The following is a 72,089-nucleotide window of genomic DNA, read 5'->3' on the forward strand; positions in this document are numbered from 1 at the left end:
TAAACATAAATATGGAATATTCAATGAAGTAAAAACTGTTCGTATATTAAAAACTTTTAGTTTAATTTCTTCTAGTAATTTGATATACGTAAAATATTATCATAACAATTAAAATATACAACACTACTGTCTCTGAAGGTGATTTGATCGGTGGTACGAAAATGTTTCAATACATCAAGAATCAAGATTTCAGTTCACCATCAACCATTCCTGCACATTAAAAATACATTATAAACAAAATCAGTTTTAGAGCATTACCTTACCCCACGGTATTTTGATTTTTTTCATATAAAAACCATAAATCTTCACATTAAAAGCACAAATCAAATTAAATGCACTGTTATTCTGTTATTATTAAAGAAACCGAATAATAACGTTAAAAAGCAGCAATAGAACTGACATAACACAAAATAAACCCAATATTTAATTCAAATAAAACCTAGAATAGAGCGGAAAAAACGTTTAGAGTGGGGAGTTGAGAATTAAAGTGATATATGCAACCAATCCTACAAGCTAAAGGAAATGGCGTGAATTTCAATAATAAAAAAATCATGCTAAATGTCAAATCAACAAAATCAAAATACATGCACATTTATATCGTTTATCCTGATAAAACCTACCATTAACTTGACCCCTTATTACTTGACTCATTATATCCTGACCCCGACCCTTCTACAAAACCCTGGATCATTTATCCATAATTTTTGATTCATTATAATGAAGTATTTGGTAGATAAATCATATGAGAAATAAGGGAATTTTTTAAATTTGCTCATACATTCTGCAACCATACATATCACAAATTAATAGTTATAAAAAAGTTTATTTATTTTATAAAATATTTTTTCATGATAAACGATTTAATAGCTGGCTTAGTTGCCGCAGTAGTAAAGGCGACAGGATGGTCCCCCTGTTGCGATAGTCGCGAGTTCGAATTCTGCTGGGGCATGTAAGTAAATTTGTGATGTTTGTGAATGCCCTTAGGTAAGAGTACAAAATCCGACAAGGAAAATGGTCCCAGTCACGCCAGTAACCAGGCTGGGTAAGACGGGATGTCTTCTGGGATAATTTCTAAGTTGGCCACTCGCCAGTCAGTAGGCTTAATAATAAACTAACTTTAAAAAAGACAAGAAAAAAAATTACTGTATAGTATTATAATAATTACATGCAATAACATGCAATTTATAATTTAATTTTAAACGAAGTAGTATTACTTTTATATTTGAATGTTCTGTGGATCTGTAAAAAAGAATGGAATTTTTCTATGAAATGGAATAATACCCCACAAATATTTTATTGTATTTTAATATGTTAATTGATATTTTTAAATATGTCCGCGGCCAGAAAACATATCGATAGAAAATAATTTTAAAAAATCAATATATGGGAGGAAAAAAAATACCGAAATCTTTAGTGCAATAACTACGGTATTAAAAAAAATAAACCAATATAAACCAAATCAATAGATTAGCCAAAATTATCTATATTTTTACTAATAATATCGATAGTTTTTATCAAGAATATCGAAATTTTTTTTACCCCCTACAGCTCTATATTATTATGTTAAGGTTAGTTCTAGTGTGTTTCCCCGGTTATATATGTTTTCTCTTTATATTATTTGAGTATGATTTGCTTTAATTGTATACTACTATTATTTTCCTTGTTAAGCTTAAGTTATGGATTGTTATTAAATGATATAAAAATATTTTTGGCGACAGGGACTCTATTGTTGGTAAATAGCAATGTTTATAGTTAATTCACTGGTATAAAAGGATCTATATCTGGGACGCTTTTAACTTTGAAGAATAATAGATACCTCATCGTGGTATCTTTATTCGGAAACGTGGAAAAATAATCCCTCTGTGCCAGAAACAAACCGAGTTTTAGGTTTGACTAGTGAACCAGCAGAAGACAAATCCTCATTAAGTTCTAGTCACGAATTGCTGAATGTAATGATATTACATTTTCATATGAATTAATTAACGAAGAGGTATATTAATGTGAAATTATTAGATGCAATTATATATCAAAAATTTCATTGACCTCACAATACAGGTTTTACCATCGCTTTCTATTTAGGAAATGAAAATTAAGCAGTGGATGGTAAAAGCTTGAAGAATGCTCAAAGGAAAGCTGCACAGAGGGCTCTGAAAAATACAGAATATCAACATCATTCTTTGAAGATCAAAAAGAGTGAAAAGAACCTGAAGAAACACCTGTAGCTTTACTAAACAATTTAGCATTAAAGGTAGGGATGTCTGTACAATACTCTATAATTAATGATATTTTGGTATTCAATATTTATTCAATTCATATTCATATTCATATTCATAAGGTGCCTTTTAGGAACAAATAGAAGGCAAGACTGCATCACCAGACATTTCAGAGAAAAAATCTTATTTGCATAAACTGAATGACACGGTTCATTTTAATGATACTCTTCATGTTAGAAGAAATGATTCTGACACGATGGGACCTTTCAAAGTCCATTTTAACGTCAACGACGTCAAATTTTATGGAGAGGCGCAAACGATAAAAAATGCTCGTAATGAAGCTGCATTGCAAGCTCTAAATTATATTAACAAAACAAGGAGGAGTTCTCATTTGAAGCAATGGGTAGACAATTTATTATAGAAAATGATGATTAGATAACTTACCTTTATTTCAGGTAATTGCAAAGAACAAAATCAAATGATAAAATTACCCATTTTTATTGTGTATGAAGCTGCTCAAAAACGTAATTTGGAGGTTAACTTGGAGATAGTCTGGGCCAGCCCATAAGAAATCATTTACAACAAAATGCACGGTTGATGATTTAGAAGTCGCTGGATCAGGAAGATCGAAAAAGGATCGCTTCTGAAAATGTTACCTGGTTTAGTGAATATTCCTGAGATTGAAGGGTAAACACACAAACAGCAAGAAAACTCTAAAACTCCTCTCCAGCAACCAACAAAGTCCAAAAATAAAAATAGGAAAACAAAATTGTAGACTATTTTCGATATGATTGATAGAATGTTTGACAATGTGGTAGATTTTGACAACGGTCTTATTGGTAAAGTACAAGGCATGTCAGAGGTAATTTAAATTAGTTTTTATGATATCAAGTGTATTTTTATAGTCTATTTTCAGGATGATGCCAATTCCAACAAATCTTAAAATTAGGTCACCTTTTAAACTTAGAAGTACAATATACTGAGTTCCTTGAGAATGAACAACACTACGCAGTCTTATGATTGGGAACAATATAAGCTTTTGTAAGAAATTATTGATACAGAGTTTTTTAAAGCCTTTTTCCTTACATTATTATTTAGATGTGCTTGAGTGAAGGCGTAAATATCAAAAATTCTCGTGACCTAGTAGCTAAATATGGATTGAATGTGCTCTTTTAACTAGGATTACTAGATAAATTTTTCGAAAATTCCACAGATGTCAGGTAATTTTATTTGGTTTAAATTCGCTCGGCAACCCAAAAAACAAATTTCTACAATCTTGTCAAATGTCTGTTTCTAAACAATCGGTCTTGCCGTATCATTTTTATTTTCCCACAATCTTATTACAGATGAAAATACACTTATTTAATATTGTAGTAATATTTTGGACATAGAATTATTCCAAGATTGATATATAGGAGACAATCAACATAGAAGATGAGAAAAAGGATTCTGAACTGTGACTTTATGTGTTATTTAGTATTATATTTATGTTATAAGACCGATTTTCATAAAATTACATTTATAGATATAAGTTACTTTGTTGGCAAAGGTTAATAAATAAAAATTGCACTGAGCTCAGTTTATTTTGATATATTTTGTTTGAACCTCTGAGTTGGACTTTGATTTTTTGAGTAAGGTATTTCTGTTACCTTTAATTATACAATTCCCTGTTAAAATAAAAGAAAATGAGTTTGCATTTAGGGAATTCGTTGAAAATATCTAAAATTTCATTTTAATTCGGAATATTTAATTAATTTGTCGAAAACAAATTTTATAAGATATTTTAAATTTTATAGCTTAAAATGATTATATGTAATGATACAATTATTGTCTGGAGCTTTATTTTATTTATAGTATATTGTGAAGTAACCTTTGAACTCTTAAATATAACTAATCATATTTTCTAGTCCAGCAGTTGGGTTAAATAGGAATATATTCGGATCAATTTTCTAAGATAACACACTATATTTCATTCATCCAAGAGAAGAAGATCCAAGATGGAAAGGTAATTTTAATATAAAATACACTATGATTCAGCTGTTTTTTCATTAAAACATAATTTATTCTATATTATTGCTATAATAATAAATAAAAAAGGTTCTATTTTTAACAACTACCATTTAAGTAAGAAAAGAAGACATCGTTATCCCGTAGGTTAATATTGGTAATTTGAGTGACATATTAAGAAAATTGTACAATATATATTATTATGAATTAAACATTATATAACCAATTATTTTATTGATATCATTTTTATTATTTTACCTGTCTGTCTATAAGTCTGATTATAAATATGCATAGAATTTGTCCGTATTAAAACAAAAAAATTGTTTCAAAGAGACTTGGCTTTGGCTTTATTCCTGTTACAGTCTGTTAATTCTTCTTCAATAGTCTGAAAAAATATATGCCCAGCTTAAAACACTATTTTTTCTACCACTTTAAGTATCTACACTATTTAAATTTATAATATATATTCTTCACAATTTCTGTCTGACATGTCATGCTAAAATTATTACTTACCTTGAAAGGATTAATTTTTCTTAAATTACACATTCTAGATGTAAACTGATATTCTGATAGTCGGCGATGGTCCAACTGGAATAAGCGCGACTATACGAGCCAAACAACTGTTGGACGCGGAAGGGAAGAAAATCAGGGTCGGTGGAATCGAAGTCATAGCACACTTGATCGGTGGTCTATACGGAACATAGATTTTTAGGTAATCATCGTCGAGAAGGCCCTATAAATGGGACTGGAAAGAGAAGGGCGCGCCTCTGAACACTCCCCTAACGGAGGATAAGTTCGGTCTATTACCTAGCACCGGTAGGATTCCGGTACCAGCCCTGCCAGGTTGGATTCTTTATCTTAAATCGATTTATATATTGAATAAATGATATTTCGTCAGGAACTCCGATGTTTAATCACGGGAACTATATCGTCCCGCTGGGACACGTTATTCGGTGGTTGGGAGAGCAAGCTGAGGCCGTGGGCCCGGGTTATGCACCTTCCGAAGTCCTGTACAACGATGACGGGAGCGTTAAAGATATCGCGACGAATGATTCAAACATAAACCGGGTGCGCGGAGCACACCATCGGCTGGCCCTTGGATAAGAACACCTACGGAGGATCCTTTCTGTATCATTTAACGACGAGGTATCCCTGATCGCCGTCGGGTTTGGATTACATCAATCTGTACCTGAGCCCGTACAAGGAATTCCAAAAGTACTGAATATCCAAAGATCGGTAATGCGGTAATGTTCGTTTCTTCGCAGGTTCAAACACCATCCGTTCATAAAGCATCACTTCGAAGACGGCAATAGGATCTCACCAGGGCACCGGCAGTTTTCACAGTATCCCCAATCTCACTTTTCCTGGAGGATGCTTAGTAGTCTTTGCCACGGGTTTTATTACCTTGCCGAAAGTTAGTTAAAAGGATTGTACCTAATGAAAAATTAGAGCATTACACAAAAATAAGTTTTTTTTATTAATGAATTGTTTAAAAGTTCATAAAATAATCACCCAAATGTCATCAAAACACAACTGGAATCTTTTAAAGTCAACTAAAAGCGTACATATAGTGTATAACACAAATTATGTTAGGCAACACTTTAAACTCGCAAAATCCTGTCAAACGAAACTTAGGCGTCTTCGACGGACTCGAAGATTGTTATTGTCCCGCTGGTGTGTATAAGTTTGTGTCACTCGATTCTGGAGAGGGCCATCCACCGTAAGACGTGCAACATCAAGGACCCCAGCCAGAATAACTGGGTGGTCCCAGAAGGAGGTCGCGGCCCAGCTTACAACGCAATGTAAGGACCAATGAGATTTAACATTTTCCTATATCTTTTTATTTATATTGTATTAGTTAAGAAGATACAATTTTTGTATACAAATAAACTTTATATTGTAGTTCTACCAGTATCGGTGACTAGCTTGATTCATCCCTTGTTTCTTCCTTTAGCTCTTCTCTTTCTTTGAACTGATTCTCGGCCGCTCTGTAATGTTCTGGCCAGTCTTTTGGTTGCTTATTTCCATACATCTGTAAATCAATAATAACCTGACAATGTGCTTATAAGTCAACTGAAATAGTTACCTCACACACGAACTGTAAAACCTTCATCTTTGAGATTTCAATTTCAGCTCGAATCCCCCATTGGAAAGTTTGTATTTTCGTTTTCTCATCAAACTCACAGTGAAGGTAATAATTCTTTATCAAGGTTTCTCTTATATATTCTTTGACTTTACCGAAAAATGGATGCTCAACTTCTACATCAATATCCAAGGACTTCAGGAAACTATAAAGGGATTCTGAAATAATAAATCAACAATATAAAAACAATAAAGGAATGGTATCGTAGAGCTCACTGTCTGATACTGGCGCGTTTGTCATAAATATATGGGATAAAATTAATAGAGTCAGTATCTTGTGAGCAGCATTTGGTACATTTGAACCAGTTTCATAACTAGAAACACATTCTTCCTCTTCATCGGAATAATTTACAGAAGGCAACATACTAATTAAAAAATAAATTTTTTTTTTCATTTTTACATCATCATATTCAGTAAGTGTGTAACCATATACCTAAAAATGTATGCAAAACAATATCAACAACATCCATATAACAATAATAATACCAACATTTTCCAGAACCTTAATTGCTTGTTGTATAACACTATCCACGCATTGGCCCTTTTTGTGAATTACATTTTGATTTAATTCGGATCTGGTATAAAATGAATTTTCGTCAGCTTTAAGAATAATGTACCTGACTACATCATTGATTATATTTTCTGTATTTTGATCCGGTACGTCTGGATCAGTCTGTGATTTGGTTTTTTGAGACCCGCTAACTGATCTTCGCTTCTTCGACATTTTTACGACTTGAAGAACTTTAAAATCGTGTATCCGCTATCTCCATACAGCACTATCAACACAAAAATTTAAATAACTAGCCGCTAGGGATGCAGAAAAAATATCGATATTTTTTTGTCGATATATCGATATTTTTTAGATGATATAATTTCAGAAGATTAAGTACAATTAAAAAAAACTTTCAAATCGGAACTTATTTTTAAACGTTTAGTGAATTCTGGTACTTAATTTTAATGGTTTATCAAAAATACCGTTATTCCTTAAGAGTTTTAGAAAAAAATATTTTTTAGGCTAATATTTGACTATGTTTATTTTCAATTAAAAATATACATACATTTTTTTGTAAAATATCGATATATCTTATACTTATTGCAAAAAATATGGATATTTTTTCCTTCGACATATCGATATTTTTTGTGGCCAACATGCCTACTAACCACTACAAAATATGCAAAATCTAATGCACGGCTTAGCTTTTTATTTTAATTCTTAATGTCAGACGAGTATGTTCGATCCCTTTCCTATATAAATTGTAAGAGAGGAAAGGACGGATATAATTGCTTGGAGCAATTAATTTAATATTTGCTTATATTTTACAACCTTAGTATACGCGAGACGGAGATGTACGTATTCCTTCACGTACTAACTTTAAAAAAGAAAAAGAAAAACATTACTGAATACTATTAATATATCTATAATACTTAATTACATTTTAAAGGAAGTGGAGTTACTTTTATATTTGAATGTTCTGAGATGAATTGCTATTTTTAAACAATATACTAAATAAATATAAACAATACAATACAACTTAAACTAAACATGTATTACTATGTGATATATAACATGTATTACAATAACCATGAATTAAAAATGATCGCACAATAACTACTAGAGCTTTTTAAAATAAAATTAATGCTTTATTTATTATCGGACAGAAATATTTTCTAACAAAAACCGAGGGTGTTAGATACACACCAAAAAGTCAATCAAAAGAAATATTACCTATTACTTATTTGTCATTCACAATTTTAATTTTTTACCCTATTACATTAACAATCTTGAAAAATATCGTTCCAAAGTGTTGCTATATTAATATACAATATATTTTTATTTAGAAGCAAACTACCAAAAAAATCATAAAACTAAATATATTATATATAAATCTAGGAAACCATAAATTCGGTATACATTTTTGTCAAGGTCGCGCCTAGGACGACAGAGTAAGAACGTTAAAAAGCAGTCGAATGAAACTAGTAGAACCGAAAATAGTAACTAAAAGTACACGACTCAAAAACAGTCGATAGTAAAAAGTAATACAATCAGTCGAACCGAAACTAGCGACTGATTAGCCATAGTTCCCAACGCTAATTATGTTCTAATAAAAAAGTGCATTTCCTTACTGCCCCAACTAAAATTGAATTAGTGTTGGTAACTATCGAATAAAAACAGTCGATTCGACCACTATTTTTTAAGTTAATCATGTTTCTCCCATAATAAAGTTAAGTGAGTAATTTAAAAATGATGTTACTAACATTTGTCTTAAAAATATCTTCAATATATGCCCGAAAATATATTTGATTTATAATAATCATTGAAGTAATTTACGTCTGCATATTAAAGTATACGCAAAATATATCATGAGCTAACACTTACTAACCATTTTCAAATTCCATTTAATAAAACCTAAGTATTGAAACATTTAAAATTTATACATTATAACAAAGGCGTCATAAGTGAGATTATTTTTAAAATTGTAGAATAACAATCAGCGCACCTAAAAGCAAATATACATATATATTCTTATTCTTCCCTTTTATATAATAAACATAAATATGGAATATTCAATGAAGTAAAAACTGTTCGTATATTAAAAACTTTTAGTTTAATTTCTTCTAGTAATTTGATATACGTAAAATATTATCATAACAATTAAAATATACAACACTACTGTCTCTGAAGGTGATTTGATCGGTGGTACGAAAATGTTTCAATACATCAAGAATCAAGATTTCAGTTCACCATCAACCATTCCTGCACATTAAAAATACATTATAAACAAAATCAGTTTTAGAGCATTACCTTACCCCACGGTATTTTGATTTTTTTCATATAAAAACCATAAATCTTCACATTAAAAGCACAAATCAAATTAAATGCACTGTTATTCTGTTATTATTAAAGAAACCGAATAATAACGTTAAAAAGCAGCAATAGAACTGACATAACACAAAATAAACCCAATATTTAATTCAAATAAAACCTAGAATAGAGCGGAAAAAACGTTTAGAGTGGGGAGTTGAGAATTAAAGTGATATATGCAACCAATCCTACAAGCTAAAGGAAATGGCGTGAATTTCAATAATAAAAAAATCATGCTAAATGTCAAATCAACAAAATCAAAATACATGCACATTTATATCGTTTATCCTGATAAAACCTACCATTAACTTGACCCCTTATTACTTGACTCATTATATCCTGACCCCGACCCTTCTACAAAACCCTGGATCATTTATCCATAATTTTTGATTCATTATAATGAAGTATTTGGTAGATAAATCATATGAGAAATAAGGGAATTTTTTAAATTTGCTCATACATTCTGCAACCATACATATCACAAATTAATAGTTATAAAAAAGTTTATTTATTTTATAAAATATTTTTTCATGATAAACGATTTAATAGCTGGCTTAGTTGCCGCAGTAGTAAAGGCGACAGGATGGTCCCCCTGTTGCGATAGTCGCGAGTTCGAATTCTGCTGGGGCATGTAAGTAAATTTGTGATGTTTGTGAATGCCCTTAGGTAAGAGTACAAAATCCGACAAGGAAAATGATCCCAGTCACGCCAGTAACCAGGCTGGGTAAGACGGGATGTCTTCTGGGATAATTTCTAAGTTGGCCACTCGCCAGTCAGTAGGCTTAATAATAAACTAACTTTAAAAAAGACAAGAAAAAAAAAATTACTGTACAGTATTATAATAATTACATGCAATAACATGCAATTTATAATTTAATTTTAAACGAAGTAGTATTACTTTTATATTTGAATGTTCTGTGGATCTGTAAAAAAGAATGGAATTTTTCTATGAAATGGAATAATACCCCACAAATATTTTATTGTATTTTAATATGTTAATTGATATTTTTCAATATGTCCGCGGCCAGAAAACATATCGATAGAAAATAATTTTAAAAAATCAATATATGGGAGGAAAAAAAATACCGAAATCTTTAGTGCAATAACTACGGTATTAAAAAAAATAAACCAATATAAACCAAATCAATAGATTAGCCAAAATTATCTATATTTTTACTAATAATATCGATAGTTTTTATCAAGAATATCGAAATTTTTTTTACCTCCTACAGCTCTATATTATTATGTTAAGGTTAGTTTTAGTGTGTTTCCCCGGTTATATATGTTTTCTCTTTATATTATTTGAGTATGATTTGCTTTAATTGTATACTACTATTATTTTCCTTGTTAAGCTTAAGTTATGGATTGTTATTAAATGATATAAAAATATTTTTGGCGACAGGGACTCTATTGTTGGTAAATAGCAATGTTTATAGTTAATTCACTGGTATAAAAGGATCTATATCTGGGACGCTTTTAACTTTGAAGAATAATAGATACCTCATCGTGGTATCTTTATTCGGAAACGTGGAAAAATAATCCCTCTGTGCCAGAAACAAACCGAGTTTTAGGTTTGACTAGTGAACCAGCAGAAGACAAATCCTCATTAAGTTCTAGTCACGAATTGCTGAATGTAATGATATTACATTTTCATATGAATTAATTAACGAAGAGGTATATTAATGTGAAATTATTAGATGCAATTATATATCAAAAATTTCATTGACCTCTGCACAATACAGTTTTTACCATCGCTTTCTATTTAGGAAATGAAAATTAAGCAATGGATGGTAAAAGCTTGAAGAATGCTCAAAGGAAAGCTACACAGAGGGCTCTGAAAAATACAGAATATCAACATCATTCTTTGAAGATCAAAAAGAGTGAAAAGAACCTGAAGAAACACCTGTAGCTTTACTAAACAATTTAGCATTAAAGGTAGGGATGTCTGTACAATACTCTATAATTAATGATATTTTGGTATTCAATATTGTTTAGTTAAATATAGACATATAAATAAGGTGCCTTTTAGGAACAAATAGAAGGCAAGACTGCATCACCAGACATTTCAGAGAAAAAATCTTATTTGCATAATCTGAATGACACGGTTCATTTTAATGATACTCTTCATGTTAGAAGAAATGATTCTGACACGAAGGGACCTTTCAAAGTCCATTTTAACGTCAACGACGTCAAATTTTATGGAGAGGCGCAAACGATAAAAAATGCTCGTAATGAAGCTGCATTGCAAGCTCTAAATTATATTAACAAAACAAGGAGGAGTTCTCATTTGAAGCAATGAGTAGACAATTTATTATAGAAAATGATGATTAGATAACTTACCTTTATTTCAGGTAATTGCAAAGAACAAAATCAAATGATAAAATTACCCATTTTTATTGTGTATGAAGCTGCTCAAAAACGTAATTTGGAGGTTAACTTGGAGATAGTCTGGGCCAGCCCATAAGAAATCATTTACAACAAAATGCACGGTTGATGATTTAGAAGTCGCTGGATCAGGAAGATCGAAAAAGGATCGCTTCTGAAAATGTTACCTGGTTTAGTGAATATTCCTGAGATTGAAGGGTAAACACACAAACAGCAAGAAAACTCTAAAACTCCTCTCCAGCAACCAACAAAGTCCAAAAATAAAAATAGGAAAACAAAATTGTAGACTATTTTCGATATGATTGATAGAATGTTTGACAATGTGGTAGATTTTGACAACGGTCTTATTGGTAAAGTACAAGGCATGTCAGAGGTAATTTAAATTAGTTTTTATGATATCAAGTGTATTTTTATAGTCTATTTTCAGGATGATGCCAATTCCAACAAATCTTAAAATTAGGTCACCTTTTAAACTTAGAAGTACAATATACTGAGTTCCTTGAGAATGAACAACACTACGCAGTCTTATGATTGGGAACAATATAAGCTTTTGTAAGAAATTATTGATACAGAGTTTTTTAAAGCCTTTTTCCTTACATTATTATTTAGATGTGCTTGGGTGAAGGCGTAAATATCAAAAATTCTCGTGACCTAGTAGCTAAATATGGATTGAATGTGCTCTATTAACTAGGATTACTAGATAAATTTTTCGAAAATTCCACAGATGTCAGGTAATTTTATTTGGTTTAAATTCGCTCGGCAACCCAAAAAACAAATTTCTACAATCTTGTCAAATGTCTGTTTCTAAACAATCGGTCTTGCCGTATCATTTTTATTTTCCCACAATCTTATTACAGATGAAAATACACTTATTTAATATTGTAGTAATATTTTGGACATAGAATTATTCCAAGATTGATATATAGGAGACAATCAACATAGAAGATGAGAAAAAGGATTCTGAACTGTGACTTTATGTGTTATTTAGTATTATATTTATGTTATAAGACCGATTTTCATAAAATTACATTTATAGATATAAGTTACTTTGTTGGCAAAGGTTAATAAATAAAAATTGCACTGAGCTCAGTTTATTTTGATATATTTTGTTTGAACCTCTGAGTTGGACTTTGATTTTTTGAGTAAGGTATTTCTGTTACCTTTAATTATACAATTCCCTGTTAAAATAAAAGAAAATGAGTTTGCATTTAGGGAATTCGTTGAAAATATCTAAAATTTCATTTTAATTCGGAATATTTAATTAATTTGTCGAAAATAAATTTTATAAGATATTTTAAATTTTATAGCTTAAAATGATTATATGTAATGATACAATTATTGTCTGGAGCTTTATTTTATTTATAGTATATTGTGAAGTAACCTTTGAACTCTTAAATATAACTAATCATATTTTCTAGTCCAGCAGTTGGGTTAAATAGGAATATATTCGGATCAATTTTCTAAGATAACACACTATATTTCATTCATCCAAGAGAAGAAGATCCAAGATGGAAAGGTAATTTTAATATAAAATGCACTATGATTCAGCTGTTTTTTCATTAAAACATAATTTATTCTATATTATTGCTATAATAATAAATAAAAAAGTTTCTATTTTTAACAACTACCATTTAAGTAAGAAAAGAAGACATCGTTATCCCGTAGATTAATATTGATAATTTGAGTGACATATTAAGAAAATTGTACAATATATATTATTATGAATGAAACATTATATAACCAATTATTTTATTGATATCATTTTTATTATTTTACCTGTCTGTCTATAAGTCTGATTATAAATATGCATAGAATTTGTCCGTATTAAAACAAAAAAATTGTTTCAAAGAGACTTGGCTTTGGCTTTATTCCTGTTACAGTCTGTTAATTCTTCTTCAATAGTCTGAAAAAATATATGCCCAGCTTAAAACACTATTTTTTTCTACCACTTTAAGTATCTACACTATTTAAATTTATAATATATATTCTTCACAATTTCTGTCTGACATGTCATGCTAAAATTATTACTTACCTTGAAAGGATTAATTTTTCTTAAATTACACATTCTAGATGTAAACTGATATTCTGATAGTCGGCGATGGTCCAACTGGAATAAGCGCGACTATACGAGCCAAACAACTGTTGGACGCGGAAGGGAAGAAAATCAGGGTCGGTGGAATCGAAGTCATAGCACACTTGATCGGTGGTCTATACGGAACATAGATTTTTAGGTAATCATCGTCGAGAAGGCCCTATAAATGGGACTGGAAAGAGAAGGGCGCGCCTCTGAACACTCCCCTAACGGAGGATAAGTTCGGTCTATTACCTAGCACCGGTAGGATTCCGGTACCAGCCCTGCCAGGTTGGATTCTTTATCTTAAATCGATTTATATATTGAATAAATGATATTTCGTCAGGAACTCCGATGTTTAATCACGGGAACTATATCGTCCCGCTGGGACACGTTATTCAGTGGTTGGGAGAGCAAGCTGAGGCCGTGGGCCCGGGTTATGCACCTTCCGAAGTCCTGTACAACGATGACGGGAGCGTTAAAGATATCGCGACGAATGATTCAAACATAAACCGGGTGCGCGGAGCACACCATCGGCTGGCCCTTGGATAAGAACACCTACGGAGGATCCTTTCTGTATCATTTAACGACGAGGTATCCCTGATCGCCGTCGGGTTTGGATTACATCAATCTGTACCTGAGCCCGTACAAGGAATTCCAAAAGTACTGAATATCCAAAGATCGGTAATGCGGTAATGTTCGTTTCTTCGCAGGTTCAAACACCATCCGTTCATAAAGCATCACTTCGAAGACGGCAATAGGATCTCACCAGGGCACCGGCAGTTTTCACAGTATCCCCAATCTCACTTTTCCTGGAGGATGCTTAGTAGTCTTTGCCACGGGTTTTATTACCTTGCCGAAAGTTAGTTAAAAGGATTGTACCTAATGAAAAATTAGAGCATTACACAAAAATAAGTTTTTTTTATTAATGAATTGTTTAAAAGTTCATAAAATAATCACCCAATGTCATCAAAACACAACTGGAATCTTTTAAAGTCAACTAAAAGCGTACATATAGTGTATAACACAAATTATGTTATGCAACACTTTAAACTCGCAAAATCCTGTCAAACGAAACTTAGGCGTCTTCGACGGACTCGAAGATTGTTATTGTCCCGCTGGTGTGTATGAGTTTGTGTCACTCGATTCTGGAGAGGGCCATCCACCGTAAGACGTGCAACATCAAGGACCCCAGCCAGAATAACTGGGTGGTCCCAGAAGGAGGTCGCGGCCCAGCTTACAACGCAATGTAAGGACCAATGAGATTTAACATTTTCCTATATCTTTTTATTTATATTGTATTAGTTAAGAAGATACAATTTTTGTATACAAATAAACTTTATATTGTAGTTCTACCAGTATCGGTGACTAGCTTGATTCATCCCTTGTTTCTTCCTTTAGCTCTTCTCTTTCTTTGAACTGATTCTCGGCCGCTCTGTAATGTTCTGGCCAGTCTTTTGGTTGCTTATTTCCATACATCTGTAAATCAATAATAACCTGACAATGTGCTTATAAGTCAACTGAAATTGTTACCTCACACACGAACTGTAAAACCTTCATCTTTGAGATTTCAATTTCAGCTCGAATCCCCCATTGGAAAGTTTGTATTTTCGTTTTCTCATCAAACTCACAGTGAAGGTAATAATTCTTTATCAAGGTTTCTCTTATATATTCTTTGACTTTACCGAAAAATGGATGCTCAACTTCTACATCAATATCCAAGGACTTCAGGAAACTATAAAGGGATTCTGAAATAATAAATCAACAATATAAAAACAATAAAGGAATGGTATCGTAGAGCTCACTGTCTGATACTGGCGCGTTTGTCATAAATATATGGGATAAAATTAATAGAGTCAGTATCTTGTGAGCAGCATTTGGTACATTTGAACCAGTTTCATAACTAGAAACACATTCTTCCTCTTCATCGGAATAATTTACAGAAGGCAACATACTAATTAAAAAATAAATTTTTTTTTTCATTTTTACATCATCATATTCAGTAAGTGTGTAACCATATATCTAAAAATGTATGCAAAACAATATCAACAACATCCATATAACAATAATAATACCAACATTTTCCAGAACCTTAATTGCTTGTTGTATAACACTATCCACGCATTGGCCCTTTTTGTGAATTACATTTTGATTTAATTCGGATCTGGTATAAAATGAATTTTCGTCAGCTTTAAGAATAATGTACCTGACTACATCATTGATTATATTTTCTGTATTTTGATCCGGTACGTCTGGATCAGTCTGTGATTTGGTTTTTTGAGACCCGCTAACTGATCTTCGCTTCTTCGACATTTTTACGACTTGAAGAACTTTAAAATCGTGTATCAGCTATCTCCATACAGCACTATCAACACAAAAATTTAAATAACTAGCCGCTAGGGATGCAGAAAAAATATCGATATTTTTTTGTCGATATATCGAAATTTTTTAGATGATATAATTTCAGAAGATTAAGTACAATTAAAAAAAACTTTCAAATCGGAACTTACTTTTAAACTTTAGTGAATTCTGGTACTTAATTTTAATTGTTTATCAAAAATACCGTTATTCCTTAAGAGTTTTAGAAAAAAATATTTTTTAGGCTAATATTTGACTATGTTTATTTTCAATTAAAAATATACATACATTTTTTTGTAAAATATCGATATATCTTATACTTATTGCAAAAAATATGGATATTTTTTCCTTCGACATATCGATATTTTTTGTGGCCAACATGCCTACTAACCACTACAAAATATGCAAAATCTAATGCACGGCTTGGCTTTTTATTTTAATTCTTAATGTCAGACGAGTATGTTCGATCCCTTTCCTATATAAATTGTAAGAGAGGAAAGGACGGATATAATTGCTTGGAGCAATTAATTTAATATTTGCTTATATTTTACAACCTTAGTATACGCGAGACGGAGATGTACGTATTCCTTCACGTACTAACTTTAAAAAAGAAAAAGAAAAACATTACTGAATACTATTAATATATCTATAATACTTACATTTTAAAGGAAGTGGAGTTACTTTTATATTTGAATGTTCTGAGATGAATTGCTATTTTTAAACAATATACTAAATAAATATAAACAATACAATACAACTTAAACTAAACATGTATTACTATGTGATATATAACATGTATTACAATAACCATGAATTAAAAATGATCGCACAATAACTACTAGAGCTTTTTAAAATAAAATTAATGCTTTATTTATTATCGGACAGAAATATTTTCTAACAAAAACCGAGGGTGTTAGATACACACCAAAAAGTCAATCAAAAGAAATATTACCTATTACTTATTTGTCATTCACAATTTTAATTTTTTACCCTATTACATTAACAATCTTGAAAAATATCGTTCCAAAGTGTTGCTATATTAATATACAATATATTTTTATTTAGAAGCAAACTACCAAAAAAATCATAAAACTAAATATATTATATATAAATCTAGGAAAGCATAAATTCGGTATACATTTTTGTCAAGGTCGCGCCTAGGACGACAGAGTCAGAACGTTAAAAAGCAGTCGAATGAAACTAGTAGAACCGAACATAGTAACTAAAAGTACACGACTCAAAAACAGTCGATAGTAAAAAGTAATACAATCAGTCGAACCGAAACTAGCGACTGATTAGCCATAGTTCCCAACGCTAATTATGTTCTAATAAAAAAGTGCATTTCCTTACTGCCCCAACTAAAATTGAATTAGTGTTGGTAACTATCGAATAAAAACAGTCGATTCGACCACTATTTTTTAAGTTAATCATGTTTCTCCCATAATAAAGTTAAGTGAGTAATTTAAAAATGATGTTACTAACATTTGTCTTAAAAATATCTTCAATATATGCCCGAAAATATATTTGATTTATAATAATCATTGAAGTAATTTACGTCTGCATATTAAAGTATACGCAAAATATATCATGAGCTAACACTTACTAACCATTTTCAAATTCCATTTAATAAAACCTAAGTATTGAAACATTTAAAATTTATACATTATAACAAAGGCGTCATAAGTGAGATTATTTTTAAAATTGTAGAATAACAATCAGCGCACCTAAAAGCAAATATACATATATATTCTTATTCTTCCCTTTTATATAATAAACATAAATATGGAATATTCAATGAAGTAAAAACTGTTCGTATATTAAAAACTTTTAGTTTAATTTCTTCTAGTAATTTGATATACGTAAAATATTATCATAACAATTAAAATATACAACACTACTGTCTCTGAAGGTGATTTGATCGGTGGTACGAAAATGTTTCAATACATCAAGAATCAAGATTTCAGTTCACCATCAACCATTCCTGCACATTAAAAATACATTATAAACAAAATCAGTTTTAGAGCATTACCTTACCCCACGGTATTTTGATTTTTTTCATATAAAAACCATAAATCTTCACATTAAAAGCACAAATCAAATTAAATGCACTGTTATCCTGTTATTATTAAAGAAACCGAATAATAACGTTAAAAAGCAGCAATAGAACTGACATAACACAAAATAAATCCAATATTTAATTCAAATAAAACCTAGAATAGAGCGGAAAAAACGTTTAGAGTGGGGAGTTGAGAATTAAAGTGATATATGCAACCAATCCTACAAGCTAAAGGAAATGGCGTGAATTTCAATAATAAAAAAATCATGCTAAATGTCAAATCAACAAAATCAAAATACATGCACATTTATATCGTTTATCCTGATAAAACCTACCATTAACTTGACCCCTTATTACTTGACTCATTATATCCTGACCCCGACCCTTCTACAAAACCCTGGATCATTTATCCATAATTTTTGATTCATTATAATGAAGTATTTGGTAGATAAATCATATGAGAAATAAGGGAATTTTTTAAATTTGCTCATACATTCTGCAACCATACATATCACAAATTAATAGTTATAAAAAAGTTTATTTATTTTATAAAATATTTTTTCATGATAAACGATTTAATAGCTGGCTTAGTTGCCGCAGTAGTAAAGGCGACAGGATGGTCCCCCTGTTGCGATAGTCGCGAGTTCGAATTCTGCTGGGGCATGTAAGTAAATTTGTGATGTTTGTGAATGCCCTTAGGTAAGAGTACAAAATCCGACAAGGAAAATGATCCCAGTCACGCCAGTAACCAGGCTGGGTAAGACGGGATGTCTTCTGGGATAATTTCTAAGTTGGCCACTCGCCAGTCAGTAGGCTTAATAATAAACTAACTTTAAAAAAGACAAGAAAAAAAAAATTACTGTATAGTATTATAATAATTACATGCAATAACATGCAATTTATAATTTAATTTTAAACGAAGTAGTATTACTTTTATATTTGAATGTTCTGTGGATCTGTAAAAAAGAATGGAATTTTTCTATGAAATGGAATAATACCCCACAAATATTTTATTGTATTTTAATATGTTAATTGATATTTTTAAATATGTCCGCGGCCAGAAAACATATCGATAGAAAATAATTTTAAAAAATCAATATATGGGAGGAAAAAAAATACCGAAATCTTTAGTGCAATAACTACGGTATTAAAAAAAATAAACCAATATAAACCAAATCAATAGATTAGCCAAAATTATCTATATTTTTACTAATAATATCGATAGTTTTTATCAAGAATATCGAAATTTTTTTTACCCCCTACAGCTCTATATTATTATGTTAAGGTTAGTTCTAGTGTGTTTCCCCGGTTATATATGTTTTCTCTTTATATTATTTGAGTATGATTTGCTTTAATTGTATACTACTATTATTTTCCTTGTTAAGCTTAAGTTATGGATTGTTATTAAATGATATAAAAATATTTTTGGCGACAGGGACTCTATTGTTGGTAAATAGCATTGTTTATAGTTAATTCACTGGTATAAAAGGATCTATATCTGGGACGCTTTTAACTTTGAAGAATAATAGATACCTCATCGTGGTATCTTTATTCGGAAACGTGGAAAAATAATCCCTCTGTGCCAGAAACAAACCGAGTTTTAGGTTTGACTAGTGAACCAGCAGAAGACAAATCCGCATTAAGTTCTATTCACGAATTGCTGAATGTAATGATATTACATTTTCATATGAATTAATTAACGAAGAGGTATATTAATGTGAAATTATTAGATGCAATTATATATCAAAAATTTCATTGACCTCACAATACAGTTTTTACCATTGCTTTCTATTTAGGAAATGAAAATTAAGCAGTGGATGGTAAAAGCTTGAAGAATGCTCAAAGGAAAGCTGCACAGAGGGCTCTGAAAAATACAGAATATCAACATCATTCTTTGAAGATCAAAAAGAGTGAAAAGAACCTGAAGAAACACCTGTAGCTTTACTAAACAATTTAGCATTAAAGGTAGGGATGTCTGTACAATACTCTATAATTAATGATATTTTGGTATTCAATATTTATTCAATTCATATTCATATTCATATTCATAAGGTGCCTTTTAGGAACAAATAGAAGGCAAGACTGCATCACCAGACATTTCAGAGAAAAAATCTTATTTGCATAAACTGAATGACACGGTTCATTTTAATGATACTCTTCATGTTAGAAGAAATGATTCTGACACGAAGGGACCTTTCAAAGTCCATTTTAACGTCAACGACGTCAAATTTTATGGAGAGGCGCAAACGATAAAAAATGCTCGTAATGAAGCTGCATTGCAAGCTCTAAATTATATTAACAAAACAAGGAGGAGTTCTCATTTGAAGCAATGGGTAGACAATTTATTATAGAAAATGATGATTAGATAACTTACCTTTATTTCAGATAATTGCAAAGAACAAAATCAAATGATAAAATTACCCATTTTTATTGTGTATGAAGCTGCTCAAAAACGTAATTTGGAGGTTAACTTGGAGATAGTCTGGGCCAGCCCATAAGAAATCATTTACAACAAAATGCACGGTTGATGATTTAGAAGTCGCTGGATCAGGAAGATCGAAAAAGGATCGCTTCTGAAAATGTTACCTGGTTTAGTGAATATTCCTGAGATTGAAGGGTAAACACACAAACAGCAAGAAAACTCTAAAACTCCTCTCCAGCAACCAACAAAGTCCAAAAATAAAAATAGGAAAACAAAATTGTAGACTATTTTCGATATGATTGATAGAATGTTTGACAATGTGGTAGATTTTGACAACGGTCTTATTGGTAAAGTACAAGGCATGTCAGAGGTAATTTAAATTAGTTTTTATGATATCAAGTGTATTTTTATAGTCTATTTTCAGGATGATGCCAATTCCAACAAATCTTAAAATTAGGTCACCTTTTAAACTTAGAAGTACAATATACTGAGTTCCTTGAGAATGAACAACACTACGCAGTCTTATGATTGGGAACAATATAAGCTTTTGTAAGAAATTATTGATACAGAGTTTTTTAAAGCCTTTTTCCTTACATTATTATTTAGATGTGCTTGGGTGAAGGCGTAAATATCAAAAATTCTCGTGACCTAGTAGCTAAATATGGATTGAATGTGCTCTATTAACTAGGATTACTAGATAAATTTTTCGAAAATTCCACAGATGTCAGGTAATTTTATTTGGTTTAAATTCGCTCGGCAACCCAAAAAACAAATTTCTACAATCTTGTCAAATGTCTGTTTCTAAACAATCGGTCTTGCCGTATCATTTTTATTTTCCCACAATCTTATTACAGATGAAAATACACTTATTTAATATTGTAGTAATATTTTGGACATAGAATTATTCCAAGATTGATATATAGGAGACAATCAACATAGAAGATGAGAAAAAGGATTCTGAACTGTGACTTTATGTGTTATTTAGTATTATATTTATGTTATAAGACCGATTTTCATAAAATTACATTTATAGATATAAGTTACTTTGTTGGCAAAGGTTAATAAACAAAAATTGCACTGAGCTCAGTTTATTTTGATATATTTTGTTTGAACCTCTGAGTTGGACTTTGATTTTTTGAGTAAGGTATTTCTGTTACCTTTAATTATACAATTCCCTGTTAAAATAAAAGAAAATGAGTTTGCATTTAGGGAATTCGTTGAAAATATCTAAAATTTCATTTTAATTCGGAATATTTAATTAATTTGTCGAAAATAAATTTTATAAGATATTTTAAATTTTATAGCTTAAAATGATTATATGTAATGATACAATTATTGTCTGGAGCTTTATTTTATTTATAGTATATTGTGAAGTAACCTTTGAACTAAATATAACTAATCATATTTTCTAGTCCAGCAGTTGGGTTAAATAGGAATATATTCGGATCAATTTTCTAAGATAACACACTATATTTCATTCATCCAAGAGAAGAAGATCCAAGATGGAAAGGTAATTTTAATATAAAATGCACTATGATTCAGCTGTTTTTTCATTAAAACATAATTTATTCTATATTATTGCTATAATAATAAATAAAAAAGGTTCTATTTTTAACAACTACCATTTAAGTAAGAAAAGAAGACATCGTTATCCCGTAGATTAATATTGGTAATTTGAGTGACATATTAAGAAAATTGTACAATATATATTATTATGAATTAAACATTATATAACCAATTATTTTATTGATATCATTTTTATTATTTTACCTGTCTGTCTATAAGTCTGATTATAAATATGCATAGAATTTGTCCGTATTAAAACAAAAAAATTGTTTCAAAGAGACTTGGCTTTGGCTTTATTCCTGTTACAGTCTGTTAATTCTTCTTCAATAGTCTGAAAAAATATATGCCCAGCTTAAAACACTATTTTTTTCTACCACTTTAAGTATCTACACTATTTAAATTTATAATATATATTCTTCACAATTTCTGTCTGACATGTCATGCTAAAATTATTACTTACCTTGAAAGGATTAATTTTTCTTAAATTACACATTCTAGATGTAAACTGATATTCTGATAGTCGGCGATGGTGCAACTGGAATAAGCGCGACTATACGAGCCAAACAACTGTTGGACGCGGAAGGGAAGAAAATCAGGGTCGGTGGAATCGAAGTCATAGCACACTTGATCGGTGGTCTATACGGAACATAGATTTTTAGGTAATCATCGTCGAGAAGGCCCCATAAATGGGACTGGAAAGAGAAGGGCGCGCCTCTGAACACTCCCCTAACGGAGGATAAGTTCGGTCTATTAACTAGCACCGGTAGGATTCCGGTACCAGCCCTGCCAGGTTGGATTCTTTGTCTTAAATCGATTTATATATTGAATAAATGATATTTCGTCAGGAACTCCGATGTTTAATCACGGGAACTATATCGTCCCGCTGGGACACGTTATTCAGTGGTTGGGAGAGCAAGCTGAGGCAGTGGGCCCGGGTTATGCACCTTCCGAAGTCCTGTACAACGATGACGGGAGCGTTAAAGATATCGCGACGAATGATTCAAACATAAACCGGATGCGCGGAGCACACCATCGGCTGGCCCTTGGATAAGAACACCTACGGAGGATCCTTTCTGTATCATTTAACGACGAGGTATCCCTGATCGCCGTCGGGTTTGGATTACATCAATCTGTACCTGAGCCCGTACAAGGAATTCCAAAAGAACTGAATATCCAAAGATCGGTAATGCGGTAATGTTCGTTTCTTCGCAGGTTCAAACACCATCCGTTCATAAAGCATCACTTCGAAGACGGCAATAGGATCTCACCAGGGCACCGGCAGTTTACACAGTATCCCCAATCTCACTTTTCCTGGAGGATGCTTAGTAGTAGTCTTTGCCACGGGTTTTATTACCTTGCCGAAAGTTAGTTAAAAGGATTGTACCTAATGAAAAATTAGAGCATTACACAAAAATAAGTTTTTTTTATTAATGAATTGTTTAAAAGTTCATAAAATAATCACCCAAATGTCATCAAAACACAACTGGAATCTTTTAAAGTCAACTAAAAGCGTACATATAGTGTATAACACAAATTATGTTATGCAACACTTTAAACTCGCAAAATCCTGTCAAACGAAACTTAGGCATCTTCGACGGACTCGAAGATTGTTATTGTCCCGCTGGTGTGTATGAGTTTGTGCCACTCGATTCTGGAGAGGGCCATCCACCGTAAGACGTGCAACATCAAGGACCCCAGCCAGAATAACTGGGTGGTAACAGAAGGAGGTCGCGGCCCAGCTTACAACGCAATGTAAGGACCAATGAGATTTAACATTTTCCTATATCTTTTTATTTATATTGTATTAGTTAAGAAGATACAATTTTTGTATACAAATAAACTTTATATTGTAGTTCTACCAGTATCGGTGACTAGCTTGATTCATCCCTTGTTTCTTCCTTTAGCTCTTCTCTTTCTTTGAACTGATTCTCGGCCGCTCTGTAATGTTCTGGCCAGTCTTTTGGTTGCTTATTTCCATACATCTGTAAATCAATAATAACCTGACAATGTGCTTATAAGTCAACTGAAATAGTTACCTCACACACGAACTGTAAAACCTTCATCTTTGAGATTTCAATTTCAGCTCGAATCCCCCATTGGAAAGTTTGTATTTTCGTTTTCTCATCAAACTCACAGTGAAGGTAATAATTCTTTATCAAGGTTTCTCTTATATATTCTTTGACTTTACCGAAAAATGGATGCTCAACTTCTACATCAATATCCAAGGACTTCAGGAAACTATAAAGGGATTCTGAAATAATAAATCAACAATATAAAAACAATAAAGGAATGGTATCGTAGAGCTCACTGTCTGATACTGGCGCGTTTGTCATAAATATATGGGATAAAATTAATAGAGTCAGTATCTTGTGAGCAGCATTTGGTACATTTGAACCAGTTTCATAACTAGAAACACATTCTTCCTCTTCATCGGAATAATTTACAGGAGGCAACATACTAATTAAAAAATAAATTTTTTTTTTCATTTTTACATCATCATATTCAGTAAGTGTGTAACCATATACCTAAAAATGTATGCAAAACAATATCAACAACATCCATATAACAATAATAATACCAACATTTTCCAGAACCTTAATTGCTTGTTGTATAACACTATCCACGCATTGGCCCTTTTTGTGAATTACATTTTGATTTAATTCGGATCTGGTATAAAATGAATTTTCGTCAGCTTTAAGAATAATGTACCTGACTACATCATTGATTATATTTTCTGTATTTTGATCCGGTACGTCTGGATCAGTCTGTGATTTGGTTTTTTGAGACCCGCTAACTGATCTTCGCTTCTTCGACATTTTTACGACTTGAAGAACTTTAAAATCGTGTATCAGCTATCTCCATACAGCACTATCAACACAAAAATTTAAATAACTAGCCGCTAGGGATGCAGAAAAAATATCGATATTTTTTTGTCGATATATCGATATTTTTTAGATGATATAATTTCAGAAGATTAAGTACAATTAAAAAAAACTTTCAAATCGGAACTTACTTTTAAACGTTTAGTGAATTCTGGTACTTAATTTTAATGGTTTATCAAAAATACCGTTATTCCTTAAGAGTTTTAGAAAAAAATATTTTTTAGGCTAATATTTGACTACGTTTATTTTCAATTAAAAATATACATACATTTTTTTGTAAAATATCGATATATCTTATACTTATTGCAAAAAATATATATATTTTTTCCTTCGACATATCGATATTTTTTGTGGCCAACATGCCTACTAACCACTACAAAATATGCAAAATCTAATGCACGGCTTGGCTTTTTATTTTAATTCTTAATGTCAGACGAGTATGTTCGATCCCTTTCCTATATAAATTGTAAGAGAGGAAAGGACGGATATAATTGCTTGGAGCAATTAATTTAATATTTGCTTATATTTTACAACCTTAGTATACGCGAGACGTATTCCTTCACGTACTAACTTTAAAAAAGAAAAAGAAAAACATTACTGAATACTATTAATATATCTATAATACTTACATTTTAAAGGAAGTGGAGTTACTTTTATATTTGAATGTTCTGAGATGAATTGCTATTTTTAAACAATATACTAAATAAATATAAACAATACAATACAACTTAAACTAAACATGTATTACTATGTGATATATAACATGTATTACAATAACCATGAATTAAAAATGATCGCACAATAACTACTAGAGCTTTTTAAAATAAAATTAATGCTTTATTTATTATCGGACAGAAATATTTTCTAACAAAAACCGAGGGTGTTAGATACACACCAAAAAGTCAATCAAAAGAAATATTACCTATTACTTATTTGTCATTCACAATTTTAATTTTTTACCCTATTACATTAACAATCTTGAAAAATATCGTTCCAAAGTGTTGCTATATTAATATACAATATATTTTTATTTAGAAGCAAACTACCAAAAAAATCATAAAACTAAATATATTATATATAAATCTAGGAAAGCATATATTCGGTATACATTTTTGTCAAGGTCGCGCCTAGGACGACAGAGTCAGAACGTTAAAAAGCAGTCGAATGAAACTAGTAGAACCGAAAATAGTAACTAAAAGTACACGACTCAAAAACAATCGATAGTAAAAAGTAATACAATCAGTCGAACCGAAACTAGCGACTGATTAGCCATAGTTCCCAACGCTAATTATGTTCTAATAAAAAAGTGCATTTCCTTACTGCCCCAACTAAAATTGAATTAGTGTTGGTAACTATCGAATAAAAACAGTCGATTCGACCACTATTTTTTAAGTTAATCATGTTTCTCCCATAATAAAGTTAAGTGAGTAATTTAAAAATGATGTTACTAACATTTGTCTTAAAAATATCTTCAATATATGCCCGAAAATATATTTGATTTATAATAATCATTGAAGTAATTTACGTCTGCATATTAAAGTATACGCAAAATATATCATGAGCTAACACTTACTAACCATTTTCAAATTCCATTTAATAAAACCTAAGTATTGAAAAATTTAAAATTTATACATTATAACAAAGGCGTCATAAGTGAGATTATTTTTAAAATTGTAGAATAACAATCAGCGCACCTAAAAGCAAATATACATATATATTCTTATTCTTCCCTTTTATATAATAAACATAAATATGGAATATTCAATGAAGTAAAAACTGTTCGTATATTAAAAACTTTTAGTTTAATTTCTTCTAGTAATTTGATATACGTAAAATATTATCATAACAATTAAAATATACAACACTACTGTCTCTGAAGGTGATTTGATCGGTGGTACGAAAATGTTTCAATACATCAAGAATCAAGATTTCAGTTCACCATCAACCATTCCTGCATATTAAAAATACATTATAAACAAAATCAGTTTTAGAGCATTACCTTACCCCACGGTATTTTGATTTTTTTCATATAAAAACCATAAATCTTCACATTAAAAGCACAAATCAAATTAAATGCACTGTTATCCTGTTATTATTAAAGAAACTGAATAATAACGTTAAAAAGCAGCAATAGAACTGACATAACACAAAATAAACCCAATATTTAATTCAAATAAAACCTAGAATAGAGCGGAAAAAACGTTTAGAGTGGGGAGTTGAGAATTAAAGTGATATATGCAACCAATCCTACAAGCTAAAGGAAATGGCGTGAATTTCAATAATAAAAAAATCATGCTAAATGTCAAATCAACAAAATCAAAATACATGCACATTTATATCGTTTATCCTGATAAAACCTACCATTAACTTGACCCCTTATTACTTGACTCATTATATCCTGACCCCGACCCTTCTACAAAACCCTGTATCATTTATCCATAATTTTTGATTCATTATAATGAAGTATTTGGTAGATAAATCATATGAGAAATAAGGGAATTTTTTAAATTTGCTCATACATTCTGCAACCATACATATCACAAATTAATAGTTATAAAAAAGTTTATTTATTTTATAAAATATTTTTTCATGATAAACGATTTAATAGCTGGCTTAGTTGCCGCAGTAGTAAAGGCGACAGGATGGTCCCCCTGTTGCGATAGTCGCGAGTTCGAATTCTGCTGGGGCATGTAAGTAAATTTGTGATGTTTGTGAATGCCCTTAGATAAGAGTACAAAATCCGACAAGGAAAATGATCCCAGTCACGCCAGTAACCAGGCTGGGTAAGACGGGATGTCTTCTGGGATAATTTCTAAGTCAATAGGCTTAATAATAACTCGCCAGTCAATAGGCTTAATAATAAACTAACTTTAAAAAAGACAAGAAAAAAAAATTACTGTATAGTATTATAATAATTACATGCAATAACATGCAATTTATAATTTAATTTTAAACGAAGTAGTATTACTTTTATATTTGAATGTTCTGTGGATCTGTAAAAACGAATGGAATTTTTCTATGAAATGGAATAATACCCCACAAATATTTTATTGTATTTTAATATGTTAATTGATATTTTTAAATATGTCCGCGGCCAGAAAACATATCGATAGAAAATAATTGAAAAAAATCAATATATGGGAGGAAAAAAAATACCGAAATCTTTAGTGCAATAACTACGGTATTAAAAAAAATAAACCAATATAAACCAAATCAATAGATTAGCCAAAATTATCTATATTTTTACTAATAATATCGATAGTTTTTATCAAGAATGTCGAAATTTTTTTTACCCCCTACAGCTCTATATTATTATGTTAAGGTTAGTTCTAGTGTGTTTCCCCGGTTATATATGTTTTCTCTTTATATTATTTGAGTATGATTTGCTTTAATTGTATACTACTATTATTTTCCTTGTTAAGCTTAAGTTATGGATTGTTATTAAATGATATAAAAATATTTTTGGCGACAGGGACTCTATTGTTGGTAAATAGCAATGTTTATAGTTAATTCACTGGTATAAAAGGATCTATATCTGGGACGCTTTTAACTTTGAAGAATAATAGATACCTCATCGTGGTATCTTTATTCGGAAACGTGGAAAAATAATCCCTCTGTGCCAGAAACAAACCGAGTTTTAGGTTTGACTAGTGAACCAGCAGAAGACAAATCCGCATTAAGTTCTAGTCACGAATTGCTGAATGTAATGATATTACATTTTCATATGAATTAATTAACGAAGAGGTATATTAATGTGAAATTATTAGATGCAATTATATATCAAAAATTTCATTGACCTCTGCACAATACAGTTTTTACCATCGCTTTCTATTTAGGAAATGAAAATTAAGCAGTGGATGATAAAAGCTTGAAGAATGCTCAAAGGAAAGCTGCACAGAGGGCTCTGAAAAATACAGAATATCAACATCATTCTTTGAAGATCAAAAAGAGTGAAAAGAACCTGAAGAAACACCTGTAGCTTTACTAAACAATTTAGCATTAAAGGTAGGGATGTCTGTACAATACTCTATAATTAATGATATTTTGGTATTCAATATTGTTTAGTTAAATATAGACATATAAATAAGGTGCCTTTTAGGAACAAATAGAAGGCAAGACTGCATCACCAGACATTTCAGAGAAAAAATCTTATTTGCATAAAATGAATGACACGGTTCATTTTAATGATACTCTTCATGTTAGAAGAAATGATTCTGACACGAAGGGACCTTTCAAAGTCCATTTTAACGTCAACGACGTCAAATTTTATGGAGAGGCGCAAACGATAAAAAATGCTCGTAATGAAGCTGCATTGCAAGCTCTAAATTATATTAACAAAACAAGGAGGAGTTCTCATTTGAAGCAATGGGTAGACAATTTATTATAGAAAATGATGATTAGATAACTTACCTTTATTTCAGGTAATTGCAAAGAACAAAATCAAATGATAAAATTACCCATTTTTATTGTGTATGAAGCTGCTCAAAAACGTAATTTGGAGGTTAACTTGGAGATAGTCTGGGCCAGCCCATAAGAAATCATTTACAACAAAATGCACGGTTGATGATTTAGAAGTCGCTGGATCAGGAAGATCGAAAAAGGATCGCTTCTGAAAATGTTACCTGGTTTAGTGAATATTCCTGAGATTGAAGGGTAAACACACAAACAGCAAGAAAACTCTAAAACTCCTCTCCAGCAACCAACAAAGTCCAAAAATAAAAATAGAAAAACAAAATTGTAGACTATTTTCGATATGATTGATAGAATGTTTGACAATGTGGTAGATTTTGACAACGGTCTTATTGGTAAAGTACAAGGCATGTCAGAGGTAATTTAAATTAGTTTTTATGATATCAAGTGTATTTTTATAGTCTATTTTCAGGATGATGCCAATTCCAACAAATCTTAAAATTAGGTCACCTTTTAAACTTAGAAGTACAATATACTGAGTTCCTTGAGAATGAACAACACTACGCAGTCTTATGATTGGGAACAATATAAGCTTTTGTAAGAAATTATTGATACAGAGTTTTTTAAAGCCTTTTTCCTTACATTATTATTTAGATGTGCTTGGGTGAAGGCGTAAATATCAAAAATTCTCGTGACCTAGTAGCTAAATATGGATTGAATGTGCTCTATTAACTAGGATTACTAGATAAATTTTTCGAAAATTCCACAGATGTCAGGTAATTTTATTTGGTTTAAATTCGCTCGGCAACCCAAAAAACAAATTTCTACAATCTTGTCAAATGTCTGTTTCTAAACAATCGGTCTTGCCGTATCATTTTTATTTTCCCACAATCTTATTACAGATGAAAATACACTTATTTAATATTGTAGTAATATTTTGGACATAGAATTATTCCAAGATTGATATATAGGAGACAATCAACATAGAAGATGAGAAAAAGGATTCTGAACTGTGACTTTATGTGTTATTTAGTATTATATTTATGTTATAAGACCGATTTTCATAAAATTACATTTATAGATATAAGTTACTTTGTTGGCAAAGGTTAATAAATAAAAATTGCACTGAGCTCAGTTTATTTTGATATATTTTGTTTGAACCTCTGAGTTGGACTTTGATTTTTTGAGTAAGGTATTTCTGTTACCTTTAATTATACAATTCCCTGTTAAAATAAAAGAAAATGAGTTTGCATTTAGGGAATTCGTTGAAAATATCTAAAATTTCATTTTAATTCGGAATATTTAATTAATTTGTCGAAAATAAATTTTATAAGATATTTTAAATTTTATAGCTTAAAATGATTATATGTAATGATACAATTATTGTCTGGAGCTTTATTTTATTTATAGTATATTGTGAAGTAACCTTTGAACTCTTAAATATAACTAATCATATTTTCTAGTCCAGCAGTTGGGTTAAATAGGAATATATTCGGATCAATTTTCTAAGATAACACACTATATTTCATTCATCCAAGAGAAGAAGATCCAAGATGGAAAGGTAATTTTAATATAAAATGCACTATGATTCAGCTGTTTTTTCATTAAAACATAATTTATTCTATATTATTGCTATAATAATAAATAAAAAAGGTTCTATTTTTAACAACTACCATTTAAGTAAGAAAAGAAGACATCGTTATCCCGTAGATTAATATTGGTAATTTGAGTGACATATTAAGAAAATTGTACAATATATATTATTATGAATTAAACATTATATAACCAATTATTTTATTGATATCATTTTTATTATTTTACCTGTCTGTCTATAAGTCTGATTATAAATATGCATAGAATTTGTCCGTATTAAAACAAAAAAATTGTTTCAAAGAGACTTGGCTTTGGCTTTATTCCTGTTACAGTCTGTTAATTCTTCTTCAATAGTCTGAAAAAATATATGCCCAGCTTAAAACACTATTTTTTTCTACCACTTTAAGTATCTACACTATTTAAATTTATAATATATATTCTTCACAATTTCTGTCTGACATGTCATGCTAAAATTATTACTTACCTTGAAAGGATTAATTTTTCTTAAATTACACATTCTAGATGTAAACTGATATTCTGATAGTCGGCGATGGTGCAACTGGAATAAGCGCGACTATACGAGCCAAACAACTGTTGGACGCGGAAGGGAAGAAAATCAGGGTCGGTGGAATCGAAGTCATAGCACACTTGATCGGTGGTCTATACGGAACATAGATTTTTAGGTAATCATCGTCGAGAAGGCCCCATAAATGGGACTGGAAAGAGAAGGGCGCGCCTCTGAACACTCCCCTAACGGAGGATAAGTTCGGTCTATTAACTAGCACCGGTAGGATTCCGGTACCAGCCCTGCCAGGTTGGATTCTTTGTCTTAAATCGATTTATATATTGAATAAATGATATTTCGTCAGGAACTCCGATGTTTAATCACGGGAACTATATCGTCCCGCTGGGACACGTTATTCAGTGGTTGGGAGAGCAAGCTGAGGCAGTGGGCCCGGGTTATGCACCTTCCGAAGTCCTGTACAACGATGACGGGAGCGTTAAAGATATCGCGACGAATGATTCAAACATAAACCGGGTGCGCGGAGCACACCATCGGCTGGCCCTTGGATAAGAACACCTACGGAGGATCCTTTCTGTATCATTTAACGACGAGGTATCCCTGATCGCCGTCGGGTTTGGATTACATCAATCTGTACCTGAGCCCGTACAAGGAATTCCAAAAGTACTGAATATCCAAAGATCGGTAATGCGGTAATGTTCGTTTCTTCGCAGGTTCAAACACCATCCGTTCATAAAGCATCACTTCGAAGACGGCAATAGGATCTCACCAGGGCACCGGCAGTTTTCACAGTATCCCCAATCTCACTTTTCCTGGAGGATGCTTAGTAGTAGCTTTGCCACGGGTTTTATTACCTTGCCGAAAGTTAGTTAAAAGGATTGTACCTAATGAAAAATTAGAGCATTACACAAAAATAAGTTTTTTTTATTAATGAATTGTTTAAAAGTTCATAAAATAATCACCCAAATGTCATCAAAACACAACTGGAATCTTTTAAAGTCAACTAAAAGCGTACATATAGTGTATAACACAAATTATGTTATGCAACACTTTAAACTCGCAAAATCCTGTCAAACGAAACTTAGGCATCTTCGACGGACTCGAAGATTGTTATTGTCCCGCTGGTGTGTATGAGTTTGTGCCACTCGATTCTGGAGAGGGCCATCCACCGTAAGACGTGCAACATCAAGGACCCCAGCCAGAATAACTGGGTGGTAACAGAAGGAGGTCGCGGCCCAGCTTACAACGCAATGTAAGGACCAATGAGATTTAACATTTTCCTATATCTTTTTATTTATATTGTATTAGTTAAGAAGATACAATTTTTGTATACAAATAAACTTTATATTGTAGTTCTACCAGTATCGGTGACTAGCTTGATTCATCCCTTGTTTCTTCCTTTAGCTCTTCTCTTTCTTTGAACTGATTCTCGGCCGCTCTGTAATGTTCTGGCCAGTCTTTTGGTTGCTTATTTCCATACATCTGTAAATCAATAATAACCTGACAATGTGCTTATAAGTCAACTGAAATAGTTACCTCACACACGAACTGTAAAACCTTCATCTTTGAGATTTCAATTTCAGCTCGAATCCCCCATTGGAAAGTTTGTATTTTCGTTTTCTCATCAAACTCACAGTGAAGGTAATAATTCTTTATCAAGGTTTCTCTTATATATTCTTTGACTTTACCGAAAAATGCATGCTCAACTTCTACATCAATATCCAAGGACTTCAGGAAACTATAAAGGGATTCTGAAATAATAAATCAACAATATAAAAACAATAAAGGAATGGTATCGTAGAGCTCACTGTCTGATACTGGCGCGTTTGTCATAAATATATGGGATAAAATTAATAGAGTCAGTATCTTGTGAGCAGCATTTGGTACATTTGAACCAGTTTCATAACTAGAAACACATTCTTCCTCTTCATCGGAATAATTTACAGGAGGCAACATACTAATTAAAAAATAAATTTTTTTTTTCATTTTTACATCATCATATTCAGTAAGTGTGTAACCATATACCTAAAAATGTATGCAAAACAATATCAACAACATCCATATAACAATAATAATACCAACATTTTCCAGAACCTTAATTGCTTGTTGTATAACACTATCCACGCATTGGCCCTTTTTGTGAATTACATTTTGATTTAATTCGGATCTGGTATAAAATGAATTTTCGTCAGCTTTAAGAATAATGTACCTGACTACATCATTGATTATATTTTCTGTATTTTGATCCGGTACGTCTGGATCAGTCTGTGATTTGGTTTTTTGAGACCCGCTAACTGATCTTCGCTTCTTCGACATTTTTACGACTTGAAGAACTTTAAAATCGTGTATCAGCTATCTCCATACAGCACTATCAACACAAAAATTTAAATAACTAGCCGCTAGGGATGCAGAAAAAATATCGATATTTTTTTGTCGATATATCGATATTTTTTAGATGATATAATTTCAGAAGATTAAGTACAATTAAAAAAAACTTTCAAATCGGAACTTACTTTTAAACGTTTAGTGAATTCTGGTACTTAATTTTAATGGTTTATCAAAAATACCGTTATTCCTTAAGAGTTTTAGAAAAAAATATTTTTTAGGCTAATATTTGACTACGTTTATTTTCAATTAAAAATATACATACATTTTTTTGTAAAATATCGATATATCTTATACTTATTGCAAAAAATATATATATTTTTTCCTTCGACATATCGATATTTTTTGTGGCCAACATGCCTACTAACCACTACAAAATATGCAAAATCTAATGCACGGCTTGGCTTTTTATTTTAATTCTTAATGTCAGACGAGTATGTTCGATCCCTTTCCTATATAAATTGTAAGAGAGGAAAGGACGGATATAATTGCTTGGAGCAATTAATTTAATATTTGCTTATATTTTACAACCTTAGTATACGCGAGACGTATTCCTTCACGTACTAACTTTAAAAAAGAAAAAGAAAAACATTACTGAATACTATTAATATATCTATAATACTTACATTTTAAAGGAAGTGGAGTTACTTTTATATTTGAATGTTCTGAGATGAATTGCTATTTTTAAACAATATACTAAATAAATATAAACAATACAATACAACTTAAACTAAACATGTATTACTATGTGATATATAACATGTATTACAATAACCATGAATTAAAAATGATCGCACAATAACTACTAGAGCTTTTTAAAATAAAATTAATGCTTTATTTATTATCGGACAGAAATATTTTCTAACAAAAACCGAGGGTGTTAGATACACACCAAAAAGTCAATCAAAAGAAATATTACCTATTACTTATTTGTCATTCACAATTTTAATTTTTTACCCTATTACATTAACAATCTTGAAAAATATCGTTCCAAAGTGTTGCTATATTAATATACAATATATTTTTATTTAGAAGCAAACTACCAAAAAAATCATAAAACTAAATATATTATATATAAATCTAGGAAAGCATAAATTCGGTATACATTTTTGTCAAGGTCGCGCCTAGGACGACAGAGTCAGAACGTTAAAAAGCAGTCGAATGAAACTAGTAGAACCGAAAATAGTAACTAAAAGTACACGACTCAAAAACAATCGATAGTAAAAAGTAATACAATCAGTCGAACCGAAACTAGCGACTGATTAGCCATAGTTCCCAACGCTAATTATGTTCTAATAAAAAAGTGCATTTCCTTACTGCCCCAACTAAAATTGAATTAGTGTTGGTAACTATCGAATAAAAACAGTCGATTCGACCACTATTTTTTAAGTTAATCATGTTTCTCCCATAATAAAGTTAAGTGAGTAATTTAAAAATGATGTTACTAACATTTGTCTTAAAAATATCTTCAATATATGCCCGAAAATATATTTGATTTATAATAATCATTGAAGTAATTTACGTCTGCATATTAAAGTATACGCAAAATATATCATGAGCTAACACTTACTAACCATTTTCAAATTCCATTTAATAAAACCTAAGTATTGAAAAATTTAAAATTTATACATTATAACAAAGGCGTCATAAGTGAGATTATTTTTAAAATTGTAGAATAACAATCAGCGCACCTAAAAGCAAATATACATATATATTCTTATTCTTCCCTTTTATATAATAAACATAAATATGGAATATTCAATGAAGTAAAAACTGTTCGTATATTAAAAACTTTTAGTTTAATTTCTTCTAGTAATTTGATATACGTAAAATATTATCATAACAATTAAAATATACAACACTACTGTCTCTGAAGGTGATTTGATCGGTGGTACGAAAATGTTTCAATACATCAAGAATCAAGATTTCAGTTCACCATCAACCATTCCTGCACATTAAAAATACATTATAAACAAAATCAGTTTTAGAGCATTACCTTACCCCACGGTATTTTGATTTTTTTCATATAAAAACCATAAATCTTCACATTAAAAGCACAAATCAAATTAAATGCACTGTTATCCTGTTATTATTAAAGAAACCGAATAATAACGTTAAAAAGCAGCAATAGAACTGACATAACACAAAATAAACCCAATATTTAATTCAAATAAAACCTAGAATAGAGCGGAAAAAACGTTTAGAGTGGGGAGTTGAGAATTAAAGTGATATATGCAACCAATCCTACAAGCTAAAGGAAATGGCGTGAATTTCAATAATAAAAAAATCATGCTAAATGTCAAATCAACAAAATCAAAATACATGCACATTTATATCGTTTATCCTGATAAAACCTACCATTAACTTGACCCCTTATTACTTGACTCATTATATCCTGACCCCGACCCTTCTACAAAACCCTGTATCATTTATCCATAATTTTTGATTCATTATAATGAAGTATTTGGTAGATAAATCATATGAGAAATAAGGGAATTTTTTAAATTTGCTCATACATTCTGCAACCATACATATCACAAATTAATAGTTATAAAAAAGTTTATTTATTTTATAAAATATTTTTTCATGATAAACGATTTAATAGCTGGCTTAGTTGCCGCAGTAGTAAAGGCGACAGGATGGTCCCCCTGTTGCGATAGTCGCGAGTTCGAATTCTGCTGGGGCATGTAAGTAAATTTGTGATGTTTGTGAATGCCCTTAGGTAAGAGTACAAAATCCGACAAGGAAAATGATCCCAGTCACGCCAGTAACCAGGCTGGGTAAGACGGGATGTCTTCTGGGATAATTTCTAAGTTGGCCACTCGCCAGTCAGTAGGCTTAATAATAAACTAACTTTAAAAAAGACAAGAAAAAAAAATTACTGTATAGTATTATAATAATTACATGCAATAACATGCAATTTATAATTTAATTTTAAACGAAGTAGTATTACTTTTATATTTGAATGTTCTGTGGATCTGTAAAAAAGAATGGAATTTTTCTATGAAATGGAATAATACCCCACAAATATTTTATTGTATTTTAATATGTTAATTGATATTTTTAAATATGTCCGCGGCCAGAAAACATATCGATAGAAAATAATTTTAAAAAATCAATATATGGGAGGAAAAAAAATACCGAAATCTTTAGTGCAATAACTACGGTATTAAAAAAAATAAACCAATATAAACCAAATCAATAGATTAGCCAAAATTATCTATATTTTTACTAATAATATCGATAGTTTTTATCAAGAATATCGAAATTTTTTTTACCCCCTACAGCTCTATATTATTATGTTAAGGTTAGTTCTAGTGTGTTTCCCCGGTTATATATGTTTTCTCTTTATATTATTTGAGTATGATTTGCTTTAATTGTATACTACTATTATTTTCCTTGTTAAGCTTAAGTTATGGATTGTTATTAAATGATATAAAAATATTTTTGGCGACAGGGACTCTATTGTTGGTAAATAGCAATGTTTATAGTTAATTCACTGGTATAAAAGGATCTATATCTGGGACGCTTTTAACTTTGAAGAATAATAGATACCTCATCGTGGTATCTTTATTCGGAAACGTGGAAAAATAATCCCTCTGTGCCAGAAACAAACCGAGTTTTAGGTTTGACTAGTGAACCAGCAGAAGACAAATCCGCATTAAGTTCTAGTCACGAATTGCTGAATGTAATGATATTACATTTTCATATGAATTAATTAACGAAGAGGTATATTAATGTGAAATTATTAGATGCAATTATATATCAAAAATTTCATTGACCTCTGCACAATACAGTTTTTACCATCGCTTTCTATTTAGGAAATGAAAATTAAGCAGTGGATGGTAAAAGCTTGAAGAATGCTCAAAGGAAAGCTGCACAGAGGGCTCTGAAAAATACAGAATATCAACATCATTCTTTGAAGATCAAAAAGAGTGAAAAGAACCTGAAGAAACACCTGTAGCTTTACTAAACAATTTAGCATTAAAGGTAAGGATGTCTGTACAATACTCTATAATTAATGATATTTTGGTATTCAATATTGTTTAGTTAAATATAGACATATAAATAAGGTGCCTTTTAGGAACAAATAGAAGGCAAGACTGCATCACCAGACATTTCAGAGAAAAAATCTTATTTGCATAAAATGAATGACACGGTTCATTTTAATGATACTCTTCATGTTAGAAGAAATGATTCTGACACGAAGGGACCTTTCAAAGTCCATTTTAACGTCAACGACGTCAAATTTTATGGAGAGGCGCAAACGATAAAAAATGCTCGTAATGAAGCTGCATTGCAAGCTCTAAATTATATTAACAAAACAAGGAGGAGTTCTCATTTGAAGCAATGGGTAGACAATTTATTATAGAAAATGATGATTAGATAACTTACCTTTATTTCAGATAATTGCAAAGAACAAAATCAAATGATAAAATTACCCATTTTTATTGTGTATGAAGCTGCTCAAAAACGTAATTTGGAGGTTAACTTGGAGATAGTCTGGGCCAGCCCATAAGAAATCATTTACAACAAAATGCACGGTTGATGATTTAGAAGTCGCTGGATCAGGAAGATCGAAAAAGGATCGCTTCTGAAAATGTTACCTGGTTTAGTGAATATTCCTGAGATTGAAGGGTAAACACACAAACAGCAAGAAAACTCTAAAACTCCTCTCCAGCAACCAACAAAGTCCAAAAATAAAAATAGGAAAACAAAATTGTAGACTATTTTCGATATGATTGATAGAATGTTTGACAATGTGGTAGATTTTGACAACGGTCTTATTGGTAAAGTACAAGGCATGTCAGAGGTAATTTAAATTAGTTTTTATGATATCAAGTGTATTTTTATAGTCTATTTTCAGGATGATGCCAATTCCAACAAATCTTAAAATTAGGTCACCTTTTAAACTTAGAAGTACAATATACTGAGTTCCTTGAGAATGAACAACACTACGCAGTCTTATGATTGGGAACAATATAAGCTTTTGTAAGAAATTATTGATACAGAGTTTTTTAAAGCCTTTTTCCTTACATTATTATTTAGATGTGCTTGGGTGAAGGCGTAAATATCAAAAATTCTCGTGACCTAGTAGCTAAATATGGATTGAATGTGCTCTATTAACTAGGATTACTAGATAAATTTTTCGAAAATTCCACAGATGTCAGGTAATTTTATTTGGTTTAAATTCGCTCGGCAACCCAAAAAACAAATTTCTACAATCTTGTCAAATGTCTGTTTCTAAACAATCGGTCTTGCCGTATCATTTTTATTTTCCCACAATCTTATTACAGATGAAAATACACTTATTTAATATTGTAGTAATATTTTGGACATAGAATTATTCCAAGATTGATATATAGGAGACAATCAACATAGAAGATGAGAAAAAGGATTCTGAACTGTGACTTTATGTGTTATTTAGTATTATATTTATGTTATAAGACCGATTTTCATAAAATTACATTTATAGATATAAGTTACTTTGTTGGCAAAGGTTAATAAACAAAAATTGCACTGAGCTCAGTTTATTTTGATATATTTTGTTTGAACCTCTGAGTTGGACTTTGATTTTTTGAGTAAGGTATTTCTGTTACCTTTAATTATACAATTCCCTGTTAAAATAAAAGAAAATGAGTTTGCATTTAGGGAATTCGTTGAAAATATCTAAAATTTCATTTTAATTCGGAATATTTAATTAATTTGTCGAAAATAAATTTTATAAGATATTTTAAATTTTATAGCTTAAAATGATTATATGTAATGATACAATTATTGTCTGGAGCTTTATTTTATTTATAGTATATTGTGAAGTAACCTTTGAACTAAATATAACTAATCATATTTTCTAGTCCAGCAGTTGGGTTAAATAGGAATATATTCGGATCAATTTTCTAAGATAACACACTATATTTCATTCATCCAAGAGAAGAAGATCCAAGATGGAAAGGTAATTTTAATATAAAATGCACTATGATTCAGCTGTTTTTTCATTAAAACATAATTTATTCTATATTATTGCTATAATAATAAATAAAAAAGGTTCTATTTTTAACAACTACCATTTAAGTAAGAAAAGAAGACATCGTTATCCCGTAGATTAATATTGGTAATTTGAGTGACATATTAAGAAAATTGTACAATATATATTATTATGAATTAAACATTATATAACCAATTATTTTATTGATATCATTTTTATTATTTTACCTGTCTGTCTATAAGTCTGATTATAAATATGCATAGAATTTGTCCGTATTAAAACAAAAAAATTGTTTCAAAGAGACTTGGCTTTGGCTTTATTCCTGTTACAGTCTGTTAATTCTTTTTCAATAGTCTGAAAAAATATATGCCCAGCTTAAAACACTATTTTTTTCTACCACTTTAAGTATCTACACTATTTAAATTTATAATATATATTCTTCACAATTTCTGTCTGACATGTCATGCTAAAATTATTACTTACCTTGAAAGGATTAATTTTTCTTAAATTACACATTCTAGATGTAAACTGATATTCTGATAGTCGGCGATGGTGCAACTGGAATAAGCGCGACTATACGAGCCAAACAACTGTTGGACGCGGAAGGGAAGAAAATCAGGGTCGGTGGAATCGAAGTCATAGCACACTTGATCGGTGGTCTATACGGAACATAGATTTTTAGGTAATCATCGTCGAGAAGGCCCCATAAATGGGACTGGAAAGAGAAGGGCGCGCCTCTGAACACTCCCCTAACGGAGGATAAGTTCGGTCTATTAACTAGCACCGGTAGGATTCCGGTACCAGCCCTGCCAGGTTGGATTCTTTGTCTTAAATCGATTTATATATTGAATAAATGATATTTCGTCAGGAACTCCGATGTTTAATCACGGGAACTATATCGTCCCGCTGGGACACGTTATTCAGTGGTTGGGAGAGCAAGCTGAGGCAGTGGGCCCGGGTTATGCACCTTCCGAAGTCCTGTACAACGATGACGGGAGCGTTAAAGATATCGCGACGAATGATTCAAACATAAACCGGATGCGCGGAGCACACCATCGGCTGGCCCTTGGATAAGAACACCTACGGAGGATCCTTTCTGTATCATTTAACGACGAGGTATCCCTGATCGCCGTCGGGTTTGGATTACATCAATCTGTACCTGAGCCCGTACAAGGAATTCCAAAAGAACTGAATATCCAAAGATCGGTAATGCGGTAATGTTCGTTTCTTCGCAGGTTCAAACACCATCCGTTCATAAAGCATCACTTCGAAGACGGCAATAGGATCTCACCAGGGCACCGGCAGTTTACACAGTATCCCCAATCTCACTTTTCCTGGAGGATGCTTAGTAGTAGTCTTTGCCACGGGTTTTATTACCTTGCCGAAAGTTAGTTAAAAGGATTGTACCTAATGAAAAATTAGAGCATTACACAAAAATAAGTTTTTTTTATTAATGAATTGTTTAAAAGTTCATAAAATAATCACCCAAATGTCATCAAAACACAACTGGAATCTTTTAAAGTCAACTAAAAGCGTACATATAGTGTATAACACAAATTATGTTATGCAACACTTTAAACTCGCAAAATCCTGTCAAACGAAACTTAGGCATCTTCGACGGACTCGAAGATTGTTATTGTCCCGCTGGTGTGTATGAGTTTGTGCCACTCGATTCTGGAGAGGGCCATCCACCGTAAGACGTGCAACATCAAGGACCCCAGCCAGAATAACTGGGTGGTAACAGAAGGAGGTCGCGGCCCAGCTTACAACGCAATGTAAGGACCAATGAGATTTAACATTTTCCTATATCTTTTTATTTATATTGTATTAGTTAAGAAGATACAATTTTTGTATACAAATAAACTTTATATTGTAGTTCTACCAGTATCGGTGACTAGCTTGATTCATCCCTTGTTTCTTCCTTTAGCTCTTCTCTTTCTTTGAACTGATTCTCGGCCGCTCTGTAATGTTCTGGCCAGTCTTTTGGTTGCTTATTTCCATACATCTGTAAATCAATAATAACCTGACAATGTGCTTATAAGTCAACTGAAATAGTTACCTCACACACGAACTGTAAAACCTTCATCTTTGAGATTTCAATTTCAGCTCGAATCCCCCATTGGAAAGTTTGTATTTTCGTTTTCTCATCAAACTCACAGTGAAGGTAATAATTCTTTATCAAGGTTTCTCTTATATATTCTTTGACTTTACCGAAAAATGGATGCTCAACTTCTACATCAATATCCAAGGACTTCAGGAAACTATAAAGGGATTCTGAAATAATAAATCAACAATATAAAAACAATAAAGGAATGGTATCGTAGAGCTCACTGTCTGATACTGGCGCGTTTGTCATAAATATATGGGATAAAATTAATAGAGTCAGTATCTTGTGAGCAGCATTTGGTACATTTGAACCAGTTTCATAACTAGAAACACATTCTTCCTCTTCATCGGAATAATTTACAGGAGGCAACATACTAATTAAAAAATAAATTTTTTTTTTCATTTTTACATCATCATATTCAGTAAGTGTGTAACCATATACCTAAAAATGTATGCAAAACAATATCAACAACATCCATATAACAATAATAATACCAACATTTTCCAGAACCTTAATTGCTTGTTGTATAACACTATCCACGCATTGGCCCTTTTTGTGAATTACATTTTGATTTAATTCGGATCTGGTATAAAATGAATTTTCGTCAGCTTTAAGAATAATGTACCTGACTACATCATTGATTATATTTTCTGTATTTTGATCCGGTACGTCTGGATCAGTCTGTGATTTGGTTTTTTGAGACCCGCTAACTGATCTTCGCTTCTTCGACATTTTTACGACTTGAAGAACTTTAAAATCGTGTATCAGCTATCTCCATACAGCACTATCAACACAAAAATTTAAATAACTAGCCGCTAGGGATGCAGAAAAAATATCGATATTTTTTTGTCGATATATCGATATTTTTTAGATGATATAATTTCAGAAGATTAAGTACAATTAAAAAAAACTTTCAAATCGGAACTTACTTTTAAACGTTTAGTGAATTCTGGTACTTAATTTTAATGGTTTATCAAAAATACCGTTATTCCTTAAGAGTTTTAGAAAAAAATATTTTTTAGGCTAATATTTGACTACGTTTATTTTCAATTAAAAATATACATACATTTTTTTGTAAAATATCGATATATCTTATACTTATTGCAAAAAATATATATATTTTTTCCTTCGACATATCGATATTTTTTGTGGCCAACATGCCTACTAACCACTACAAAATATGCAAAATCTAATGCACGGCTTGGCTTTTTATTTTAATTCTTAATGTCAGACGAGTATGTTCGATCCCTTTCCTATATAAATTGTAAGAGAGGAAAGGACGGATATAATTGCTTGGAGCAATTAATTTAATATTTGCTTATATTTTACAACCTTAGTATACGCGAGACGTATTCCTTCACGTACTAACTTTAAAAAAGAAAAAGAAAAACATTACTGAATACTATTAATATATCTATAATACTTACATTTTAAAGGAAGTGGAGTTACTTTTATATTTGAATGTTCTGAGATGAATTGCTATTTTTAAACAATATACTAAATAAATATAAACAATACAATACAACTTAAACTAAACATGTATTACTATGTGATATATAACATGTATTACAATAACCATGAATTAAAAATGATCGCACAATAACTACTAGAGCTTTTTAAAATAAAATTAATGCTTTATTTATTATCGGACAGAAATATTTTCTAACAAAAACCGAGGGTGTTAGATACACACCAAAAAGTCAATCAAAAGAAATATTACCTATTACTTATTTGTCATTCACAATTTTAATTTTTTACCCTATTACATTAACAATCTTGAAAAATATCGTTCCAAAGTGTTGCTATATTAATATACAATATATTTTTATTTAGAAGCAAACTACCAAAAAAATCATAAAACTAAATATATTATATATAAATCTAGGAAAGCATATATTCGGTATACATTTTTGTCAAGGTCGCGCCTAGGACGACAGAGTCAGAACGTTAAAAAGCAGTCGAATGAAACTAGTAGAACCGAAAATAGTAACTAAAAGTACACGACTCAAAAACAATCGATAGTAAAAAGTAATACAATCAGTCGAACCGAAACTAGCGACTGATTAGCCATAGTTCCCAACGCTAATTATGTTCTAATAAAAAAGTGCATTTCCTTACTGCCCCAACTAAAATTGAATTAGTGTTGGTAACTATCGAATAAAAACAGTCGATTCGACCACTATTTTTTAAGTTAATCATGTTTCTCCCATAATAAAGTTAAGTGAGTAATTTAAAAATGATGTTACTAACATTTGTCTTAAAAATATCTTCAATATATGCCCGAAAATATATTTGATTTATAATAATCATTGAAGTAATTTACGTCTGCATATTAAAGTATACGCAAAATATATCATGAGCTAACACTTACTAACCATTTTCAAATTCCATTTAATAAAACCTAAGTATTGAAAAATTTAAAATTTATACATTATAACAAAGGCGTCATAAGTGAGATTATTTTTAAAATTGTAGAATAACAATCAGCGCACCTAAAAGCAAATATACATATATATTCTTATTCTTCCCTTTTATATAATAAACATAAATATGGAATATTCAATGAAGTAAAAACTGTTCGTATATTAAAAACTTTTAGTTTAATTTCTTCTAGTAATTTGATATACGTAAAATATTATCATAACAATTAAAATATACAACACTACTGTCTCTGAAGGTGATTTGATCGGTGGTACGAAAATGTTTCAATACATCAAGAATCAAGATTTCAGTTCACCATCAACCATTCCTGCATATTAAAAATACATTATAAACAAAATCAGTTTTAGAGCATTACCTTACCCCACGGTATTTTGATTTTTTTCATATAAAAACCATAAATCTTCACATTAAAAGCACAAATCAAATTAAATGCACTGTTATCCTGTTATTATTAAAGAAACTGAATAATAACGTTAAAAAGCAGCAATAGAACTGACATAACACAAAATAAACCCAATATTTAATTCAAATAAAACCTAGAATAGAGCGGAAAAAACGTTTAGAGTGGGGAGTTGAGAATTAAAGTGATATATGCAACCAATCCTACAAGCTAAAGGAAATGGCGTGAATTTCAATAATAAAAAAATCATGCTAAATGTCAAATCAACAAAATCAAAATACATGCACATTTATATCGTTTATCCTGATAAAACCTACCATTAACTTGACCCCTTATTACTTGACTCATTATATCCTGACCCCGACCCTTCTACAAAACCCTGTATCATTTATCCATAATTTTTGATTCATTATAATGAAGTATTTGGTAGATAAATCATATGAGAAATAAGGGAATTTTTTAAATTTGCTCATACATTCTGCAACCATACATATCACAAATTAATAGTTATAAAAAAGTTTATTTATTTTATAAAATATTTTTTCATGATAAACGATTTAATAGCTGGCTTAGTTGCCGCAGTAGTAAAGGCGACAGGATGGTCCCCTGTTGCGATAGTCGCGAGTTCGAATTCTGCTGGGGCATGTAAGTAAATTTGTGATGTTTGTGAATGCCCTTAGATAAGAGTACAAAATCCGACAAGGAAAATGATCCCAGTCACGCCAGTAACCAGGCTGGGTAAGACGGGATGTCTTCTGGGATAATTTCTAAGTCAATAGGCTTAATAATAACTCGCCAGTCAATAGGCTTAATAATAAACTAACTTTAAAAAAGACAAGAAAAAAAAATTACTGTATAGTATTATAATAATTACATGCAATAACATGCAATTTATAATTTAATTTTAAACGAAGTAGTATTACTTTTATATTTGAATGTTCTGTGGATCTGTAAAAACGAATGGAATTTTTCTATGAAATGGAATAATACCCCACAAATATTTTATTGTATTTTAATATGTTAATTGATATTTTTAAATATGTCCGCGGCCAGAAAACATATCGATAGAAAATAATTAAAAAAAATCAATATATGGGAGGAAAAAAAATACCGAAATCTTTAGTGCAATAACTACGGTATTAAAAAAAATAAACCAATATAAACCAAATCAATAGATTAGCCAAAATTATCTATATTTTTACTAATAATATCGATAGTTTTTATCAAGAATGTCGAAATTTTTTTTACCCCCTACAGCTCTATATTATTATGTTAAGGTTAGTTCTAGTGTGTTTCCCCGGTTATATATGTTTTCTCTTTATATTATTTGAGTATGATTTGCTTTAATTGTATACTACTATTATTTTCCTTGTTAAGCTTAAGTTATGGATTGTTATTAAATGATATAAAAATATTTTTGGCGACAGGGACTCTATTGTTGGTAAATAGCAATGTTTATAGTTAATTCACTGGTATAAAAGGATCTATATCTGGGACGCTTTTAACTTTGAAGAATAATAGATACCTCATCGTGGTATCTTTATTCGGAAACGTGGAAAAATAATCCCTCTGTGCCAGAAACAAACCGAGTTTTAGGTTTGACTAGTGAACCAGCAGAAGACAAATCCGCATTAAGTTCTAGTCACGAATTGCTGAATGTAATGATATTACATTTTCATATGAATTAATTAACGAAGAGGTATATTAATGTGAAATTATTAGATGCAATTATATATCAAAAATTTCATTGACCTCTGCACAATACAGTTTTTACCATCGCTTTCTATTTAGGAAATGAAAATTAAGCAGTGGATGATAAAAGCTTGAAGAATGCTCAAAGGAAAGCTGCACAGAGGGCTCTGAAAAATACAGAATATCAACATCATTCTTTGAAGATCAAAAAGAGTGAAAAGAACCTGAAGAAACACCTGTAGCTTTACTAAACAATTTAGCATTAAAGGTAGGGATGTCTGTACAATACTCTATAATTAATGATATTTTGGTATTCAATATTGTTTAGTTAAATATAGACATATAAATAAGGTGCCTTTTAGGAACAAATAGAAGGCAAGACTGCATCACCAGACATTTCAGAGAAAAAATCTTATTTGCATAAAATGAATGACACGGTTCATTTTAATGATACTCTTCATGTTAGAAGAAATGATTCTGACACGAAGGGACCTTTCAAAGTCCATTTTAACGTCAACGACGTCAAATTTTATGGAGAGGCGCAAACGATAAAAAATGCTCGTAATGAAGCTGCATTGCAAGCTCTAAATTATATTAACAAAACAAGGAGGAGTTCTCATTTGAAGCAATGGGTAGACAATTTATTATAGAAAATGATGATTAGATAACTTACCTTTATTTCAGGTAATTGCAAAGAACAAAATCAAATGATAAAATTACCCATTTTTATTGTGTATGAAGCTGCTCAAAAACGTAATTTGGAGGTTAACTTGGAGATAGTCTGGGCCAGCCCATAAGAAATCATTTACAACAAAATGCACGGTTGATGATTTAGAAGTCGCTGGATCAGGAAGATCGAAAAAGGATCGCTTCTGAAAATGTTACCTGGTTTAGTGAATATTCCTGAGATTGAAGGGTAAACACACAAACAGCAAGAAAACTCTAAAACTCCTCTCCAGCAACCAACAAAGTCCAAAAATAAAAATAGGAAAACAAAATTGTAGACTATTTTCGATATGATTGATAGAATGTTTGACAATGTGGTAGATTTTGACAACGGTCTTATTGGTAAAGTACAAGGCATGTCAGAGGTAATTTAAATTAGTTTTTATGATATCAAGTGTATTTTTATAGTCTATTTTCAGGATGATGCCAATTCCAACAAATCTTAAAATTAGGTCACCTTTTAAACTTAGAAGTACAATATACTGAGTTCCTTGAGAATGAACAACACTACGCAGTCTTATGATTGGGAACAATATAAGCTTTTGTAAGAAATTATTGATACAGAGTTTTTTAAAGCCTTTTTCCTTACATTATTATTTAGATGTGCTTGGGTGAAGGCGTAAATATCAAAAATTCTCGTGACCTAGTAGCTAAATATGGATTGAATGTGCTCTATTAACTAGGATTACTAGATAAATTTTTCGAAAATTCCACAGATGTCAGGTAATTTTATTTGGTTTAAATTCGCTCGGCAACCCAAAAAACAAATTTCTACAATCTTGTCAAATGTCTGTTTCTAAACAATCGGTCTTGCCGTATCATTTTTATTTTCCCACAATCTTATTACAGATGAAAATACACTTATTTAATATTGTAGTAATATTTTGGACATAGAATTATTCCAAGATTGATATATAGGAGACAATCAACATAGAAGATGAGAAAAAGGATTCTGAACTGTGACTTTATGTGTTATTTAGTATTATATTTATGTTATAAGACCGATTTTCATAAAATTACATTTATAGATATAAGTTACTTTGTTGGCAAAGGTTAATAAATAAAAATTGCACTGAGCTCAGTTTATTTTGATATATTTTGTTTGAACCTCTGAGTTGGACTTTGATTTTTTGAGTAAGGTATTTCTGTTACCTTTAATTATACAATTCCCTGTTAAAATAAAAGAAAATGAGTTTGCATTTAGGGAATTCGTTGAAAATATCTAAAATTTCATTTTAATTCGGAATATTTAATTAATTTGTCGAAAATAAATTTTATAAGATATTTTAAATTTTATAGCTTAAAATGATTATATGTAATGATACAATTATTGTCTGGAGCTTTATTTTATTTATAGTATATTGTGAAGTAACCTTTGAACTCTTAAATATAACTAATCATATTTTCTAGTCCAGCAGTTGGGTTAAATAGGAATATATTCGGATCAATTTTCTAAGATAACACACTATATTTCATTCATCCAAGAGAAGAAGATCCAAGATGGAAAGGTAATTTTAATATAAAATGCACTATGATTCAGCTGTTTTTTCATTAAAACATAATTTATTCTATATTATTGCTATAATAATAAATAAAAAAGGTTCTATTTTTAACAACTACCATTTAAGTAAGAAAAGAAGACATCGTTATCCCGTAGATTAATATTGGTAATTTGAGTGACATATTAAGAAAATTGTACAATATATATTATTATGAATTAAACATTATATAACCAATTATTTTATTGATATCATTTTTATTATTTTACCTGTCTGTCTATAAGTCTGATTATAAATATGCATAGAATTTGTCCGTATTAAAACAAAAAAATTGTTTCAAAGAGACTTGGCTTTGGCTTTATTCCTGTTACAGTCTGTTAATTCTTCTTCAATAGTCTGAAAAAATATATGCCCAGCTTAAAACACTATTTTTTTCTACCACTTTAAGTATCTACACTATTTAAATTTATAATATATATTCTTCACAATTTCTGTCTGACATGTCATGCTAAAATTATTACTTACCTTGAAAGGATTAATTTTTCTTAAATTACACATTCTAGATGTAAACTGATATTCTGATAGTCGGCGATGGTGCAACTGGAATAAGCGCGACTATACGAGCCAAACAACTGTTGGACGCGGAAGGGAAGAAAATCAGGGTCGGTGGAATCGAAGTCATAGCACACTTGATCGGTGGTCTATACGGAACATAGATTTTTAGGTAATCATCGTCGAGAAGGCCCCATAAATGGGACTGGAAAGAGAAGGGCGCGCCTCTGAACACTCCCCTAACGGAGGATAAGTTCGGTCTATTAACTAGCACCGGTAGGATTCCGGTACCAGCCCTGCCAGGTTGGATTCTTTGTCTTAAATCGATTTATATATTGAATAAATGATATTTCGTCAGGAACTCCGATGTTTAATCACGGGAACTATATCGTCCCGCTGGGACACGTTATTCAGTGGTTGGGAGAGCAAGCTGAGGCAGTGGGCCCGGGTTATGCACCTTCCGAAGTCCTGTACAACGATGACGGGAGCGTTAAAGATATCGCGACGAATGATTCAAACATAAACCGGATGCGCGGAGCACACCATCGGCTGGCCCTTGGATAAGAACACCTACGGAGGATCCTTTCTGTATCATTTAACGACGAGGTATCCCTGATCGCCGTCGGGTTTGGATTACATCAATCTGTACCTGAGCCCGTACAAGGAATTCCAAAAGTACTGAATATCCAAAGATCGGTAATGCGGTAATGTTCGTTTCTTCGCAGGTTCAAACACCATCCGTTCATAAAGCATCACTTCGAAGACGGCAATAGGATCTCACCAGGGCACCGGCAGTTTTCACAGTATCCCCAATCTCACTTTTCCTGGAGGATGCTTAGTAGTAGCTTTGCCACGGGTTTTATTACCTTGCCGAAAGTTAGTTAAAAGGATTGTACCTAATGAAAAATTAGAGCATTACACAAAAATAAGTTTTTTTTATTAATGAATTGTTTAAAAGTTCATAAAATAATCACCCAAATGTCATCAAAACACAACTGGAATCTTTTAAAGTCAACTAAAAGCGTACATATAGTGTATAACACAAATTATGTTATGCAACACTTTAAACTCGCAAAATCCTGTCAAACGAAACTTAGGCATCTTCGACGGACTCGAAGATTGTTATTGTCCCGCTGGTGTGTATGAGTTTGTGCCACTCGATTCTGGAGAGGGCCATCCACCGTAAGACGTGCAACATCAAGGACCCCAGCCAGAATAACTGGGTGGTCCCAGAAGGAGGTCGCGGCCCAGCTTACAACGCAATGTAAGGACCAATGAGATTTAACATTTTCCTATATCTTTTTATTTATATTGTATTAGTTAAGAAGATACAATTTTTGTATACAAATAAACTTTATATTGTAGTTCTACCAGTATCGGTGACTAGCTTGATTCATCCCTTGTTTCTTCCTTTAGCTCTTCTCTTTCTTTGAACTGATTCTCGGCCGCTCTGTAATGTTCTGGCCAGTCTTTTGGTTGCTTATTTCCATACATCTGTAAATCAATAATAACCTGACAATGTGCTTATAAGTCAACTGAAATAGTTACCTCACACACGAACTGTAAAACCTTCATCTTTGAGATTTCAATTTCAGCTCGAATCCCCCATTGGAAAGTTTGTATTTTCGTTTTCTCATCAAACTCACAGTGAAGGTAATAATTCTTTATCAAGGTTTCTCTTATATATTCTTTGACTTTACCGAAAAATGGATGCTCAACTTCTACATCAATATCCAAGGACTTCAGGAAACTATAAAGGGATTCTGAAATAATAAATCAACAATATAAAAACAATAAAGGAATGGTATCGTAGAGCTCACTGTCTGATACTGGCGCGTTTGTCATAAATATATGGGATAAAATTAATAGAGTCAGTATCTTGTGAGCAGCATTTGGTACATTTGAACCAGTTTCATAACTAGAAACACATTCTTCCTCTTCATCGGAATAATTTACAGGAGGCAACATACTAATTAAAAAATAAATTTTTTTTTTCATTTTTACATCATCATATTCAGTAAGTGTGTAACCATATACCTAAAAATGTATGCAAAACAATATCAACAACATCCATATAACAATAATAATACCAACATTTTCCAGAACCTTAATTGCTTGTTGTATAACACTATCCACGCATTGGCCCTTTTTGTGAATTACATTTTGATTTAATTCGGATCTGGTATAAAATGAATTTTCGTCAGCTTTAAGAATAATGTACCTGACTACATCATTGATTATATTTTCTGTATTTTGATCCGGTACGTCTGGATCAGTCTGTGATTTGGTTTTTTGAGACCCGCTAACTGATCTTCGCTTCTTCGACATTTTTACGACTTGAAGAACTTTAAAATCGTGTATCAGCTATCTCCATACAGCACTATCAACCATAGAAAAAATAGAAATTTCACGGTATAGGCGACCTTGGGGAAATGTTTTGTTTAGTCCAATCAACCTTAGCGCTGCGATCGCAAATTGTGATTGGCTAGTTTTTAAATTGTTGGAACCGCCACTAAAACGGAATGTGATTGGTTCGGTCAAATTGTGCGAGGCCATCATTTTCGGGCATCCATTGTTGTTTGAAGTTTAGGTGTTTGTTAAAGTCAAGATAACTTCGTTTCACGTTGTTTATATATTCTGTTTTACATTAATTGTTATTGAGTAATATAAAAATTTATTACTATGCATCCGTGTAGTAAAAGATGCAGTGTACCTGGGTGTAAATCTACTACCGAAATCAGACATCGGTTCCCGAAGAATGATCCCGCTCTTTTCCAAAAATGGATCGATCAAGTTAATAGTAGTAAACTATCTGGATTAACCACAATGCAAATATACCACCGGCATCGTGTGTGTCACAGACATTTTAGTGAAGAATTTAGGGTAACCCTTCCTTCACGAACAGGTATTAGGGCAAATGCATATCCAACATTGTTTTTATCAGGTACATATAAAATTATCTATATATCTATTATATGTTTGTTTATTTATTGTTTGTTTACAGAAAGTCAACTTATTTATAAAGACGTTAATGGTAACAATGAGAACATTAATTTAAATAATCTTCCAAGTTGTTCGAGTGCTGTCAATGTGATATCTCCAAATAAAGAAGTCTTGCCAGAAGGTACCAATAAAAACCATTTAATTTTAGAATATCTTTAAAATATTTGTAGTTCTTATACACATCTTTAACTTTTTAGAACAACAATCGCAATGTTCAATAAAAGAAACTCCACGAAAAGGTAATACTTTTGATACATAATTTGTATAGTTAATACTAGGGCTTTTTTTTAGCACGTAAAAGCTACAGTGGCATTATAAGGAAATTTGGTTCCTCTCGTCAAACATATTTGTCAGATGAAGTTAAAGATATTTATAACAAAGTAGTAACGTCTTATAAACATGTCACAAGAAATAAGAGATTAGTTGCCTCATTCAAAAGCAGATTTGCAAATATTAGTTCAAGTTTGCGTGCAGAATTACTAAAAAACTTATTTGAACATGTTAATAAGCCAACAGTAGATTTCTTTTTTTCTCAATTGGCAAATCAACCGAAGACACCTAAATCTACACGTTTCACAATTCAGGAAAAAGTTTTTGCTATTGCTCTTTTAAAATCAAGCGGCAAGACCTATAAATTATTGTCAAAAATATTTGCTTTTCCCTCAAAGAGTACTTGTTTAGCATTGCTTAGGCAAATCCCAATGCGAGCAGGGCTAAATGAGCAAATAGATCCTGTATTGTGATGTTTGACGAGATGAGCCTGGCTCCCAATTTGCAATATAATATTAAAGAAGACTGTATCGATGGCTTGGAGAATACAGGGAGCTATAAAAGGGCAGCCATAGCAGACTATGTAAATGTGTTTATGGTGAAAGGATTATTTAGAAAATGGAAACAACCTATCTCCTTCACATATTCAAAAGGACCAATTAAATCGACATTATTAAAACATTTGATTGTTAAAGTTATTGGAAAATGTCGGGAGATAGGTTTAAAGGTCCTTTGCACAGTTTGCGACCAAGGGTCTGCTAATCAGGCTGCCATTAATAGTTTGCTGACCCAGTCAAGAAGTTGTTCTGAATTTCAAGTAAATGGGGAAAAGATAATTCCACTTTACGATATCCCTCATTTATTTAAAGGAATTCGGAACAATTTGTTAAAAAAAAAATTATACATTAAACTTGATAACAAACTAAACATTGCAAAATGGGAGCATATTATAGATCTGTACTACATCGATAGAGATGCGCCTATGAGGATATGCCCAAGATTAACAGAACAACATGTAATTCCAGGCAAAATAAACAAGATGAAAGTCAAGATTTGTACACAAGTGTTCAGCTATACAGTGGCCTCACATTTGGTGACTTTCTCAAAGTGGAGTAAGTATGCTGAAATATATCATGTATTAATAATAATTATAATTTTGTCTTGTTTTCAGAAGATAATCTTCCGAACGATGCTGAACAAACAGGTGCTGTTATAGCCTTTTTGGATAGTTTATTCGATAGTTGCAATTCCAGCAGCAAAACAGCGCCAGAATTCAGGCCTCTCCTTGAAGCCTTATCCTTTAGCTCACCACATGAGGAATTTTGGAGTAGAGCTATTATGTGTTTAAACAGTGCCAAATTTTATTGCCCTGTTAAGAAAGTATTTGTTACTGTGCCATCAATCAAAAACTTAATTGCTACTTTAAGGGGATTTATTTCCTTAAAGAAATCAGTTTTGTCTAAATTTAAAAATAATCACATTTGTTTAAGGAATCTTAACCAAGATTCCTTAGAAAATTTTTTTGGATCTATTAGAAGTCATGGAGTTAGAAACATACATCCTTCGCCTAGTATGTTTGAGAAATCTTTTAAAGCACTTATCATCACTTCATTTTTTTCACATCATTCGCCCGGAGCAAATTGTGAAGAAGATGAACATGTTGGCGCTTTAGATAACTTACATTATTTTTTAACTGGAGATGTAGCATCACCAGAGGTTGTAGAATCACCAGTTGAGTCTATATTTTCAGTTCCAGAGAACTTTGCTCTGATGAAAACAAGAGTGGAACGTTGCACGTTAGTCTATATTTCAGGCTATTTGATAAAACTTCTGAGAAAAAAGACAACGTGCAATATCTGTCTACATTCTACATTAAGTAGTTCCACAGATCAAAAACTCGATACTGATTTTATAGAAGCGATGCAGCCGCGTAGACCCAAATTAACAACTCCATCAAGACTGTTTTACTATACTGTTTGTAGATCTTTAAGCTATCTCTTTTATTTAATACCTAGATTTTGTCATAAAAATAGCATATCTGTTATTCTGAGAGATGTCTTAAAAAAACACATAAATTTTAAACGTTTCAACTGCCCAGTCCATAGCGATTTTGAAGACCACATTTTAAATCTTATTGTCAAATGTTCATTGTATTTTTGGGTTAAACAAGTTAATTCAATATTAACAGGGAAGGACTTAAAGTTTACCTTCAGTATAGCACAAATACAAGATAGAACTCTAATAGATCCTATAAAATTGATGGCACTAAACAAATACGAAAAAGGGAGCAGGCGTTATAGAAGAGTATTTTAATTATTTTGTCTGGAGTATGGGGCTTTTAATTTTTTTTATTTACATTTTTGTAGTTTATTTATTTTTGCTTTTTGCAATTATGTATATTTCTGTTGTTTTTTATTATTATTTATATTATTTACATTTATGTATATTTGTATAGGATTTTATTTTAATAAATTAGTTTTTTAAATTAAATTCGATTTTCATTCAAATATTATTGGCCAGCGAATGTGACGTCATAAAATAGTCACGTGAAATGGCTGACCAATCAAAGCATATTATTTTCCTTACAGGATTCTATATAATATTTTTAAACTAACCAATCAAATTCACGTTGTCAGCGCCACCAATGATTGGACTAAACAAGATTTTGCCCCACCACTTAGCATTGTAGTTGCACACCCCTGCTATCAACACAAAAATTTAAATAACTAGCCGCTAGGGATGCAGAAAAAATATCGATATTTTTTTGTCGATATATCGATATTTTTTAGATGATATAATTTCAGAAGATTAAGTACAATTAAAAAAAACTTTCAAATCGGAACTTACTTTTAAACGTTTAGTGAATTCTGGTACTTAATTTTAATGGTTTATCAAAAATACCGTTATTCCTTAAGAGTTTTAGAAAAAAATATTTTTTAGGCTAATATTTGACTACGTTTATTTTCAATTAAAAATATACATACATTTTTTTGTAAAATATCGATATATCTTATACTTATTGCAAAAAATATATATATTTTTTCCTTCGACATATCGATATTTTTTGTGGCCAACATGCCTACTAACCACTACAAAATATGCAAAATCTAATGCACGGCTTGGCTTTTTATTTTAATTCTTAATGTCAGACGAGTATGTTCGATCCCTTTCCTATATAAATTGTAAGAGAGGAAAGGACGGATATAATTGCTTGGAGCAATTAATTTAATATTTGCTTATATTTTACAACCTTAGTATACGCGAGACGTATTCCTTCACGTACTAACTTTAAAAAAGAAAAAGAAAAACATTACTGAATACTATTAATATATCTATAATACTTACATTTTAAAGGAAGTGGAGTTACTTTTATATTTGAATGTTCTGAGATGAATTGCTATTTTTAAACAATATACTAAATAAATATAAACAATACAATACAACTTAAACTAAACATGTAATACTATGTGATATATAACATGTATTACAATAACCATGAATTAAAAATGATCGCACAATAACTACTAGAGCTTTTTAAAATAAAATTAATGCTTTATTTATTATCGGACAGAAATATTTTCTAACAAAAACCGAGGGTGTTAGATACACACCAAAAAGTCAATCAAAAGAAATATTACCTATTACTTATTTGTCATTCACAATTTTAATTTTTTACCCTATTACATTAACAATCTTGAAAAATATCGTTCCAAAGTGTTGCTATATTAATATACAATATATTTTTATTTAGAAGCAAACTACCAAAAAAATCATAAAACTAAATATATTATATATAAATCTAGGAAAGCATAAATTCGGTATACATTTTTGTCAAGGTCGCGCCTAGGACGACAGAGTCAGAACGTTAAAAAGCAGTCGAATGAAACTAGTAGAACCGAAAATAGTAACTAAAAGTACACGACTCAAAAACAATCGATAGTAAAAAGTAATACAATCAGTCGAACCGAAACTAGCGACTGATTAGCCATAGTTCCCAACGCTAATTATGTTCTAATAAAAAAGTGCATTTCCTTACTGCCCCAACTAAAATTGAATTAGTGTTGGTAACTATCGAATAAAAACAGTCGATTCGACCACTATTTTTTAAGTTAATCATGTTTCTCCCATAATAAAGTTAAGTGAGTAATTTAAAAATGATGTTACTAACATTTGTCTTAAAAATATCTTCAATATATGCCCGAAAATATATTTGATTTATAATAATCATTGAAGTAATTTACGTCTGCATATTAAAGTATACGCAAAATATATCATGAGCTAACACTTACTAACCATTTTCAAATTCCATTTAATAAAACCTAAGTATTGAAAAATTTAAAATTTATACATTATAACAAAGGCGTCATAAGTGAGATTATTTTTAAAATTGTAGAATAACAATCAGCGCACCTAAAAGCAAATATACATATATATTCTTATTCTTCCCTTTTATATAATAAACATAAATATGGAATATTCAATGAAGTAAAAACTGTTCGTATATTAAAAACTTTTAGTTTAATTTCTTCTAGTAATTTGATATACGTAAAATATTATCATAACAATTAAAATATACAACACTACTGTCTCTGAAGGTGATTTGATCGGTGGTACGAAAATGTTTCAATACATCAAGAATCAAGATTTCAGTTCACCATCAACCATTCCTGCACATTAAAAATACATTATAAACAAAATCAGTTTTAGAGCATTACCTTACCCCACGGTATTTTGATTTTTTTCATATAAAAACCATAAATCTTCACATTAAAAGCACAAATCAAATTAAATGCACTGTTATCCTGTTATTATTAAAGAAACCGAATAATAACGTTAAAAAGCAGCAATAGAACTGACATAACACAAAATAAACCCAATATTTAATTCAAATAAAACCTAGAATAGAGCGGAAAAAACGTTTAGAGTGGGGAGTTGAGAATTAAAGTGATATATGCAACCAATCCTACAAGCTAAAGGAAATGGCGTGAATTTCAATAATAAAAAAATCATGCTAAATGTCAAATCAACAAAATCAAAATACATGCACATTTATATCGTTTATCCTGATAAAACCTACCATTAACTTGACCCCTTATTACTTGACTCATTATATCCTGACCCCGACCCTTCTACAAAACCCTGTATCATTTATCCATAATTTTTGATTCATTATAATGAAGTATTTGGTAGATAAATCATATGAGAAATAAGGGAATTTTTTAAATTTGCTCATACATTCTGCAACCATACATATCACAAATTAATAGTTATAAAAAAGTTTATTTATTTTATAAAATATTTTTTCATGATAAACGATTTAATAGCTGGCTTAGTTGCCGCAGTAGTAAAGGCGACAGGATGGTCCCCCTGTTGCGATAGTCGCGAGTTCGAATTCTGCTGGGGCATGTAAGTAAATTTGTGATGTTTGTGAATGCCCTTAGGTAAGAGTACAAAATCCGACAAGGAAAATGATCCCAGTCACGCCAGTAACCAGGCTGGGTAAGACGGGATGTCTTCTGGGATAATTTCTAAGTTGGCCACTCGCCAGTCAGTAGGCTTAATAATAAACTAACTTTAAAAAAGACAAGAAAAAAAAATTACTGTATAGTATTATAATAATTACATGCAATAACATGCAATTTATAATTTAATTTTAAACGAAGTAGTATTACTTTTATATTTGAATGTTCTGTGGATCTGTAAAAAAGAATGGAATTTTTCTATGAAATGGAATAATACCCCACAAATATTTTATTGTATTTTAATATGTTAATTGATATTTTTAAATATGTCCGCGGCCAGAAAACATATCGATAGAAAATAATTTTAAAAAATCAATATATGGGAGGAAAAAAAATACCGAAATCTTTAGTGCAATAACTACGGTATTAAAAAAAATAAACCAATATAAACCAAATCAATAGATTAGCCAAAATTATCTATATTTTTACTAATAATATCGATAGTTTTTATCAAGAATATCGAAATTTTTTTTACCCCCTACAGCTCTATATTATTATGTTAAGGTTAGTTCTAGTGTGTTTCCCCGGTTATATATGTTTTCTCTTTATATTATTTGAGTATGATTTGCTTTAATTGTATACTACTATTATTTTCCTTGTTAAGCTTAAGTTATGGATTGTTATTAAATGATATAAAAATATTTTTGGCGACAGGGACTCTATTGTTGGTAAATAGCAATGTTTATAGTTAATTCACTGGTATAAAAGGATCTATATCTGGGACGCTTTTAACTTTGAAGAATAATAGATACCTCATCGTGGTATCTTTATTCGGAAACGTGGAAAAATAATCCCTCTGTGCCAGAAACAAACCGAGTTTTAGGTTTGACTAGTGAACCAGCAGAAGACAAATCCGCATTAAGTTCTAGTCACGAATTGCTGAATGTAATGATATTACATTTTCATATGAATTAATTAACGAAGAGGTATATTAATGTGAAATTATTAGATGCAATTATATATCAAAAATTTCATTGACCTCTGCACAATACAGTTTTTACCATCGCTTTCTATTTAGAAAATGAAAATTAAGCAGTGGATGGTAAAAGCTTGAAGAATGCTCAAAGGAAAGCTGCACAGAGGGCTCTGAAAAATACAGAATATCAACATCATTCTTTGAAGATCAAAAAGAGTGAAAAGAACCTGAAGAAACACCTGTAGCTTTACTAAACAATTTAGCATTAAAGGTAAGGATGTCTGTACAATACTCTATAATTAATGATATTTTGGTATTCAATATTGTTTAGTTAAATATAGACATATAAATAAGGTGCCTTTTAGGAACAAATAGAAGGCAAGACTGCATCACCAGACATTTCAGAGAAAAAATCTTATTTGCATAAAATGAATGACACGGTTCATTTTAATGATACTCTTCATGTTAGAAGAATTGATTCTGACACGAAGGGACCTTTCAAAGTCCATTTTAACGTCAACGACGTCAAATTTTATGGAGAGGCGCAAACGATAAAAAATGCTCGTAATGAAGCTGCATTGCAAGCTCTAAATTATATTAACAAAACAAGGAGGAGTTCTCATTTGAAGCAATGGGTAGACAATTTATTATAGAAAATGATGATTAGATAACTTACCTTTATTTCAGATAATTGCAAAGAACAAAATCAAATGATAAAATTACCCATTTTTATTGTGTATGAAGCTGCTCAAAAACGTAATTTGGAGGTTAACTTGGAGATAGTCTGGGCCAGCCCATAAGAAATCATTTACAACAAAATGCACGGTTGATGATTTAGAAGTCGCTGGATCAGGAAGATCGAAAAAGGATCGCTTCTGAAAATGTTACCTGGTTTAGTGAATATTCCTGAGATTGAAGGGTAAACACACAAACAGCAAGAAAACTCTAAAACTCCTCTCCAGCAACCAACAAAGTCCAAAAATAAAAATAGGAAAACAAAATTGTAGACTATTTTCGATATGATTGATAGAATGTTTGACAATGTGGTAGATTTTGACAACGGTCTTATTGGTAAAGTACAAGGCATGTCAGAGGTAATTTAAATTAGTTTTTATGATATCAAGTGTATTTTTATAGTCTATTTTCAGGATGATGCCAATTCCAACAAATCTTAAAATTAGGTCACCTTTTAAACTTAGAAGTACAATATACTGAGTTCCTTGAGAATGAACAACACTACGCAGTCTTATGATTGGGAACAATATAAGCTTTTGTAAGAAATTATTGATACAGAGTTTTTTAAAGCCTTTTTCCTTACATTATTATTTAGATGTGCTTGGGTGAAGGCGTAAATATCAAAAATTCTCGTGACCTAGTAGCTAAATATGGATTGAATGTGCTCTATTAACTAGGATTACTAGATAAATTTTTCGAAAATTCCACAGATGTCAGGTAATTTTATTTGGTTTAAATTCGCTCGGCAACCCAAAAAACAAATTTCTACAATCTTGTCAAATGTCTGTTTCTAAACAATCGGTCTTGCCGTATCATTTTTATTTTCCCACAATCTTATTACAGATGAAAATACACTTATTTAATATTGTAGTAATATTTTGGACATAGAATTATTCCAAGATTGATATATAGGAGACAATCAACATAGAAGATGAGAAAAAGGATTCTGAACTGTGACTTTATGTGTTATTTAGTATTATATTTATGTTATAAGACCGATTTTCATAAAATTACATTTATAGATATAAGTTACTTTGTTGGCAAAGGTTAATAAACAAAAATTGCACTGAGCTCAGTTTATTTTGATATATTTTGTTTGAACCTCTGAGTTGGACTTTGATTTTTTGAGTAAGGTATTTCTGTTACCTTTAATTATACAATTCCCTGTTAAAATAAAAGAAAATGAGTTTGCATTTAGGGAATTCGTTGAAAATATCTAAAATTTCATTTTAATTCGGAATATTTAATTAATTTGTCGAAAATAAATTTTATAAGATATTTTAAATTTTATAGCTTAAAATGATTATATGTAATGATACAATTATTGTCTGGAGCTTTATTTTATTTATAGTATATTGTGAAGTAACCTTTGAACTCTTAAATATAACTAATCATATTTTCTAGTCCAGCAGTTGGGTTAAATAGGAATATATTCGGATCAATTTTCTAAGATAACACACTATATTTCATTCATCCAAGAGAAGAAGATCCAAGATGGAAAGGTAATTTTAATATAAAATGCACTATGATTCAGCTGTTTTTTCATTAAAACATAATTTATTCTATATTATTGCTATAATAATAAATAAAAAAGGTTCTATTTTTAACAACTACCATTTAAGTAAGAAAAGAAGACATCGTTATCCCGTAGATTAATATTGGTAATTTGAGTGACATATTAAGAAAATTGTACAATATATATTATTATGAATTAAACATTATATAACCAATTATTTTATTGATATCATTTTTATTATTTTACCTGTCTGTCTATAAGTCTGATTATAAATATGCATAGAATTTGTCCGTATTAAAACAAAAAAATTGTTTCAAAGAGACTTGGCTTTGGCTTTATTCCTGTTACAGTCTGTTAATTCTTCTTCAATAGTCTGAAAAAATATATGCCCAGCTTAAAACACTATTTTTTTCTACCACTTTAAGTATCTACACTATTTAAATTTATAATATATATTCTTCACAATTTCTGTCTGACATGTCATGCTAAAATTATTACTTACCTTGAAAGGATTAATTTTTCTTAAATTACACATTCTAGATGTAAACTGATATTCTGATAGTCGGCGATGGTGCAACTGGAATAAGCGCGACTATACGAGCCAAACAACTGTTGGACGCGGAAGGGAAGAAAATCAGGGTCGGTGGAATCGAAGTCATAGCACACTTGATCGGTGGTCTATACGGAACATAGATTTTTAGGTAATCATCGTCGAGAAGGCCCCATAAATGGGACTGGAAAGAGAAGGGCGCGCCTCTGAACACTCCCCTAACGGAGGATAAGTTCGGTCTATTAACTAGCACCGGTAGGATTCCGGTACTAGCCCTGCCAGGTTGGATTCTTTGTCTTAAATCGATTTATATATTGAATAAATGATATTTCGTCAGGAACTCCGATGTTTAATCACGGGAACTATATCGTCCCGCTGGGACACGTTATTCAGTGGTTGGGAGAGCAAGCTGAGGCAGTGGGCCCGGGTTATGCACCTTCCGAAGTCCTGTACAACGATGACGGGAGCGTTAAAGATATCGCGACGAATGATTCAAACATAAACCGGATGCGCGGAGCACACCATCGGCTGGCCCTTGGATAAGAACACCTACGGAGGATCCTTTCTGTATCATTTAACGACGAGGTATCCCTGATCGCCGTCGGGTTTGGATTACATCAATCTGTACCTGAGCCCGTACAAGGAATTCCAAAAGAACTGAATATCCAAAGATCGGTAATGCGGTAATGTTCGTTTCTTCGCAGGTTCAAACACCATCCGTTCATAAAGCATCACTTCGAAGACGGCAATAGGATCTCACCAGGGCACCGGCAGTTTACACAGTATCCCCAATCTCACTTTTCCTGGAGGATGCTTAGTAGTAGCTTTGCCACGGGTTTTATTACCTTGCCGAAAGTTAGTTAAAAGGATTGTACCTAATGAAAAATTAGAGCATTACACAAAAATAAGTTTTTTTTTATTAATGAATTGTTTAAAAGTTCATAAAATAATCACCCAAATGTCATCAAAACACAACTGGAATCTTTTAAAGTCAACTAAAAGCGTACATATAGTGTATAACACAAATTATGTTATGCAACACTTTAAACTCGCAAAATCCTGTCAAACGAAACTTAGGCATCTTCGACGGACTCGAAGATTGTTATTGTCCCGCTGGTGTGTATGAGTTTGTGCCACTCGATTCTGGAGAGGGCCATCCACCGTAAGACGTGCAACATCAAGGACCCCAGCCAGAATAACTGGGTGGTCCCAGAAGGAGGTCGCGGCCCAGCTTACAACGCAATGTAAGGACCAATGAGATTTAACATTTTCCTATATCTTTTTATTTATATTGTATTAGTTAAGAAGATACAATTTTTGTATACAAATAAACTTTATATTGTAGTTCTACCAGTATCGGTGACTAGCTTGATTCATCCCTTGTTTCTTCCTTTAGCTCTTCTCTTTCTTTGAACTGATTCTCGGCCGCTCTGTAATGTTCTGGCCAGTCTTTTGGTTGCTTATTTCCATACATCTGTAAATCAATAATAACCTGACAATGTGCTTATAAGTCAACTGAAATAGTTACCTCACACACGAACTGTAAAACCTTCATCTTTGAGATTTCAATTTCAGCTCGAATCCCCCATTGGAAAGTTTGTATTTTCGTTTTCTCATCAAACTCACAGTGAAGGTAATAATTCTTTATCAAGGTTTCTCTTATATATTCTTTGACTTTACCGAAAAATGGATGCTCAACTTCTACATCAATATCCAAGGACTTCAGGAAACTATAAAGGGATTCTGAAATAATAAATCAACAATATAAAAACAATAAAGGAATGGTATCGTAGAGCTCACTGTCTGATACTGGCGCGTTTGTCATAAATATATGGGATAAAATTAATAGAGTCAGTATCTTGTGAGCAGCATTTGGTACATTTGAACCAGTTTCATAACTAGAAACACATTCTTCCTCTTCATCGGAATAATTTACAGGAGGCAACATACTAATTAAAAAATAAATTTTTTTTTTCATTTTTACATCATCATATTCAGTAAGTGTGTAACCATATACCTAAAAATGTATGCAAAACAATATCAACAACATCCATATAACAATAATAATACCAACATTTTCCAGAACCTTAATTGCTTGTTGTATAACACTATCCACGCATTGGCCCTTTTTGTGAATTACATTTTGATTTAATTCGGATCTGGTATAAAATGAATTTTCGTCAGCTTTAAGAATAATGTACCTGACTACATCATTGATTATATTTTCTGTATTTTGATCCGGTACGTCTGGATCAGTCTGTGATTTGGTTTTTTGAGACCCGCTAACTGATCTTCGCTTCTTCGACATTTTTACGACTTGAAGAACTTTAAAATCGTGTATCAGCTATCTCCATACAGCACTATCAACACAAAAATTTAAATAACTAGCCGCTAGGGATGCAGAAAAAATATCGATATTTTTTTGTCGATATATCGATATTTTTTAGATGATATAATTTCAGAAGATTAAGTACAATTAAAAAAAACTTTCAAATCGGAACTTACTTTTAAACGTTTAGTGAATTCTGGTACTTAATTTTAATGGTTTATCAAAAATACCGTTATTCCTTAAGAGTTTTAGAAAAAAATATTTTTTAGGCTAATATTTGACTACGTTTATTTTCAATTAAAAATATACATACATTTTTTTGTAAAATATCGATATATCTTATACTTATTGCAAAAAATATATATATTTTTTCCTTCGACATATCGATATTTTTTGTGGCCAACATGCCTACTAACCACTACAAAATATGCAAAATCTAATGCACGGCTTGGCTTTTTATTTTAATTCTTAATGTCAGACGAGTATGTTCGATCCCTTTCCTATATAAATTGTAAGAGAGGAAAGGACGGATATAATTGCTTGGAGCAATTAATTTAATATTTGCTTATATTTTACAACCTTAGTATACGCGAGACGTATTCCTTCACGTACTAACTTTAAAAAAGAAAAAGAAAAACATTACTGAATACTATTAATATATCTATAATACTTACATTTTAAAGGAAGTGGAGTTACTTTTATATTTGAATGTTCTGAGATGAATTGCTATTTTTAAACAATATACTAAATAAATATAAACAATACAATACAACTTAAACTAAACATGTATTACTATGTGATATATAACATGTATTACAATAACCATGAATTAAAAATGATCGCACAATAACTACTAGAGCTTTTTAAAATAAAATTAATGCTTTATTTATTATCGGACAGAAATATTTTCTAACAAAAACCGAGGGTGTTAGATACACACCAAAAAGTCAATCAAAAGAAATATTACCTATTACTTATTTGTCATTCACAATTTTAATTTTTTACCCTATTACATTAACAATCTTGAAAAATATCGTTCCAAAGTGTTGCTATATTAATATACAATATATTTTTATTTAGAAGCAAACTACCAAAAAAATCATAAAACTAAATATATTATATATAAATCTAGGAAAGCATATATTCGGTATACATTTTTGTCAAGGTCGCGCCTAGGACGACAGAGTCAGAACGTTAAAAAGCAGTCGAATGAAACTAGTAGAACCGAAAATAGTAACTAAAAGTACACGACTCAAAAACAATCGATAGTAAAAAGTAATACAATCAGTCGAACCGAAACTAGCGACTGATTAGCCATAGTTCCCAACGCTAATTATGTTCTAATAAAAAAGTGCATTTCCTTACTGCCCCAACTAAAATTGAATTAGTGTTGGTAACTATCGAATAAAAACAGTCGATTCGACCACTATTTTTTAAGTTAATCATGTTTCTCCCATAATAAAGTTAAGTGAGTAATTTAAAAATGATGTTACTAACATTTGTCTTAAAAATATCTTCAATATATGCCCGAAAATATATTTGATTTATAATAATCATTGAAGTAATTTACGTCTGCATATTAAAGTATACGCAAAATATATCATGAGCTAACACTTACTAACCATTTTCAAATTCCATTTAATAAAACCTAAGTATTGAAAAATTTAAAATTTATACATTATAACAAAGGCGTCATAAGTGAGATTATTTTTAAAATTGTAGAATAACAATCAGCGCACCTAAAAGCAAATATACATATATATTCTTATTCTTCCCTTTTATATAATAAACATAAATATGGAATATTCAATGAAGTAAAAACTGTTCGTATATTAAAAACTTTTAGTTTAATTTCTTCTAGTAATTTGATATACGTAAAATATTATCATAACAATTAAAATATACAACACTACTGTCTCTGAAGGTGATTTGATCGGTGGTACGAAAATGTTTCAATACATCAAGAATCAAGATTTCAGTTCACCATCAACCATTCCTGCATATTAAAAATACATTATAAACAAAATCAGTTTTAGAGCATTACCTTACCCCACGGTATTTTGATTTTTTTCATATAAAAACCATAAATCTTCACATTAAAAGCACAAATCAAATTAAATGCACTGTTATCCTGTTATTATTAAAGAAACTGAATAATAACGTTAAAAAGCAGCAATAGAACTGACATAACACAAAATAAACCCAATATTTAATTCAAATAAAACCTAGAATAGAGCGGAAAAAACGTTTAGAGTGGGGAGTTGAGAATTAAAGTGATATATGCAACCAATCCTACAAGCTAAAGGAAATGGCGTGAATTTCAATAATAAAAAAATCATGCTAAATGTCAAATCAACAAAATCAAAATACATGCACATTTATATCGTTTATCCTGATAAAACCTACCATTAACTTGACCCCTTATTACTTGACTCATTATATCCTGACCCCGACCCTTCTACAAAACCCTGTATCATTTATCCATAATTTTTGATTCATTATAATGAAGTATTTGGTAGATAAATCATATGAGAAATAAGGGAATTTTTTAAATTTGCTCATACATTCTGCAACCATACATATCACAAATTAATAGTTATAAAAAAGTTTATTTATTTTATAAAATATTTTTTCATGATAAACGATTTAATAGCTGGCTTAGTTGCCGCAGTAGTAAAGGCGACAGGATGGTCCCCCTGTTGCGATAGTCGCGAGTTCGAATTCTGCTGGGGCATGTAAGTAAATTTGTGATGTTTGTGAATGCCCTTAGATAAGAGTACAAAATCCGACAAGGAAAATGATCCCAGTCACGCCAGTAACCAGGCTGGGTAAGACGGGATGTCTTCTGGGATAATTTCTAAGTCAATAGGCTTAATAATAACTCGCCAGTCAATAGGCTTAATAATAAACTAACTTTAAAAAAGACAAGAAAAAAAAATTACTGTATAGTATTATAATAATTACATGCAATAACATGCAATTTATAATTTAATTTTAAACGAAGTAGTATTACTTTTATATTTGAATGTTCTGTGGATCTGTAAAAACGAATGGAATTTTTCTATGAAATGGAATAATACCCCACAAATATTTTATTGTATTTTAATATGTTAATTGATATTTTTAAATATGTCCGCGGCCAGAAAACATATCGATAGAAAATAATTGAAAAAAATCAATATATGGGAGGAAAAAAAATACCGAAATCTTTAGTGCAATAACTACGGTATTAAAAAAAATAAACCAATATAAACCAAATCAATAGATTAGCCAAAATTATCTATATTTTTACTAATAATATCGATAGTTTTTATCAAGAATGTCGAAATTTTTTTTACCCCCTACAGCTCTATATTATTATGTTAAGGTTAGTTCTAGTGTGTTTCCCCGGTTATATATGTTTTCTCTTTATATTATTTGAGTATGATTTGCTTTAATTGTATACTACTATTATTTTCCTTGTTAAGCTTAAGTTATGGATTGTTATTAAATGATATAAAAATATTTTTGGCGACAGGGACTCTATTGTTGGTAAATAGCAATGTTTATAGTTAATTCACTGGTATAAAAGGATCTATATCTGGGACGCTTTTAACTTTGAAGAATAATAGATACCTCATCGTGGTATCTTTATTCGGAAACGTGGAAAAATAATCCCTCTGTGCCAGAAACAAACCGAGTTTTAGGTTTGACTAGTGAACCAGCAGAAGACAAATCCGCATTAAGTTCTAGTCACGAATTGCTGAATGTAATGATATTACATTTTCATATGAATTAATTAACGAAGAGGTATATTAATGTGAAATTATTAGATGCAATTATATATCAAAAATTTCATTGACCTCTGCACAATACAGTTTTTACCATCGCTTTCTATTTAGGAAATGAAAATTAAGCAGTGGATGATAAAAGCTTGAAGAATGCTCAAAGGAAAGCTGCACAGAGGGCTCTGAAAAATACAGAATATCAACATCATTCTTTGAAGATCAAAAAGAGTGAAAAGAACCTGAAGAAACACCTGTAGCTTTACTAAACAATTTAGCATTAAAGGTAAGGATGTCTGTACAATACTCTATAATTAATGATATTTTGGTATTCAATATTGTTTAGTTAAATATAGACATATAAATAAGGTGCCTTTTAGGAACAAATAGAAGGCAAGACTGCATCACCAGACATTTCAGAGAAAAAATCTTATTTGCATAAAATGAATGACACGGTTCATTTTAATGATACTCTTCATGTTAGAAGAAATGATTCTGACACGAAGGGACCTTTCAAAGTCCATTTTAACGTCAACGACGTCAAATTTTATGGAGAGGCGCAAACGATAAAAAATGCTCGTAATGAAGCTGCATTGCAAGCTCTAAATTATATTAACAAAACAAGGAGGAGTTCTCATTTGAAGCAATGGGTAGACAATTTATTATAGAAAATGATGATTAGATAACTTACCTTTATTTCAGGTAATTGCAAAGAACAAAATCAAATGATAAAATTACCCATTTTTATTGTGTATGAAGCTGCTCAAAAACGTAATTTGGAGGTTAACTTGGAGATAGTCTGGGCCAGCCCATAAGAAATCATTTACAACAAAATGCACGGTTGATGATTTAGAAGTCGCTGGATCAGGAAGATCGAAAAAGGATCGCTTCTGAAAATGTTACCTGGTTTAGTGAATATTCCTGAGATTGAAGGGTAAACACACAAACAGCAAGAAAACTCTAAAACTCCTCTCCAGCAACCAACAAAGTCCAAAAATAAAAATAGAAAAACAAAATTGTAGACTATTTTCGATATGATTGATAGAATGTTTGACAATGTGGTAGATTTTGACAACGGTCTTATTGGTAAAGTACAAGGCACGTCAGAGGTAATTTAAATTAGTTTTTATGATATCAAGTGTATTTTTATAGTCTATTTTCAGGATGATGCCAATTCCAACAAATCTTAAAATTAGGTCACCTTTTAAACTTAGAAGTACAGTATACTGAGTTCCTTGAGAATGAACAATACTACGCAGTCTTCTGATTGGGAACAATATAAGCTTTTGTAAGTAATTATTGATACAGAGTTTTTTAAAACCTTTTTCCATACATTATTATTTAGATGTGCCTGGGTGAAGGCGTAAATATCAAAAATTCTCGTGACCTAGTAGCTAAATATGGATTGAATGTGGTCTATTAACTAGGATTACTAGATAAATTTTTCGAAAAATCCACAGATGTCAGGTAATTTTATTTGGTTTAAATTCGCTCGGCAACCCAAAAAACAAATTTCTACAATCTTGTCAAATGTCTGTTTCTAAACAATCGGTCTTGCCGTATCATTTTTATTTTCCCACAATCTTATTACAGATGAAAATACACTTATTTAATATTGTAGTAATATTTTGGACATAGAATTATTCCAAGATTGATATATAGGAGACAATCAACATAGAAGATGAGAAAAAGGATTCTGAACTGTGACTTTATGTGTTATTTAGTATTATATTTATGTTATAAGACCGATTTTCATAAAATTACATTTATAGATATAAGTTACTTTGTTGGCAAAGGTTAATAAATAAAAATTGCACTGAGCTCAGTTTATTTTGATATATTTTGTTTGAACCTCTGAGTTGGAATTTGATTTTCTGAGTAAGGTATTTCTGTTACCTTTAATTATACAATTCCTTGTTAAAGTAAAAGAAAATGAGTTTGCATTTAGGGAATTCGTTGAAAATATCTAAAATTTCATTTTAATTCGGAATATTTAATTAATTTGTCGAAAATAAATTTTATAAGATATTTTAAATTTTATAGCTTAAAATGATCATATGTAATGATACAATTATTGTCTGGAGCTTTATTTTATTTATAGTATATTGTGAAGTAACCTTTGAACTCTTAAATATAACTAATCATATTTTCTAGTCCAGCAGTTGGGTTAAATAGGAATATATTCGGATCAATTTTCTAAGATAACACACTATATTTCATTCATCCAAGAGAAGAAGATCCAAGATGGAAAGGTAATTTTAATATAAAATGCACTATGATTCAGCTGTTTTTTCATTAAAGCATAATTTATTCTATATTATTGCTATAATAATAAATAAAAAAGGTTCTATTTTTAACAACTACCATTTAAGTAAGAAAAGAAGACATCGTTATCCCGTAGATTAATATTGGTAATTTGAGTGACATATTAAGAAAATTGTACAATATATATTATTATGAATTAAACATTATATAACCAATTATTTTATTGATATCATTTTTATTATTTTACCTGTCTGTCTATAAGTCTGATTATAAATATGCATAGAATTTGTCCGTATTAAAACAAAAAAATTGTTTCAAAGAGACTTGGCTTTGGCTTTATTCCTGTTACAGTCTGTTAATTCTTCTTCAATAGTCTGAAAAAATATATGCCCATCTTAAAACACTATTTTTTTCTACCACTTTAAGTATCTACACTATTTAAATTTATAATATATATTCTTCACAATTTCTGTCTGACATGTCATGCTAAAATTATTACTTACCTTGAAAGGATTAATTTTTCTTAAATTACACATTCTAGATGTAAACTGATATTCTGATAGTCGGCGATGGTGCAACTGGAATAAGCGCGACTATACGAGCCAAACAACTGTTGGACGCGGAAGGGAAGAAAATCAGGGTCGGTGGAATCGAAGTCATAGCACACTTGATCGGTGGTCTATACGGAACATAGATTTTTAGGTAATCATCGTCGAGAAGGCCCCATAAATGGGACTGGAAAGAGAAGGGCGCGCCTCTGAACACTCTCCTAACGGAGGATAAGTTCGGTCTATTAACTAGCACCGGTAGGATTCCGGTACCAGCCCTGCCAGGTTGGATTCTTTGTCTTAAATCGATTTATATATTGAATAAATGATATTTCGTCAGGAACTCCGATGTTTAATCACGGGAACTATATCGTCCCGCTGGGACACGTTATTCAGTGGTTGGGAGAGCAAGCTGAGGCAGTGGGCCCGGGTTATGCACCTTCCGAAGTCCTGTACAACGATGACGGGAGCGTTAAAGATATCGCGACGAATGATTCAAACATAAACCGGATGCGCGGAGCACACCATCGGCTGGCCCTTGGATAAGAACACCTACGGAGGATCCTTTCTGTATCATTTAACGACGAGGTATCCCTGATCGCCGTCGGGTTTGGATTACATCAATCTGTACCTGAGCCCGTACAAGGAATTCCAAAAGAACTGAATATCCAAAGATCGGTAATGCGGTAATGTTCGTTTCTTCGCAGGTTCAAACACCATCCGTTCATAAAGCATCACTTCGAAGACGGCAATAGGATCTCACCAGGGCACCGGCAGTTTTCACAGTATCCCCAATCTCACTTTTCCTGGAGGATGCTTAGTAGTAGCTTTGCCACGGGTTTTATTACCTTGCCGAAAGTTAGTTAAAAGGATTGTACCTAATGAAAAATTAGAGCATTACACAAAAATAAGTTTTTTTTATTAATGAATTGTTTAAAAGTTCATAAAATAATCACCCAAATGTCATCAAAACACAACTGGAATCTTTTAAAGTCAACTAAAAGCGTACATATAGTGTATAACACAAATTATGTTATGCAACACTTTAAACTCGCAAAATCCTGTCAAACGAAACTTAGGCATCTTCGACGGACTCGAAGATTGTTATTGTCCCGCTGGTGTGTATGAGTTTGTGCCACTCGATTCTGGAGAGGGCCATCCACCGTAAGACGTGCAACATCAAGGACCCCAGCCAGAATAACTGGGTGGTCCCAGAAGGAGGTCGCGGCCCAGCTTACAACGCAATGTAAGGACCAATGAGATTTAACATTTTCCTATATCTTTTTATTTATATTGTATTAGTTAAGAAGATACAATTTTTGTATACAAATAAACTTTATATTGTAGTTCTACCAGTATCGGTGACTAGCTTGATTCATCCCTTGTTTCTT

At 31.1% G+C, this 72,089-nt stretch overlaps 7 protein-coding genes, 1 long non-coding RNA gene and 1 pseudogene across 9 annotated transcripts in view; 2 read left to right on the forward strand and 7 right to left on the reverse strand.

Moving 5' to 3' along the window:
- Positions 1 to 6,057: 6,057 nt before the first annotated feature.
- LOC143197710 (non-structural maintenance of chromosomes element 3 homolog) lies at positions 6,058 to 7,133 on the reverse strand. Its single transcript, XM_076406336.1, has 4 exons — positions 6,853 to 7,133; positions 6,579 to 6,795; positions 6,307 to 6,521; positions 6,058 to 6,252 (listed from the first exon to the last, which is right to left on the reverse strand). Exons 1-4 carry the CDS (start codon positions 7,084 to 7,086, stop codon positions 6,142 to 6,144), a joined length of 777 nt encoding a protein of 258 aa, XP_076262451.1. The 5' UTR covers positions 7,087 to 7,133; the 3' UTR covers positions 6,058 to 6,141.
- Positions 7,134 to 13,858: 6,725 nt separating this feature from the next.
- Positions 13,859 to 14,471, forward strand: LOC143197194 (electron transfer flavoprotein-ubiquinone oxidoreductase, mitochondrial pseudogene; annotated as a pseudogene). The gene is made up of 3 exons (XR_013005946.1): positions 13,859 to 13,972; positions 14,028 to 14,344; positions 14,395 to 14,471. The product of XR_013005946.1 is annotated as an electron transfer flavoprotein-ubiquinone oxidoreductase, mitochondrial pseudogene (transcript).
- A 494-nt stretch (positions 14,472 to 14,965) lies between these two features.
- LOC143197711 (non-structural maintenance of chromosomes element 3 homolog) lies at positions 14,966 to 15,697 on the reverse strand. Its single transcript, XM_076406338.1, has 3 exons — positions 15,487 to 15,697; positions 15,215 to 15,429; positions 14,966 to 15,160 (listed from the first exon to the last, which is right to left on the reverse strand). The coding sequence occupies exons 1-3, from the start codon at positions 15,662 to 15,664 to the stop codon at positions 15,050 to 15,052; spliced, it is 504 nt and encodes a 167-aa protein (XP_076262453.1). The 5' UTR covers positions 15,665 to 15,697; the 3' UTR covers positions 14,966 to 15,049.
- Positions 15,698 to 23,881: 8,184 nt separating this feature from the next.
- Positions 23,882 to 24,924, reverse strand: LOC143197712 (non-structural maintenance of chromosomes element 3 homolog). The gene is made up of 4 exons (XM_076406339.1): positions 24,666 to 24,924; positions 24,392 to 24,608; positions 24,120 to 24,334; positions 23,882 to 24,065 (listed from the first exon to the last, which is right to left on the reverse strand). The coding sequence occupies exons 1-4, from the start codon at positions 24,897 to 24,899 to the stop codon at positions 23,955 to 23,957; spliced, it is 777 nt and encodes a 258-aa protein (XP_076262454.1). The 5' UTR covers positions 24,900 to 24,924; the 3' UTR covers positions 23,882 to 23,954.
- Positions 24,925 to 41,738: 16,814 nt separating this feature from the next.
- Positions 41,739 to 42,321, reverse strand: LOC143196849 (non-structural maintenance of chromosomes element 3 homolog). Its single transcript, XM_076404719.1, has 3 exons — positions 42,194 to 42,321; positions 41,922 to 42,136; positions 41,739 to 41,867 (listed from the first exon to the last, which is right to left on the reverse strand). Exons 1-3 carry the CDS (start codon positions 42,216 to 42,218, stop codon positions 41,757 to 41,759), a joined length of 351 nt encoding a protein of 116 aa, XP_076260834.1. The 5' UTR covers positions 42,219 to 42,321; the 3' UTR covers positions 41,739 to 41,756.
- An 8,269-nt stretch (positions 42,322 to 50,590) lies between these two features.
- On the reverse strand, positions 50,591 to 51,633 carry LOC143196850 (non-structural maintenance of chromosomes element 3 homolog). Its single transcript, XM_076404720.1, has 4 exons — positions 51,375 to 51,633; positions 51,101 to 51,317; positions 50,829 to 51,043; positions 50,591 to 50,774 (listed from the first exon to the last, which is right to left on the reverse strand). Exons 1-4 carry the CDS (start codon positions 51,606 to 51,608, stop codon positions 50,664 to 50,666), a joined length of 777 nt encoding a protein of 258 aa, XP_076260835.1. The 5' UTR covers positions 51,609 to 51,633; the 3' UTR covers positions 50,591 to 50,663.
- Positions 51,634 to 63,082: 11,449 nt separating this feature from the next.
- On the reverse strand, positions 63,083 to 64,125 carry LOC143197520 (non-structural maintenance of chromosomes element 3 homolog). The gene is made up of 4 exons (XM_076406057.1): positions 63,867 to 64,125; positions 63,593 to 63,809; positions 63,321 to 63,535; positions 63,083 to 63,266 (listed from the first exon to the last, which is right to left on the reverse strand). Exons 1-4 carry the CDS (start codon positions 64,098 to 64,100, stop codon positions 63,156 to 63,158), a joined length of 777 nt encoding a protein of 258 aa, XP_076262172.1. The 5' UTR covers positions 64,101 to 64,125; the 3' UTR covers positions 63,083 to 63,155.
- A 4,626-nt stretch (positions 64,126 to 68,751) lies between these two features.
- Positions 68,752 to 69,381, forward strand: LOC143197361 (uncharacterized). The gene is made up of 3 exons (XR_013005989.1): positions 68,752 to 68,994; positions 69,049 to 69,173; positions 69,231 to 69,381. It is a non-coding gene; the product is annotated as an uncharacterized LOC143197361 (long non-coding RNA).
- Positions 69,382 to 72,045: 2,664 nt separating this feature from the next.
- LOC143197380 (non-structural maintenance of chromosomes element 3 homolog) overlaps positions 72,046 to 72,089 on the reverse strand; it is a 603-nt gene continuing 559 nt past the window's right edge. Inside the window, exon 3 of the mRNA XM_076405762.1 lies at positions 72,046 to 72,089. This exon is cut by the window's right edge and continues 85 nt beyond it. Coding sequence (XP_076261877.1) covers positions 72,064 to 72,089 — 26 coding nt within the window. The 3' untranslated portion in view covers positions 72,046 to 72,063.

Source organism: Rhynchophorus ferrugineus, unplaced genomic scaffold, assembly GCF_030347505.1.
Source record: "Rhynchophorus ferrugineus isolate W39M unplaced genomic scaffold, kcgeb_rfMv2 rfM5, whole genome shotgun sequence".
Classification (NCBI taxonomy): Eukaryota; Metazoa; Arthropoda; class Insecta; order Coleoptera; family Curculionidae; genus Rhynchophorus; species Rhynchophorus ferrugineus.

Excerpts from the sequence above, each read along its gene's own strand:
- LOC143197710 (XM_076406336.1), bottom strand. The coding sequence starts at position 7,086 with ATGTCGAAGAAGCGAAGATCAGTTAGCGGGTCTCAAAAAACCAAATCA. Across the intron at positions 6,796-6,852 it reads CAATTAAGGTTCTGGAAAAT|GTATATGGTTACACACTTAC; the intron begins GTTGGTATTATT and ends ATACATTTTTAG. Across the intron at positions 6,253-6,306 it reads TTTTACAGTTCGTGTGTGAG|ATGTATGGAAATAAGCAACC; the intron begins GTAACTATTTCA and ends ATTGATTTACAG.
- LOC143197711 (XM_076406338.1), bottom strand. The coding sequence starts at position 15,664 with ATGAAAAAAAAAATTTATTTTTTAATTAGTATGTTGCCTTCTGTAAAT. Across the intron at positions 15,430-15,486 it reads AAACGCGCCAGTATCAGACA|AATCCCTTTATAGTTTCCTG; the intron begins GTGAGCTCTACG and ends TTATTATTTCAG. Across the intron at positions 15,161-15,214 it reads TTTTACAGTTCGTGTGTGAG|ATGTATGGAAATAAGCAACC; the intron begins GTAACAATTTCA and ends ATTGATTTACAG.
- LOC143197712 (XM_076406339.1), bottom strand. The coding sequence starts at position 24,899 with ATGTCGAAGAAGCGAAGATCAGTTAGCGGGTCTCAAAAAACCAAATCA. Across the intron at positions 24,335-24,391 it reads AAACGCGCCAGTATCAGACA|AATCCCTTTATAGTTTCCTG; the intron begins GTGAGCTCTACG and ends TTATTATTTCAG. Across the intron at positions 24,066-24,119 it reads TTTTACAGTTCGTGTGTGAG|ATGTATGGAAATAAGCAACC; the intron begins GTAACTATTTCA and ends ATTGATTTACAG.
- LOC143196849 (XM_076404719.1), bottom strand. The coding sequence starts at position 42,218 with ATGACAAACGCGCCAGTATCAGACA. Across the intron at positions 42,137-42,193 it reads AAACGCGCCAGTATCAGACA|AATCCCTTTATAGTTTCCTG; the intron begins GTGAGCTCTACG and ends TTATTATTTCAG. Across the intron at positions 41,868-41,921 it reads TTTTACAGTTCGTGTGTGAG|ATGTATGGAAATAAGCAACC; the intron begins GTAACTATTTCA and ends ATTGATTTACAG.
- LOC143196850 (XM_076404720.1), bottom strand. The coding sequence starts at position 51,608 with ATGTCGAAGAAGCGAAGATCAGTTAGCGGGTCTCAAAAAACCAAATCA. Across the intron at positions 51,318-51,374 it reads CAATTAAGGTTCTGGAAAAT|GTATATGGTTACACACTTAC; the intron begins GTTGGTATTATT and ends ATACATTTTTAG. Across the intron at positions 50,775-50,828 it reads TTTTACAGTTCGTGTGTGAG|ATGTATGGAAATAAGCAACC; the intron begins GTAACTATTTCA and ends ATTGATTTACAG.
- LOC143197520 (XM_076406057.1), bottom strand. The coding sequence starts at position 64,100 with ATGTCGAAGAAGCGAAGATCAGTTAGCGGGTCTCAAAAAACCAAATCA. Across the intron at positions 63,810-63,866 it reads CAATTAAGGTTCTGGAAAAT|GTATATGGTTACACACTTAC; the intron begins GTTGGTATTATT and ends ATACATTTTTAG. Across the intron at positions 63,536-63,592 it reads AAACGCGCCAGTATCAGACA|AATCCCTTTATAGTTTCCTG; the intron begins GTGAGCTCTACG and ends TTATTATTTCAG.